This window comes from Psammomys obesus, unplaced genomic scaffold, assembly GCF_907164565.1.
Source record: "Psammomys obesus unplaced genomic scaffold, mPsaObe1.curated_primary_1811, whole genome shotgun sequence".
Classification (NCBI taxonomy): Eukaryota; Metazoa; Chordata; class Mammalia; order Rodentia; family Muridae; genus Psammomys; species Psammomys obesus.
This window is the reverse complement of record NW_026596443.1, coordinates 4,832,243-4,896,363: the sequence shown is the minus strand read 5'-3', so window position 1 is coordinate 4,896,363 and position 64,121 is coordinate 4,832,243. Positions and strand designations below refer to the sequence as shown.

The following is a 64,121-nucleotide window of genomic DNA, read 5'->3' as shown; positions in this document are numbered from 1 at the left end:
GGGGGGGGGGGGGGGGCAGTCCTGGCAACCCCGAGTGTTCCTCGGGTCCCCAGGTCTGGCCGCTGTCTACTGAAAACCCCGCAGGCAAACTCTCCCTCTTCAGTGTCAAGCGGCCTTGCTGAGAGGCGCCAAGGTCATTCCCAACACCTAGAGTCCGGCCTGTGCCCGAGGGAGCTAGATCTGACCACACACCCCGGAGCCGTGGAAGGGCTCTTCTTGGTGCAATTACCCTGGTCATTGAGAACCAGGGCTACTTGGGGTTGTGGAAGCTTATTAACCTCTCACTCCTGCAGCTGGTGCCACACAGCACGGCAAGCAAAGGAGAAAAAAGCCCGTCGGTGAGCTCGCGCTGGAGGGAATGGAGCCACTGTCGCAGAGATGCTCGCGGCCTGAGTACAGGGAGGGATTCCCATCAGATAAAACCGCCTGTGATGACCTAATTCGTCATTCAGAAGGTAGATTCGTCCTGCCCACGTGCTGTCGTTATGGTTTCCATTCTTAGATTATACATAAAAGACCCAGCTGTACCCATCCTCTTTTAGATACACTGCAGAACATGAATCTTAACACGATGCAAATTTCAACTTGTGCCCCAAAATATGTCTTATCGGAGGCAGCCCTGTATAATCCCACGCCTGTTGTCCTGCGCACACTGTTACAATTTTGTATAGCTCGTTTCTTGCAATGTGTTCATTCACTACCTGCCCGCTGCCTTTTTCGGTCTTAGATTCCTTTTTGGTGAAATAATAATACTAATAAATGTGGAATGGGGAGCTGGCTCAGCCACTAAGGGCGCTTGCTGACAAGCCGGGTAATCTCTCATGTCCCAGCAGCCAACTTCGGCAAGTTGTCTCCTGTCCCCAACTCGGGCTCTGTGGTGCCCTGTGCCCCCCCCCACCACAATAAATAAGAGTAAAACACATTTCTGAAATAATAAATAAGAGGAATTAAGTGTGATGGTACACATTTTGGGGGGTGGTGCAGGATGATCAGGGTTCAAAGCCAGTCTCCCCTACCTGAGACCCTATAAGCAAAAGAAATGTATATAAATAAATTCATTCATTTTTTAAAATTTCTGAACGATAAACCATATCATATGCCTTCCAGTCCCTTTACAGTTTCTCATTTGGTTTGTCTTGCTTTATGAAGGTCTTTTTAAACATAAATAAATCCATAAACAGGTATTTCCTAAGTCCTACAAGGCATTTGGGAGACCCCACACATTCTCCTTCTGGACTTCAAACCTCACAGGCTTCCTGTGATGACGCCTTCTGAGGGCTGGGCTGCGGCTCAGTTGGTGGAATGCCTGCCTAGCAGAGGAGGCCTGGGGCGTGTGTGTGTGTGTGTGTGTGTGTGTGTGTGTGTGTGTATCCCAGGCACTGCATAAACCCAGAGCAGTGGTTCATGTCTGTAATCCCTGAGCTGGAGAGATGGTGATGAGAGGATCAGAAGTTCAAGGTCATCCTCAGCTGCCTGGTAAGTATGAGGCCAACCTGGGCTACTTAAGAAAAAAAAAAATTCCATGATAATAAAATTCAGTATAAATGAAAAGTTAAAGAACTTGATGGACAAGGCTGTCGTAGACTTGACTGTGTAGCCCAGACTGACTCAAACTCAGGGACAAGTCACCTGCCTCTGCCCTCTGAGTGCTTGGATTACAGGCCTGGACCACAGCTGACAAGACACTACCCCTAAGTGCTATTTGTGAATCTTAGAAATGGGGGAGGGTGGGGGGTGGCTGAGTTGGGGGAGGGTTGTTTTTTATCTTTTGCTTTTTTTTTTTCCCCCCAACATGTCAGAATCCTGAATAGGATAATTTCCAAAAATAATCCTTCTCTTTTATGGAAAAACTAACTACAAAATGTGGTGCATTCCACTTTCACTGAGTCAGTCTCACCTTCCGCCCACACACCTGGAGCTTTAAAATAGTCCCTGAGGTGGAGACCTATGAAGTGGTCAGGAGAAAAGGCCACCCACCCTGGTCAAGACCTATATCAGGCCTTCTATGTCACAGCTACCAGGAAAATGTGTGCTTGCACGCACAGATACACATGCACCCATCACCCCTGAGAACAAAGCAGCAGCCTAGGGGCTTCCAAACTGTTATCCAAGAAAAAAACTGTAGGAAAGGGGCTCCAGGTGTATCAAGCACCAGGACTAGGAGGAGGAGGGGGGACTGGGTGAGGGAGAGGGATTGTACCTGAGTCACAAAGGCTCACATTAAAGCACCATCTAACCAGTGAGGCAGAACAGGAGGATTGCCAAGTTCAAGGCCAGCCTGGGGAATTTAGTGAAGCCTCAGGAGAGAGAGAGAGAGAGAGAGAGAGAGAGCACTGAGAATGTAGCTCAGTGGTAGAGCACTTGCTTAGGAAGTCTGAGGTGCTAGATTCAATCCCCAGCACTGCAATAAATAATTAAATCATCATCAAACAATTGCTTTTGACTCTACCTACACAAGGCTCCCTGTGGCTCACTTTCTCCCTGCTCCACATAGGGAGGCTCTGAAGACAAGAGGAATAGGACCAGGGGGTTAGGGTTCACTTTGCCTCCTGTTGCTCAAGACATTTAATGGAAGACTAGAGAAAACCCACATTTCCGTAAATACTAATTGATCGGTGGTTGATTGATCCACTGAGGTCCTTCTAACAGTAATTATTATTTGAGGGAAGTGAACTCAGATGCAAATTCCTGGCTCCTGGGTTTTGCCTAGAGGCTATTTTACATTTCAAGAGAGACCTACAGTTTGAACTGGACTGTGAAAAATGAACCCAAACAGCCCGGCAATCAGTTTCCAAATTCTATTCTCCCCTCAACATTTGCATCCCTTCTGCTGATAATTTGTCAGCCGTCCCCAGGCCCTATCTATCATCTTCTGCCGAACAGCACATCCTGGGACAGTGAAGGTCCATCTCTTTGCTCCCGGCTCCCTAATGACGGGATTTGATGGCAACTTTTCAAAGGAAGCCACAGGCATAAGGGACCTCACCAAGCCCACCCAGCCCCTTGTCCTGTGGAGATTGCCCTTGGACTTGTTTAATACATAAACAAAATCTTAATCTCTAAGAACTACAGGTACCACAAAGCATATATCAGTAAACAAAAAATTAATCCTGAGAAATAGCATTGCCGTCAGCTGTGCTAAGAGCCAGAAATACCAGGTGGTGGTAGCCTTTAACCCAGGCACTCAGGAGGAAGATGGAGCTCTGAGTTTAAGGCCAGCCAGGTCTACAGAGCAAGTGCCAAGACAGCCAGGACTACACAGAGAAACTCCATCTGGTAGTTAGTTATGTTTAAAGAGAAAAAGAAATGCCCAATGTACACATGTTTAGAATTCATAATAGCTGCTGCTGTGGTTCATGCTATGATCCCAGCCCTCAGGGAGGCAGAGACTGGAGAATCTCTGTGAGTTCGAGGCCAGCCTGGTCTAAAAAGTGAGTCCAGGACAGCCAAGGTTACACAGAGAAAACCCTGTGTAAAAAAAAAAAAAAAAATGGAACCGGTCATCCACCTCCAGGTTCTTAGGCGTTCACAGAAACAGAAAGCGAAACTCGTCAAAATCAGAAAGCCTCGAGGCACAAGTGCAGGGCAGCTTCCTCTTTTTCTGTTCTCACTCAGCCCTCTGGGGAGCCAAAGAAGGGAAAGAGGTCTTTCTCGGCCGCTGGTTCCAAGAAGTGGTTTTGCTGTTGTGAGTAAGTTCTTAAAATCATTCATTATAAATACCGTTTAAACTCTGATGGTCGGCAATAAAGCGCTAACCACAGGTCCGGGGAGTCCGTTCGATTTTACAGTCTGGGAGGACCTTTGTTCAACCAGCTGTGGGCTTTTTCTCTCACTAACAGAAAGACATAGCAAATACTGTCTGTCCACGTTTGTGGCTGCTATCTAATCGCACTTTACTCTTCCACGGAGCTTTTGGGGGCACTTGGATGAGACACTTTGTCCACAATCTATCCAAGCCAAAGCTAGGCTGCTAATGAGATGCAAATATTGCATTTTACTGGTCAAATTTATTTGAGGTCAGAAAAAGTGGGGGCGGGGTAGTTGGGGGGGCGGAGTTGAAGGCTGATGTCTATGCTGCCACCTGTTGACCATAGGCGGAAATACAGAAAGGGAAGAAACGCTCTATTTGTATTCATAGCCTATTTATATTCTGGACCATAAATGCTTCTTCGATGCAGGCGAAGGGAGCTCACAGTCCATTTGGGGGACATTGCAAAAGCCTGAACCTGTCTCTAGAAATCACACACAATATATATATTTTTAATAAAAACCTTCTTTTAAAGATTTATTTAACCTAGTTTATGTCTATGAGCTTTTTGCCCACGTGCATGTCTGTGCACGACATGCTGCCTGGTGCCCGGGGAGGTTAGAAGAGTTGTTTAGCCCCCAGAACTGCAGCTGTGGATGGTTGTCAGGTGCTCTGTGGGTGCTGCGAACGGAACTCAGGTCTTGTTCAATCTCTCCAACTCCCATATTTGTAGACAAGTATGGACAGCCCAAAGGTCATCCATATATCCAACCAAAGCAGCCTCATCTAGAATGATAATTTGAATGCAATATTATTCTTGGAATTTTTTTTTCCATTTCTTTTCTTTTTACACAAAATGGTTTTTGGTTCAAGTCTAGTAACTAACTACTGAAAGAAAGAAAGCACTTTAAGAAAGTCTTTAACCTTGCCCCATGGCTACAGAGCTGCATTTCTGGGGTAATAGGATGGAAATGGATCCTGGGCATTCTGGCCAGTGTTTCCATCAGGAACAGGATGCTTTGACCCCCTCCAGTGGATTCCGGATCACCCTGAGATAGGAGCGAGCACACAAGGACAAGTCATTTGCGTAGTTGCAGAAATGCCTTCTGTGTTTCTGTTCAGCTTTACAGGGTGAAGGTTACACAGAGCCGCTGTCTGCCTCTAGCATTGTTTTCCCCAGTGCTGGGGTTAAAACCAAGCACGATCCTTGTAAGTGTCAAGGAAACACCCGAGCTAAGATGTTTTGAATGCACTCCAGTGGTCTTCAAATGTGGAGGCTTTCCAACCATATCCTATTTCCCCCATGTCCTGTCTAGAAAGAGAGATATGCCTGCTCAATCCTTGGAGCCTCTGAGAACTGTCCAAAATAACCCTCCTGCTTCACTCCCTCCTGGAGGGAGGGACAGGCACCTAACGGTCCAGTTCATCCAGCACACTCATCCTGTCAGCTGTCAACACGTGACCAAGGTATTAGCCTAGCAATGCCTGCAACCTCTCACGCCTTCCTTCATGAAACCAGCATTCTCGAAGGCTGGAGAGATGGCTCAACACTTAAGAGTACTGGCAGCTCCTGCAGAGAACCTTGATTCAGTTCCCAGTACCCATGCCCAGCAGCTCACAACCACCTCTAACTGGGTTCAGCAGGATCCAGGCCTCTGTGGTCACCAGGAACACACACAGTACCATACATGTACTCAAACACTCATTCACACATACAAAAAAAAAGTAAAACTAATTCTAAAACTAAGAAGTAAAACTAAGTGACTTATCGCTCTCCTTTGAGTCCCCTAATATCTGGTACACGCTTCGGAAGGAACATACAGTCACGGAGGCCGGTCACTGCGGCCCAGTAAGTGCTTCTTGTCTTCAGTTAGTTAGGTTTTCATCTTTGCTGTTGCTCTGAGGACTCTCATAATAGCACGTTATTCATCACCATACAATATTTCAACATGGAAAAAGGCATATCACTAGGACTTTCTTAATAGGGTTCCCATCACCCAGGAAATAATAATAAAAAAAAATAGCAAATGGGATTGCATGAAATTAAAATGCGTATGCTTAGCAACAGAAACAGTTACCAGAGTGAGGAGACAAAACGTCAAAATGGGAGAAAACTCTTGCCAGCTACCTATTGATCAAGGGGTTGATATTCAGAATATGTAAAGAAAAATAGATACATAAAATTTTTCAGTCAAGGGAGGGGGGCAAGTTTATTTCAGTAAATAAACTGAAAAAATATAAATTTTTAAATACTTCAAAAATTAGCAAACTGTGGTAAGTTCCTGGTACAGATGTGAAATCAGCTCCTCAGTGGCCTCATGGTTAAGGCCTGCCTGGGATATAGAAATCAGCTGCTCAGTGGCTTCATGGTTAAGGCCTGCCTGGGATATAGAATGGGTTTCAACCAGCAAGACCTGTTGAAAAAGGAAAAAAAAAAAATGTGATTCTATGTCATGCTAGGAAGAATGGTGTTTCCTTAAACTTACAAGAAAGCAGATCACAACAGAGACCAGCCGGGAAGGAGGGTGCACACACAGTAATGGAGGGAGGGAGCCTGGCACCGGCTCTCTGGAAACCTGTACCAGCATTCCGTGAAACCAGAAAAGAGAGCACAAGCCTTTAATCCCAGCACTGGAAAGGCAGAGGCAGGTGGAGCTCCATGAGTTCAAGGCCAGCCTGGTCGACAGAGTAAGTTCTAGGACAGCCAAAGGTACACAAAGAAACCCTCTCTTGGGGGGAAAAAAGGGAAAAAAATGGGTAATAGAGATGGAATATAATCAAAGAACATGATACACATATGAAAATGTCACAATGCAGGCCATTAATGTGTACAGCGCATTTGTAGCATTTTAAAACAGAAATATAAGTGCCATCCTTTGTACGCTGTGCAGGTCCCTGCCGGCTGACAGCACCCTGCAGAGTCCTGACAGACGAAGCAGCAAGCTCTAACAGTCGCTGCTGCCCAGTTCTAGGCTGCTTCAGGAGGTTTTACACTTTATTAATGTAATAAAATGTACCTTTCACAGTTATCTACAGTATGTAATTACAAATGCATGTTATTGATATTATCAGTGCGATGCTTGAGTTTGCTTTTCCATTAATAGAAACACTGCATTTTATGCATTAATTATACAAAGAATTAATGATGGCTTACACTAGTCTGCCTGCGTGGAGTCGGTGTTGAAACAATTACACCAATGGCAGAGCGGTCCTCTCTTTAGTAAAGGCAATGTTCCAAACGATGGTTTTAAGTGCATTTGCTCCTAAACATAAAGTGTAGTAGATGAGGAATAAATGAGCACATTCCTATAAAACCCAGCTTCATGTGAGAACAGCAGGTATGGAACATGCCCTCTTCTGACTCTTCTTACTTATTAATTCTTGTAAAAGTCCAGGAAAGAGATTTACATTTTTTACTTTCTTCCTTGCAGCATTAAAACTGACTGCGATGTCAGCTGCAAACTCACCTTGTCCTGGACAGACCCACCCTGACCTCATGCAGGGTTCCCATCGCTGCAGACACTACCTTCCTTAAACTCCAAAAGCAAAAAGCTCAGGGGTCATGGAACAACTGCCGTGTCTTTAATTCATCCATGCTTTTTGACAATGTTGGCTGCCAGCAATCTCTTGACTCTTCCTCGACGCCACCACCATCACCACCACCCCTATCCACTACCACACTCTGGCTTGAGCTTTACTTTATATTGTACGCAAGCTCTGCAGCGGCCCCAGGCCTAGCTTCCCAAGTCCACCTCGGTCCCTATCTCAAACCCATCCTTTTCACTGTATGGAGAAGACGGACAAGGAAACAAACAGTGGCCGCTGCCCCTGCTGCAGACGCTTCCTCTGATCTGGAGACAGACCTTGAGCCCCTTCCACAGCCCACGCAGATCTGCCTGGGTAACTCAGCCTCCTCTAGCACCAGGCTGTCACTGACCTCCTTGATCTCAGCAGCACCGAGCCCTCTGTCCCAGGACCTGGGAAGAACTGCTCAGCTCCCAGTTGGTGGTGAACTTCACCTCTCAGGTCCAACGCAACATTTTCTCAAGGGTCTTGCTGGGTCAAATTCTGTGCACTTTCTTCCAGCACCTGCCACCTCTGTCTTACATTGCAATGTTTGTTACAATTACTCGAGTTAGTAGTTCACCAATACTTACTTCCCCTCTCTTTCTAACCCCTGCTCTAGTTCCCATCTTGCAGAGTATCAACGATACTTTACAGTAGAAACCAAATAAATACATCGGTTGGTTGGTTGGCTGGCTGGCTGGCTGGGTGGTTTGTTGGTTGGCTTGTTGGTTAGTTGGTTTGCTGGTTGTCTGGTTAGTTGGTTGGCTGAGTGAGTTAATTAAGAACTAAGTGAATCATAAAACAGTGCTTTGTGCTGCGTTTTATAAGAAACATGGAGGACAGATTTGGTGGCGCATCCCTTTAATCCCAGACCTCCACAGGCAGAGGCAAGTGAATCTCTGAGTCTGAGACCAGCCTGGTCTACAGAGCAAGTTCCAGGAACAGCCAGGGCTACACAGAGAAACTCTGTCTTGAACAACAAAAAGAATCATGGACTCTGACACCAGGCTTCCTGGATTGGGTTTTTTATTGTTGTTGTTGTTGTTGTTTTGGGTTTTTTGGGTTTTTTTTGGTGGGGTGGAGGAGGGGGAGTGCTGAGACAGAGAGCCCTGGCTGTCCCAGAACTTTCTATATAGACTAGCTGACCTCAAACTCCCACTCCACCTGCTGAGACTAAAGGCATGTGCCTCCATTCTAGGCTGAGACTTCCTGGATTTGAATCCCAGCTCTTCCTGAATGGCCACAGATATATTTCATAAATGTCTGTACCTAAGTTTCTTCAACTATAACTTTTATATATAGATAAAAGTAATCACAGGACAGGAGCCTACCAGAGAGGCCTCTGAAAGACTGTATACCCAGCAGTGTATCAAAGCAGATGCTGAGACTCATAACCAAACCTTGAGCAGAGTGCAGGGACTCATATGAAAGAAGGGGGAGTTAGTAAGATCTGGAGAGGACAGGAGCTCCACAAGGACCAAATATATCTGGGCACAGGGTTCTTTTCTGAGACTGTTTCTCCAACCAAGGACCATGTTTGGATATAACCTAGACCCTCTGCTCAGATGTAGCCTATGCAACCCAGTATCCAAGTGGATGCCCTAGTGAGGGGAACAGGGACTGTTTCTGACATGAACTCAGTGGCTGGCTTTTTGATGCTCCCAGCTGAGGGAGGAGCAGCCTGGCTAGGCCACAGAGGAGAACATTGCAGCCAGTCCTGATGAGACTTGATAAACTAGGGTCAGATGGAAGGGGAGGAGGATCTCCTCTATCAGTGGACTTAGAAAGGGGCAGGGAGGAGATGAGGGAGGGAGGGTGGGATTGGGAGGGAATAAGGGAGCGGGATACAGCTGGGATACAAAGTAAATAAACTGTAATTAATATAAAAAATAGAAATTAAAAAAATAATAATGTTCAATACTAAAAAAAGTAATCATAATACATATGTAATAAGTAGCTACTTATTACATTGAAGTGAGCTGATGTATGTAAAGGCACATTGAACAGAACCTGAAACATAATAAACACAGATATGTGCCACTGTGATGTCATTTTGTAGCATATTCCAACTATAGTATTGCTTCTTCTCCCCCCACCCCCAAGACAGGGTTTCTCTGTGTATCCTTGGCTGTCCTAGACTCACTTTGTAGACCAGGCTGGCCTCAAACTCACAGCGATCTGCCTGCTTCTGCCTCCCTGAGAGCTGGGATCACAGGTGTGTGCCACCACTCCTGGCTAGTATCACTTTTCTTGTTAGCCATCGTCATTAGTGCCATTTGCACAGATACTTGTTTTTGAAGACCAAACAATAGGGGCTACTGAAAAATATTTTGAAATTAAGTGTTTATTTTTTAAATTATGGGTATATGTGTGTGTCTATACTTGCATGTAATGGCAGGTGCCTCTAGGGACCAGAGTGTCGATCCCCCAGAGCTGAAAAGTCTCACGTGATTGTAAGCCACCCAACATAGATGCTGGGAACTGAACTCGGGTCTTTTGCAAGAACAAGACATGCTCTTACCTACTAAGCCATTACTCCAGCCCAGGTCCACTGTGTACAAGGCCCTGGGTTTGACCTCTACTGAATACTAAATACATAAGGTAAATTGACATTAAGGTTCTAGTCCAGAGCTCTTCAAACATGTGACTAGAGCAACTAAAATGAGAATAAGAAGTTTTGTTTACTGACAATCAGAAACTTCTAGAAATTCCTTTTACAAAGATGGGATGGACCTCATGAGATTCATCAGGTCTGAAGGGAAGTCGACAGCCTTGTTCCACAGTGGAGAGGATAGACCAGGAGGCAACCAGGCCCAGAGGGCAGCTGCAGTACCTCGGCGGCCCAGTCCGGCCCTTCCCACTGTCTGCTTGAACAAGGGAAGCCCTCCCCCTCTTCCCGTTGTCCAGGTGAGATCCCAGCACTGGCGAAAGCGGCATCTGCTAAAGGTGTACAGCTACAGCTAGCAAGCCTGACGCTGGAGCCGCACCACACAGCAGTGGCTCAACCCCTATAGCTCAAGCTCCCCAGAGATCCAGCACCCACTTCGGACCTCTGAGGGTACAGCACTCTTGTGTCCCCCGCTCTGCTTCATTGCATAGCCTTCACAGTGGGCTGACTCTGTTAGAATCCTTGCTCCTTTTCTGCCAACATTTCTCTTCCCTGTTATCTTGTTGCTACCCTTTTCTACTCTCACACTGCCACCTCCTTCCCTAGCTTGTCTTTGGCCCAAGGACGTGTTTATTAGGTATGCTGTCCCACTCCTTGACCCTCCCGCTACACATGCTCAGGGCCTTTCTGGAGTTTGACATGTGACTAAGACATGCATGTAATCTTGGTCTGGACAACTATATAGTGCCCTGACAGCCTTCTGTATTCAGGAGCCAAGCTGCCATCAAGGGTGACAAATGACAACAACCTAATGACCACAGTAATTCACTGTCCTGTTTAAGATACTATTTAGCAAAGCCAAGGTTAAAACCATGTAACGGAACAAATTAAGGGGCTCTGTTACAGGGCTCCATACTTTTGGCATACATCTCAACTGCTAGCAAATAGCTAGCGCTCGTGTCCACCTACATTTTAAAACTTTTCTCCTTTGGAACAGCTGTAAAATATCTAAGGAAAGATCATCTGAGGCTTTATAAACACTTCTCTTTAAAGCTAAGGCGAGCATGGTAATGCATGCCTTTCCCCTGAGCACTTGGAAGGCAGAGGCCACAACTACAAAGCCAGGCTGGGCTAGTGGGAATCTGTCACAGCAAGATTCTGCCTATAAATAAATGAAATAAAGAAGCCAGAGAGATGGCTGAGCAGTTAATAGCACTTGCTGCTCTTGCAGAGGACCCGAGTTCGGTTCCCAGCACTCTCGTTGGGCAGCTCACAACCCCCTGTAACTCAGTCTCCCCAGAGATCCAGCACCCACTTCTGACCTCTGAGGGTACCAGCACTCACATGCACATACCCCCACATGGACACAAAACCAATCTTTTAAAGTAAGAAGCTAAGGGATGTCACTCAGAGATAGAGCATCTATCCGGACCCAATCACAAGTACTGAAAAAAAAAAAAAAAAAAAGAAGGAAGGAAGGGAGGGAGGGAGGGAGGGAGAAGAAAAAAAGAAAAATCAAAACACAATCACAGAGGATTGTCCTTTTCATGATTAAAAACAGTGTCTCTCATGGGCCAGTGCAGTGGTACATGCCTGTAATTCCAGCACTGGGGAAGGCAGAGGCAGGCAGATCCCTGAGTTCAAGGCCAGCGTCATCTACAAAGGGAGTCCAGGAGAGCCAAGGCTAGACAGAGAAATGCTGTCTCAAAAAAAAAAAAAAAAAAAAAAAAATCTCTCATGGGCTCTGGCCTATCTTAGTCATGTGCTAGCACTTAGGAGGAGAACATCAGTAGAGATGTCATCTGAGAAGCTGTAGCTGAAGGTACTCATGCCCAGCCTTGCCTGGAAAGGACAGGGGCCACCCTGCACTCTGTGGGTAAGAATGCAAACAGAAGTGCAGTGAGCTGCACAGCCGTTCAGGCAGCCCTCTGTGAACCCTCCGCACAGGAAATGAAGAGGAGCGGAGGCACTGTACCTTCAAGAAAGCCACAGCCTCCAATTCGGTGGCCCAGGATGTTTGCAGCTGCCTGGGGTAGGGGTGGGGGAATGTCGCCCTCTCAGGTTCACCCACACCACTCACCTCTCCTGATTTCATCTGATTAATGTGTAACCAAAGAAGTGAAAGGCATTTCACAATCTGCATGTCTCGGCAATTCGAAAATTCCTTCAGCTTGGAAGTAATCGCCAGCAAGGCTCCCTCTACTCTGACATATTTATTCTTCCTCTTCAGATTCAAACCGTTCCAGAAGGTGAGCTTAAAAATACAGCAAAAGCAGCCTGCTTGTCTGCAGTATTTACATGCTTTACATACCCTGAAAATATGTAGCTTATTAATGACTGATTTCCCAACCTCTTCAATAAGCTTTTTTATTAGCATGACACTCCTTAACTTACAAGTGTCAAGCCGTCATGCCCTGTGCGTGTCTCCTTTATGATATTTAATACAAAGATAGAGCAGTATTTATGTCCCTCACAATCAGAGAACGGATTGTTTTAAGATTATACAGCCTAGATGCGATAAAGAAAGAAGGAAGCTTACAAAATGATAAATATTTTCATTAAAAACTTTAAAACTAAAAGTTCAAAGATATGTTCTCCTCTCTTATTTCTTGTCAAAACATGACTTAAGACCCAAAACTAATCTACTTTCAATTTTATTCCATATTTCAGCGCTGTCATAGTACTCAGCAGAGAGTATTGGAATACGATCATTTTTTATTTTGTTGATGTTACCGACAGCTTTATTTCACAAAGCAATCTTATACTATGTCTAGCAGTAGCAGGGCATAGAGGTCAAATAGTCTATCCTTACAGGTAGAGAGCTTATTAAATGGCACGTCTATTAAACCCGACGGGCAACATAAAGAAACATTTCAGCAAAATACTTTTAACATAGTTCAATGAAGATATGGCTCAAAAGGGCAGTAAATAATTTAAACAGAGACCAATGGGGAATTTCTTCTGTTTTTTTTTTAACAGCATCTTCAAATTATATTTCAAACAAAGTGAGTAGAATAAAAAGATAGAAAGAAGCAAAAGCCACAGAGAAGAGCCCAAGGTTTATCATTCTTGAGATATGGATATTTTCTCTAGCAAGGACGGAGGCCTGTAGTCCTCAGCCCACATCTAGACACTAACCACCAGCAATTCTCCACCACAAAGTTCATTTAAAATAGCCCAGCCAGCAGGCCCGTGATCCCAGCACCAAGGACCGGAGCTCAAGGCCAGCCAGCATGACACTAGACCCTGTCTCTAAAGAGCAAATAAACACCATCCAGCCATAGAAATTATGTAACTGTGAATGGACTCTCACTGCATGGTCTCACTGTGCAGCTAGACTAGAGCTTGCCGTGTGGGCCAGGCTGGACTTGAACTCGCAGATCTACCCTCCTCTGCAAGATTTAAAGGTGTGTGCTACCACACCTGGAGATAACATCTTTTAAAGGCTTTTCCTGGTGCCTGTTTTCGAGAATACTTTATTTTTAAATATGTTGACAGATCATAGCCCAGCGCTTGGGAGGCAAAGACAGAAGGATCTCTGTAAGTTCAAGGCTAGTCTGGCCTAAATACCTAAATATTTAAATATCAAGCTCCAGAACAACCAGGACTAAAAAGAGTCTCTCTCTCCATCTCTCTCATATGTATGTGTGTGTATATATTCATGTATGTATATGGGAATATGGATCATACCTAATGTGCTGGTCCGGAATTCTCAAGAGCCTGGGCTGCATCCACACTGCGATAGAGGACAAAGAAATCTCAGTGCAACTACGAAGGGCTCTAAAACAAGTGTATGAATTCACTTTTTAAAAAGTGTCCTTATTATTTTGATTAGATGGGGGAGTGTGCGTACCCACGGGAATATGTACAGGCGTGCAAGCACCTGTGGAGGCGTAAGGTCCCCTGGAGCTGGAGCTGCAGGCAGCTGTGGTCACCTGGTGCAGGTGCTGAAAACCCAGAGGACACAAAGTGCTCTTAGCCACAGAGGCAGCTCTTGGGCCTCCAAAATGTGTTAATTCAGAGTGAGATTTTCTTTTAGATAACCCTAAATCCTTAATTATACATAATATATATGTATATAATTAAGTTTATCATTACTTTAATCATTATTTAGTATATCCTCCTCTGTATGCTAGAAAGAAAGAAAAAAAAAAACGAAAGGAAGGAAGGAAAAAAAAAAGAAACAGAATCCTCCAAACAAAATGGCTGTCTCTTCTTCACATGCATGCTGTGAGTTTTCACGAAGATGACCACCAGAATCTGCAATACCAATGAAGGCTGGTATGAATACCGTATCTCTTAATCTTGAAGTTGGATGCCCAGCCTCTCCCAGAAATCAGGTCCCTGGCCCCTTACCACGTATATAAACTACTTGATGTAGGGCGATCAGTAGACGTAGCTGTGGGGTAATTAAGGCGACACAGCAACGCGAAACCGAGTTGTTAAAGTTTACAGCACTTCCCCTCACAGCACCGCTCCCGCCACTGTCCTTGCCTCGGCACACAGTAAATCATCTACCTAAATGTATTTGCACCCAATCATTTTTTAAAGTCACAATCTTTGTAGTGTCAACTTGTCAAGGGTCAAAGGGAAGAACAGGCAAGATTCCCAAATCAATCTGCTTGTAGAAACTGTCTCATTTCATTTCAAATTACCTGCTGTGGTGGACGCCGGGTATGGACAAACTGCCTTCCTCCATAAACCATGACAGCACGGGTCGAACTTATGCAATCATTCATAAAAGGCCAAGTCGTGTCTCTTCTGTCATTAACTACTTTTAAACGGCTCTGCAGGGGGAAGTGATCTTGCAGGACAGCCACAGATATAAATACTGTTTGGACAGTTTAATGTCAAGAGACAACTCCTCTGGGATTAAAACTGTGTAACCCAATAAGATGCCTGCCCACACAAGGACTAAGGTGCTTTGGCATTATTACAGGAACCCATACCTTTACATATGTTTTATGCAAGAGAGCCAACAGCAAGCGGAACACCATTTATCTACCTTATGCAACGACACGGTATCCTGAAATATTAAAAATAGCTTTAGCACTCAGAGTCTCGGCCGCTCCAGAAAGCGTTCTTCCACAGTTCCCACCTTGTGAGGCCGAACAGAAAGTGAGGGCACAGGATGATGTGAACCTTGGGCCCGCAGAACTCGCTGGACTATTAAAGACCTAAAGCTGTCCGTGGAATCAGGGCAGTTGGATACAAGAACTTGTTTCCAATAGGACTGAAATGGTTGTTCCTCACCATCTTGGCTCACCCATGGTGGTCCGCAGTCACACCTAAATTAACAGCTGATGTTTACTGAACTCTTGGTGCACGCTGAATACTGTGTGAAGGGATTTATATGTGTGACCTTGCTGAAACTCGTTTCCTAAGGAGGAATCTGTTGTAATCTCAGTTTAAAGGTAGGAAGGCTGTGAATCAGAGCAGACATGGATGTGCCTCAGTGGAACTAATTTTGTCTGAACTGGGGAAGTCACCTATGATGCTATGCTGCCTCCATCACCACCTGTCCCCTGGAAGGAATTTTGTTGCCTGACATATGCAGTATTACACAGTATAAATGCAGTGTCTCCGCTTTCGTTAACATTCATGCTAAGTGCAAAATCCTTCCGGATCACTAAAAAGGGAAATGTTGCTTAGTTACGAGCAGGCACACTGAGTCGAATCAAGTGGATGTAAGAATCCCTCTATGGGAACATGAAGACTTTCCAGAGGGTATGTGGGCACGGAACTTTTAAGGAAATCAATTTCAAAACGCTCACTGTCCGTATGTTTTCTTTCCTAAAATTAATCATGCTGAGAAAATATGCTAATCTATACTTTCCACCCCAAATCACAACAGATGTTTCCCAACCTACTTCAAAAGAAACATCTCCCCCCCACACACCAACGCTTATCCTACCAGGAAGGTGAGAGCCTTCACCTTTCCAAATTTCCTCACCAGTCTGTCCCCAAAAGAGACGTGTGTCAGTCAAAAATCAGTGTAAAACTCATCTATCAGATATAAGGGATCTGTGATGTTCGGATCAGCTTCTGATGACAGCTCAGTGTGGAAGGAACTTGTTGACCTTCGGAACCTCGCTTTAGTGTAAGATACATGTGAACACAGCTGCACAGCAGAAAAGGAGTAAGGACAACCAGCATAGGACAAGCTGCCTTAGGAAAAGGGGCAAAGAGAATGGAGATGAAATTTCAAAGGAAAAAAGAAAAAAAAAGGGGGGGGTGAGCATTTTTTTTTTTTAATTCTTCATTTGAATCTTATGTGCATGGGTATTTTGCCTGCAAGCATGTCTGTGTCTGTGAGGGGTGTCAGATCTTAGAGTTTCAGACAGTTGTGAGCTGCCATGTGGGGGCTGGGAATTGAACAGGAGTCCTCTGAAAGAGCAGTCAGCTTTCAACCACTGAGCTAGCTCTCCAGCCCCCAGGTTTGAGTATTTTTAAATGGGTGCTGGTGAGTACAAAACCACTGTGAAATTCATATTCCTCTGCCTGCATCCCAACCAGTTTCTCCTCTGTAGCACTGTGGACATTTTGGGCTGTCTACACAGGCAAACACACACACTCATATGTGCATAGTGCAGTCTCTAAAGACATCCCGACATATGGCCCAGGGTGACGAGGAGAGCGTGCACTTAAAGAAGCAATATAATACAAAATAAGTCGGGTGTGGTAGCTTACGCCTTTAATCCCAGCACTCGGGGAGGCAGAGGCAGGTGAGTCTCCAGTAGTTTGAGGCCAGCCTGGTCTACAAATCAAGTCCAGGACAGCCAAGGCTACACAAAAAAAAAAAAAAAAAAAAAAAACAAGAGAGAGAGACAGACACAGACAGAGAAAATCAAGAAAAGAAGCAATATAATAGATTATGTTTCAATTTTTTATTTTAAATCTATTCACATTGAGCTTCCAATCAAAATTGTGCAAAAACAGTGCATACTTTTTTTAAGTGTTATCATTGTGTGTACCCATGAAGGGGAAGAACATTTCTGTGGATGTTGGAGAGCTTTCTCTTTTTTCCTTGTTTATATCTGATCTGCATGAGTGTTTTGACCGGTTATATTAAACCATGTGTGTACAGTAGCTGTGGGAGCCAGAGGAGAGTGTTGGATTCCCATGGAGTTACAGATGGCTGTAAGCAGCCACATGAGTGTAGGAAACTGAATTCAGATCCTCTAGGAGCACAGCAAGTGCTCCTCACCTCTGAGCCATCTCTCCAGCCCTGTCAGAGGACACCTGTGTGCTGCCTGTCTCTCCAACTTTACCTTAGTTCCAGGGATTGAACTCAGGTACCAGGTCTGCACGACCTTTACCGGGTGAGCAATTTGCCCAAGATGGAATATATTTTTAGAAAATTATTCTTAGAAGTGTATAGAGGGGCTAAAGAGATGACTCAGCAGTTAAGAGCACTGCTTGCTTTTCCAGAGTGGCAGTTCACAACTGTCTGTAATTCCGGTTCCAGCGAATCCCACACCCTCTTCTGGCTCCCTAGGGAACCAGGCATGCAAGTGGTACTCAGACATGCATGCAGGCAAAACATTCATAGAGATAAAATTTGTGGTTGTTTTGGTGTTTCGAGAGAAGGTTTCTTCTCTGTATAGCAACTCTGGCTGTCCTGGACCTCACTTTGTAGACCAGGCTGGCCTCAAACTCACTGCCTCCAAAGCGCTGGGATAAAAGGCATGTGCCACCTCAGAGATATTTTTTTTAATTAAAAATAATGATTTTTGAGAAAGTATATGTGCACAAAAATGATCCCAATGCCACAGAAAGAGAGTCGCAGTCAGTGCTGAGTGTGGTGAGGGCAGATGGAAGATCAAGGGAGGATTCAATGCTCCATTTCTACTGCCCCAGTGATTCAGGCACCATGCTGAAGTTTTGGTGTGTGAACACGAGGCAGCTTGGAGCAGCCTGCAGCTTAGAAGCAGAGGCTTGGAGGTACGGCACGGGCCAGAAAACCTGCTTGGTTTGCAAACAACATAAATATAACCTGGACTGTTGTGCTAATCCTCAGACATTTTAGGATTTTTTTCCCTTTTTTTTTTTCTGGGTGTGGGTGTTTTGCCTGCATGCCTGTCTCTGTAGTATGTGGGTTCCCTGGAGCCTGTGAAGGCCAGAAGAGGTCTGTGGACCCCCTGGAACTGGAGCTATTGATGGAGCCATGATATAGGTGCTGCGAGTCTAAGCTGGGTCCTCCGGAAGAGCAGCCAGTGCTCTTAACTGATGGACCATCTCTCCAGCTCACTCAGTAATTTTACAGCTGTATCTTTCTATTTTTCTATTTCTTTTTCTCTTTCTTCTTCTTTCTTCTTCTTTTTTTTTTTTTCCTTTCTGAGATGGGTCCTACTTTATAACCCAGGCTGTCCTCCAACTCAAAGCAATTCTTCTGCCTCAGCCCCATGACTTAGTTTTAATGATTCAATCAAGCTTTCTCTCTCTCTCCCATCTCCCCAATTCACAATGGCAAAATTAATAGTGCACACAGGCAAGACTGAGAAAATACTGCTACTCATACTCTCATAAGCTAGAGAAATAGGGCCTTCTTGTACATATTCTTTTGAAACCCTACATACTAAAATTAGCAGTTCATAGCTGGGTGTGGGGTACACATCTGTAATCCAAGTACTCAGGAGACACAGGCAGGATAATCAGGAGTTCAAGGCCAGCCTGAGCTATGTAGTAAGACCCTGTCTCAAGAAAACAAAACAAAATTAAAAAGAGGCATGTCAAGCCAGGGATGGAGTAACAGCCTTGCCTACCATGCTTCAGGCCCTGAGTTCAATCCCCAACATTAAGGAATAATTAAACAGGGACTAGAGAGATGGCTCAGCAGTTAAATACAGTGGCTGCTCTCCCAGAAGACCCAGGTTCAGGTCACAGCACCCACATGGCAGCTCACAACCAGGGGATACAATGCCCTCTTCTGGCCTCTCTGGGCACTGCATGTAAGCATACAAGTAAGCAAAACTCCCATAAAAAATTAAAAATATATACATTGTAATTAAGTAAGTAAAATAAATAAATATACTGTTTCTAGATTCAACTCTAATTCTCCAATACACATTTAAGATGCTTTATATTTTAACAGTAATTACAATAATAATGCCATTCAGATCTGGTATCTCATCTTAGCTCACCTAGTTTTGGGTCCGCCAATCTACCCAGCTGTGAAAGTGAGGTAGTGGGCCCTGGAAGCTGCCTGACCAAAGGGCTAAGGTCAGCGCTCTTCCAGGGACTACACCATTTCAGAAACAAAAGCCAACGGTCTTCAGGTATGATAAGCACTGCTTTCAGAAGCACAGCCCTGATGAAGACAGCTGCGTGCATTTGATGGACTTAGGAAGGGCCTGCTTGCCAAGGTCACATTTGATAGCTGAATCCTTAAAACAAAGTCAAGGTTCCTCAACCTTGGATAGTCCAAACAATCGCATCTCTTAGTTTACTTCACCGCGTGACTGAATACGAGACGACGCTGGCCTTCTGAAAACTGTGTGGGTCCAGGGACGGGCAGCACACAAGGCTGCCAAGACAGGAGGCAGCGTAGCAACGAGTGTAGTGTGGTCCAGTGGGAGCCAAATCCTCAAACGGCCCACAGGCCGCACAAGAGAGTGCCACCGTGGAGATGGGAGACCTCCCTGTAGCCAGCCTGTGTGTATTTAGTGGGGACCTCGGGGGAATGTCTTAGGCTCTGGTGGTGCACACAGGCCGCAGATATGGTGGAGAAAGAGAAGCCACTGCAGACAGGTATCACCTCCAAGCCCACTTTCCTCAAGCACAAAGTAGGGGGATCTTTTAGGGCAGCATATGAAATAGAACATTATTTACAGCACATGAGGTATAAGAGTTCCATCAAGTCTTATTCAGGAAACCTAATCAGGGCCTACCCTTATAATACCAGCCCTTATTGTGTGGAGATAGGGAGGACCAGGAGCCCGTATCCCATATCAGTAGATTTAAGACCAAGCCAGGCTACATGAGACCCTATCTCAAAGAATAAGAAAAATAGGAGATGCAGACCAGTCGGTTGAATGCTTGCCTAGGAGTATGTATAAAGCAGTGTGTAAAATGCAAGGTTTTTTTCCGTGCCTGCCCTTGTTCTAAATAATGTTCTAAATAATGTGCTAAATAAGACCTTTACATTTTATACGTGTCAGGCACTGCAGCTGGGCAGGTACGCAGCTATTCTAACCTGACAATTCTGGCCTGGCCTACTTCCCAGCCATGTGGCCCATTACCTGCCACTTAGCCACACCCTGGCACCCCTTTCTTCATCCGTGCCTTAATGGTGACTCTCCCTCCTTCTGGTGCCCACCTGGGACCTTCTCCCTGGACTCAGAAGTTCCGCCTTATTCTCTCCTGCCCAGCTATTGGCTGTTCAGCTCTTTATTTAACCAGTTGGAAGGTGATGGAGAGCAAGGTTTGCAACACACAAAGACAGGAGATGCTTCATAATAATGGCAATGCCCACGGACTGCAACCAGAGCTCTGCGCACAGAGAGCAGCATCTGAATACACAGTGCACAAAAACATCCTCCAACAATAGTGGGTTCAATCCCCGGCACATAAGTGGGAGGCGGTGTGTGGGAATTACACACCTGTAATTCCAGCAATGAGAAAGCACAGGCAGGAGGATCAGAAGTTCAAGGTTATCTTCAGCTACGTGGTGAGTTGCAGGATAGCCTGAAAAACATGAAGTGTGTGTGTGTGTCTTATATGTAGAATCTAAAAAAAGGATAAAAGACTATTTAAGCTGGACATGGTGGGACACGCCTCTAATCCTTATTAGAAGGCTTCCCTGTGCTTCCCTAGTACTGGGATTAAAGGCGTGCCACCATGCCTGGTAATTAATTACCACCATGCCTGGTAATTAATTTATTAATTAAATTCTTCTTTCTCCTGCCTCAGCTTCCCCAGTACTGGCATTTCAAGTGTGTGCTACCACATGTGGCTAATATAAACTTAAAAAACAGGTTCTTACTGTATAGCCTTGGCTGTCCTAGAACTGGCTGTGTAGGCTAAACTGGCTTGAACCCACAAAAATCCACCTGTCTTTGCTTCCTGAGTATGGAATTAAAAAAGGAAAAGGCATGCTCTACTACATCAGGCTCAGATGGACTATTTTAAAATGTTATAGTGTATTTAATTACTTGTGAACTCACTATGGCTATTTCCTTTTAAAACCCGCTCTACTGGACCATAAAAATATGCCGACAGCCAGTTTTCAGTTACTGAGTGGCCGCTGTAGTCGGTATGGCTGGATCAAAATCAAAGGTTACATGTTTGCTTTTACTTGTCTGTGTGTGGGTAAGGGAAGGCTGAGGCAGGTTTATTTTTGTGAGTTTGAGGCCAGAGAGGTCTATAAAAGGAATCCAGGACAACCAAGGCTACACAGAGAAACCCTGTCTTAGAATAAATAAAATAAAATAAAATAAAATAAAATAAAATAAAATAAAATAAAATAAAATAAAATAAAAAAGAATAAGGAGATAAATGTGACTGAAGCCCATTGCATGCATGAACGTACCTTAATAAAACCTGGCATACCATAATGACCTACTCTGGAAATCCCAGCACCCAGGAGGCTGATGGTAAATTCAAGGCCAACCTGAGCTATGACAGAGAGACCTGTCAAAAATAAATAAACAAAAATATAAAATATTGGGCTGGAGAAATGGCTCAGAGATTAACAGTACTGGCTGTTCTTCCAAAGGTCCTGAGTTCAATTCCCAGCAACCACATGGTGGCTCATAACCATCTATAACGAGATCTGACACCTTCTTCTGGCATGCAGGCAGAATAATGTACACATAAATAAATAAATCTTTAAACTATATATAAAATATTATAATGAAACCCATTATTACAAATGATACTTTCATGGTTTTTGTTGCCATTGTTTTCTGAGGTGAGGTCTTACCATGTGGCCCAGGGTGCTCTAAACCCTTGGATCTCCGCTGTCCGCCTCCGTGACTGGAGACTCACAGGGTTTGTCACAATGGACTCCAGCCAGTCCTTTGCAGGATGACCTCCTTGCCTTGAGAAGAGATGCCCCTGTGGTTAGCCCCTCGCCTGGCGATTGAAATGAGGTGGCCAGGTGTGCAGTCACGGGCCACAGGGCTGGAGAGTCTGCTTGCTGACGGCACCCTGTTCTTACTTGTTTGACAAAGTAGGAAGCCATGTTATGGCAAGGAATTGAGTGGCCTCCAGGAAGTGGAACTGTCCATCAGACCACAGCCCAGAAGAGGAGGTAGCTTGAGGAGAACTGAGTTCTGCTGATCACCCTATTAGTCGGGAAGCAGTAATTTCCCCAGGCAAGCCTCAGAGCCAGGCAACGAGCCATAGCCAGCTGCCCCGCCCAAAGCCTTGCCCTCGGAAATCATGAGGTGTTACCATGAATGACACCTCTATGCTCAAGTCTGTACTGTACTAAGGAACCCACAGCTAATGCACCCTCCAAGGCATGGGCAGGTCCCTGTTGTCACAGAATGGGGAATCCAGGCTGGAAGGAAAAGCAAGTGTCCCCACTGTCCCTACTCTTGGTTACATCTCACATCTCCACCCTGGGAAAGTCATTTCCCTTACCCACACACAGACAAGTAAAAGCAAACATGTAACCTTTGATTTTGACCCAGCCATACCGACTACAGCGGCCACTCAGTAACTGAAAACTGGCTGTCGGCATATTTTTATGGTCCAGTAGAGCGGGTTTTAAAAGGAAATAGCCATAGTGAGTTCACAAGTAATTAAATACACTATAACATTTTAAAATAGTCCATCTGAGCCTGATGTAGTAGAGCATGCCTTTTCCTTTTTTAATTCCATACTCAGGAAGCAAAGACAGGTGGATTTTTGTGGGTTCAAGCCAGTTTAGCCTACACAGCCAGTTCTAGGACAGCCAAGGCTATACAGTAAGAACCTGTTTTTTAAGTTTATATTAGCCACATGTGGTAGCACACACTTGAAATGCCAGTACTGGGGAAGCTGAGGCAGGAGAAAGAAGAATTTAATTAATAAATTAATTACCAGGCATGGTGGTAATTAATTACCAGGCATGGTGGCACGCCTTTAATCCCAGTACTAGGGAAGCACAGGCTGGTGGATCCTTTGGAATTTGAGGCCAGCCTGGTCTACAAAGTGAGTCCAGAACAGCTAGGCTACACAGAGAAATCCTGTCCAGATAGATAGATAGATAGATAGATAGATAGATAGATAGATAGATAGATAGATAGATAAAGTTGATATTAAAAAAGCAAATCTGGGGGTCTGGAGAGATGGCTCAGAGGTTAAGAGCACTGGCTGCTCTTCCAAAGGTCCTGAGTTCAATTCCCAGCCACCATGTGTTGGCTCACAACCATCTATACTGGAATCTGATGCCCTCTTCTGGCGTGCAGGTGTATATACAGATAGAGCACTCGCACATAAGATCTTTTTTTTAAAAAATAATAATAAAAGTAAAAATATCTGAGTGTTAAGGCACATGCTTGTAATTCTGGCACTTGGGAGCTGGAGACAGGAGGATTGCCTTGACCTTAAGGCCAGCCAGGGCTACATAGCAATACCCTATTTAAAAAAAAAAAAATCAAAAACACTCTTGTAGGCAGCACTCATTGAGATGTCAAGCACTCAGCAGTGGTATTGCCACTCCCTTGCTCGCTCCCAGCCAATCTCCATCTTGTCCCAGTCGCTGTCCCAACCACTGGCTGTGTTTGCATACAGATATCACGGATCACCCAGTGTGTGTCAGCCTCCTGTCCCTCAACATCACTTGTGTAATGTTCATCCATGCTCCATGTTGTGGCGATAATCTATTTTGCCCAGAACTTCAGAGAAGACCATCCTGGCAGTCAGCAAATGAGAGGCCATAAGGTAGGCTGGGAAAGCAAAGGGAGGGGACAAGGGGAGACCCCTGAGTAAAGATAGGTTCCCCAGAGCAAAACACACACTCACAGACACACACTCACTCAGCTGCATGTGGCTGAAGAGGCCATGAGCTCAGGGGTCCCAACCAAAGCGCTGTCTTCCTTGCAGCCTGGGAAGAAGTTCAGGCCCAGGGGATAGGTACCAAAAGTCCATATCAGGGGTGGGTACCAAGCTGAGGGAGGGGGCAAGCTAGGACAAGAGAGGAGATTTGATGACAGAAAAGACCCCAGCGTGGGCTAGGATGCAGTTCAGTTGGTAACTGGCTTGCCTAGCTTGTAGGAGTCCTGGGTTGGCCACACACACCTCATGAAGTTCCAGGCCATCTTCCTATACTTGAAACCCAGCCTCAAAACGGGAAGGCAGCGATTTGGGGTGGGGGTGAGGCAGAAGCTAGTGTCTGAAATCTCTTCAGACCCAGTACCACCCCAGCAGCCACTTCATCTGAAACTCAACTGAAAAATTAACAAAAAAAAAAAAAAAAAGCAAATGACTTTCCTCATCTGGAAATGCCTTTATAAGCAATTTTCAAGTATAACTTATAAAAGCTTCATTTACATCTTCACTTAAGAAGAGATAAGGCTAGCTGGGCAGCAGTGGTGGCTCAGGCCTTTAATCTCAGTACTTGGGAGGCAGAGGCAGGCCAGTCTGTGAGTGCTACAGAGTGACAGCCATAGCTACACAGAGAAACCCTGCCTCCTGTGGGGAGGGAGGAGATAAAATCTAACCTCGGGTTTTTTTCTTGAGGGGGGGAGAGGGGAGGGGGCTTTGAAAACAGAGTTTCTCTATGTAGCCCTGGTTGTCCTGGAAGTCACTCTGCAGACCAGACTGGCCTCGAACTCAGAGATCTGCCTGCCTTTGCCTCTAAGAGTGTAGGGATTAAAGGTATGTGTTACCACAACCAGCAACCTCAGTAATCTTAACCTATACTCCAAGTTACTCCCTGAAAAATTATTTTCAAATATTCAAAATATGTGAAGTTTACATATGCTGGGCGTGGTGGCTTACAGAGGAAGCTGAGGCAGGAGGATGATGGTAAGTTCAGAACCAGCCAGGAGCAAATACAAAGGGTGTGAGGGCAAGGGTGCTTTAATAAAAGGGTAAAAAAAAAAAAAAGTCTTAAAAATGGTCTAGGCAGAAAGACAGACAGGAACTATCATCCAGCATGATGACTCCATCTACTGAAATTTCATTCTAGACTTTCTGGAAAGTTTCGAAGTCTCAAGATAAGAAAGGTGATGACAAGATAAGATTTGTACTGTGTCCGGGAGCAGAGTAGATGGCTGGGGAAAGATGGAGACAGAAATTCTTCCAGAAGTTGGTGGGAGGTGCTCTCCTAGAGGGAAAACACGTAGGTGTTAGCTCTGCAGAGCAGTTTTTAAAAATCTGTATTTCCTTTTTAAAATGATCTTATTTATTTATGTACTTTGCTGGGAAGCACATGTATGAAGGTCAAAGGACAGCCTTCATTTCTACTCTGTGGGTTCTAAGAATCATAGTCAGGTAGTCAGGCCTTTACCTGCAGAGCCCTGACCTTCCCAAATGCTGGAGCAACATTTCCAGGAAGCTGACAGTGTGCAGCTTCTTCAAGACAATACTTCTGTTCTTCAGGTTAAATATCACTGTAGCTCCATGCATCCTGTCCTTCCAGTCTCACACCTCAGAATCCACAGTCATCTTTCCCAGGCCTTTGAGCTTTCCTCACAGCTCTCCTGCTGAGTGGAGCCTAGATTCCTGCCCCTGGGGATTTTTTTTTTTTTTTTTTTAATCTTCCTCTCTTCCCTTTCCTAGCAACCTTTGTTGATAAGCTTGAAAGTTCTTGACTGCAGTTAAACCGCCCTTGGGTTTGGCAACCTTTTCCTACCACAGTTTCTACTCTCTCCCTGTCTCATCTCACAAGAGGGAAACTGAGGCTCAACATCTCAGCACCCACTCTGCAGAATGCATGCAATCTGTTATAACTAAACCAACAGACAATAAACAAACAAGCAAACAAGAGCCAGAAGAAGAGGGTAGGAGAGAACATGAAGTCATGGTAGCACAGGCCTGTAATCCCAGAACTCCAGAACGGGGCAAAAGGATCTTGGCAACTTTGAGGTCAGCAAGGTCTACAAAGCAAGACCTTTGTTTCAAAAACTCAGAGGCTGGAGGAGAGATTACCGCCTCATCTAGCAATGGCAGCTAACTCCAACTGAGCAACCAGGGGAATTTAATTATTCCCAGAAGACTAGGGTGTATCCAGGGTTTAAGGACATCAGGGCACATTCCCGACACCTCCATCCTCCTGCACTAACCTCTGCTGCACTCCTCCAACAGGCTTCAATGAATCCTAGAATAAACAGCCAGGGCAGCCCTCCAGCTGATGGGCCATCTGTCTCAAGCTTCTCCCAGAAACACTAAAGAAGGGCTTTTCAAGCAGGGCTCTAGCAGCTACAGCCTTTAATCCCAGTACTTGAGAGGCAGAGGCAGATGGATCTCTGAGTTTGAAGCCAGCTTGTTCTACAGAGCAAGTTCCAGGAAAATTAGGGCTACACAGAGAGACCCTGTCTCAAACCCACCCACTTAAGAGACAAAGAGAGAGAGAAAGAGAAGAAGAAGAAGAAGAAGGAGGAGGAGGAGGAGGAGGAGGAGGAGGAGGAGGAGGAGGAGGAGGAGGAGGAGGAGAAGAAGAAGAAGAAGAAGAAGAAGAAGAAGAAGAAGAAGAAGAAGAAGAAGAAGAAGAAGAAGAAGAAGAAGAAAGGCTATCTCCTTCAGCTAAATCATGCTTCCTCAACAACTTCTAAAAAAACCCTGGACAAATGAGACAAAAGCTGGGCTTGAGGGTATAAATTTATCATGCCAGCATGCAGGAAGCAGGCAGAAGGACAGGCTACAGTGAACGAACTATGCAGAACTATGCAATGTGTTCCTGTCTCAACAACAAATAGAGAAAGTCAGGAGGCAGAAAGCTACCCTCTCAGAACTTTAGAGGTGAGGGCAGGAGGATCAGATCAGGAAGTCAAGGTTATTCTCTGCTACAAAGTGATACCAGCCTTGAGCCCTCAACACAGGGGCTAGGGAGACAGCTCATGGATCAAAAGCACTTCCTGCTCTTCCAGAGGACCTGGGTTTGGTTCCCAGCACCCATTGCCAGAAGCTCCTAACCAGTTGAAGTCTAATTGCAGGGGAATCTGACACCCTCTTCTGGCCTCCAAAGGATCCTTCATATATGTATACACAGAAAATTATTTATTTACTATTTATACAACATTCTGCCTGCACACCAGATCTTACTATAGATGGTTATGAGCCATTATGTGATTGCTGGGAATTGAACTCAGGACCTTTGGAAGAACATCGAGTGCTCGTAAGCTCTGAGCCATCTTTCCAACCCCAAGAATGTAAATCTTTAAATAGACAAATAAATAAATGAGACGGGTGGTAGATGATGGCAGACACCTATAATCTCAGCACTCAGAAAGCTGACGTAAGATGCTCATAACTTCAAGACTGGTTTGAACTACAAAAACCTAGTTTCCAAGAAATTAATTAACTACAATTAAAAAAATAGAAACCGGAGCAGGAGAGATGGCTCTTCGGTTAAGGACACTTGTTCTTACAGAGGATCTGGGTTTCCAGCACCGACATGGAGGCTCCCAAGCATCCGTGACTCCAGGTCCAGGATGTACAAGATATATAGACATGCGTGCAAGCAAAACACCCATTGTTACGATGTAGAATGATGATGGGTTAGGATGATGATGAAGGCGGTAGGGTGGGGGCATGCCATGGGGGCCCATGCCAAGGTGTAACCCCCCTGAGGAATTACACCACACAACAGATCTCGTATAAGAAAGTTTATTGGGGAGAAAGGAGAGGAGAGCCTGGAGAAGGGGGAGAGACAGTGAGTTAGACATGAGGAGGCGGGTGCAGGGAAGGAGAGAAATAGTGGGAATAGAAAGAACAGAGAGAGAGCTGTGGATGGCCAGGGTCCTTATATCTGGCACTCACTTGGCACGCCTGGTGGTGGAAGGTGATGACATAAGCAATTGCTAGGACCCTGAAGGCAGGCCTGCTGAATCACCTGTACACTAACACTCATACCCATAAAATAAAATTAAAAAGTCTAAAACTAAGAAGGAAGAAAACATACAGTAGGGCATGGTGCCACATGCCTTTAATCCCAGCACTCAGGAGACAGAGGCGAGGGCATCTCTGTGAGCTCAACCTGGTTTGCACAGCAAAGTTAAAGGCTACTTGGGGCTTCATGGTAGAACCCAAAGAAAACCAAAACAGAATAGAAAGAAAGCCCAGGGCTGGAGAGAGGCCTCGGTGGCTAAAAGCACTGGCTGCTCCTCCAGAAGACCCCCACTTAATTCCCAGCAACCTCATGGTTCGTAACTATCTGTAACTCCAGTTTCCGGGGGTCCTGGAACCCTTCTCTCAACCTCCACAGGTACAAGGAATGCACATGATATGTGCACATATATGTGGATAAATAACTCATCCACAAGGCTGGAGACATGGCTCAGTGGTTAAGAGGATTTCAGAGGTCCTGAGTTCAATTCCCAGCAACCACATGGTGGCTCACAACCATCTATAATTTGATCTGATGCCCTCTTCTGGCACGCAGGTGCGTAAGTAGATAGAGCACTCATACGTATCTAGATAGATAGATAGACAGATAGATAGATACAAAGAAAGAAAGGAAGGAAGGAAGGAAGGAAGAAAGAAAGAAAGAAAGAAAGAAAGAAAGAAAGAAAGAAAGAAAGAAAGAAAGAAAGAAAATAGATAAATAGAAATTTCCATACAAATAAAATCATCAGCATCAGTCAGGTACAGTGACTCAGGCCTGTAATCCCAGTAGTCAGGGAGGCAGAGTCAGGTAAATATCTGTGAGTTTGAGTCCAGCCTGGTCTACAGAGCAAGTTCCAGGACAGCCAAGGCTACACAGAGAAACCCTGTCTCACAAAAAAAAAATAATAATAATAATTCCTCATATGTCAACTAGTAAACACCCCAACACCTCCAAGACACTGACTTAACCTGAGCCCCAGGACGTTAAAACTCCCAGTGTTCAGTAGCTTTAACACTTAGCCCCACCCACGGCTGGTCCAGAGCATCTGTGCTCTCTGTGGAATGCCTGTGCATATGGATCTCTCAGGGAGAAAAGTCCCTAAGCTAGTCCCCAAACCATGGGAAGCAGTGGGGAGGCTGCATCCCCCTTCCCAGCAGCCGTCCCCACCCCAACCCCCCAAAGTGGCCTTGCTTCCGCCTTGCTTTTCTTTTCTGTTTTTTAACTTAACGACTTTTGAGAATTTCATACATAAGTACTGTATTTACATCCTTCCCTTGTGTGCTTGGTTGCTGTTTTCTCCCTAACTGGGAGCTCTAGTGCTATTGCTGTTTTCTTTGCTCTTTTTGCACAGCCTCAGAAGGATAGCCTTTCATCTCTAGTGCATCACAGAACTATCGAGAATTTCCCTATTTCTACTCTACAAACACACACACACACACACACATTCATCTTTACATGCACAGCACTAAGAAACTAGAAACATCTAACATCTTATCTGTGAGAAATGCAGAGAATTCTTACACCAAAAATTGAAGAAAACACTTATAACTTGGGGTTTCCTATACGTTCCTGGATCAAAAACAACATCTCAGGTTGCTATTTTAGAACCAAATTAAAGATTTTTTTTTTTTTATGACAGGAAACTACCCTAACAATAACACTTTATTTCCTGCAAACTACAAGTAAATTCCATGCATTCCCATGCTTACTTTGCTCTGGAGCCCAGAGCCACCAGCTCAGAAACCAAGGCCTCCTGAGTCACTGAGAAGAAAGTTTTTGTTTTGTTTTGTTTTTAAGGCCCTAAGGTCTTTCTCAATGTTTTGAACCACTTCATGAAGGATTTGACAAACTAAAATACATGAAGCCTTAGTCACTGAGGACGGCTTACGTGACGTCAGTGTAGATGAATTTTCACTGAGACTTCATCGCTGAGTAACCAGGCTCTCTAAAAAAAATCCAGTATGCTCTTGTTTTTACTAATCTTCACATCTTTTCCTGACAGCACTTGCTGTCTGTCTGTGGACACAGTGGTGCTGACCCCTTCCTTTTCGGGGCACAAGCAGCAGAGACAGAAGGCAGTCCAGTCCTCACACAGTCCTTTGGTAATTACTGACTAAACAAAGAGGAGCTGAAGGCCCGAAGCCACATTCCCAAACAGAGCTCCTGGGAACATTCCTCTTGGAGGTGCTTGCTGACACAGGGCAGGAGGCTAGCCCCTGCAGTGCAGGGCACAGTACCTCCCTCAGGAATCCACAAAGCCAAGACATTACCTGGCTTTCACTCAGCAGTCCCCAAACTTCCTTGCCACTCCTTTCTTTCTGGTGTCCTGATTAACATTCCACCTGTACCTCAGGCCTTGCTGGTCTGGTCAGTTCTGCTGAATTCACAGCCCCAGGTACTGTGGGTAATTATCCTTTGATTACATCAGGAGCAGTCAGAAGTCAAGATACACTTTTGTTTTGATGGAGGCGACTGGGCCTTGGCATGCTCAGCTTTCCTTCCACTATTGAGCTATACCCCTAGCCCCTAGCTGCAGCCAGTTCCTGATCTAGTAAAATTTACATCCCTTGGTGGAAAACGCTCAGTTTATGATGATGTAAAGCACTGGGTCTGCCACTACGAGTTTTCCAGGGGAGAAAGGGGTGAGGTAGCCTTGCTCTCTACCCACACCATTTTCCTGGCATTACAGGATATGCCAATCCCGCAACCTGGCACCTGACCTTCATGACTAACGCGCCTGCCCTGGGGAGTCGCAGGCTGGATTCAGAGTCCAGTCTCCTCTGCTTTACAGACCTTGGACAAATGTTCACCTCTCTGAGCTTCAAGATTTTTATCTGTGAAACAGACTAAAAGGTTGCTACCTTTGAAAGACAGGCTTTTCAAAGGCAGATTGAAGTGGCTGTGTGTGAAGCCGCTGCATGCTCTCCGGGGCACACACTAAGTGCCTAGCGCTGTTTTTCTCATGCCCCTGGCCCCTATAGCTTTAACAGCTGGGGCAGGGACAGAGGAAATGGAAAGCTTGGGTGGAAGGGGAAGAAGGCGCCTGCGGATGTCTTTTACAATGTGAAGTGAAGTCAGAGGCACAGGCACAAAGATCAAAGCCTCCGAGTGTGCAAAGTAAGAAGGTGCACCCCCTTCTGGGGAACCAAGGCCCGCCTCCAAAGCCTCCATGTCTGCACTAAGCACCCAAAGACGTGGCCGCTTCTCCCTTTCCCTGAAGGCCACCTCAACCCAGGGTGTGGGCTGATGGCAGGAAACACACTTCTCTAAAGACAATTGGAGTTAAACACTTTGTTAAAAGGTGTGTGCTCAGCAAGTATTTGATGAATAAATAAAGATCTGAATGAAGGAGTTAAGTACGCCTGTGAATAACTGGGATGGAAAAAGCATGAGGACTAGATAGTCACTCAATTGCTGTTCATTCTGAGAGACAGGGTAGGTGTATGTATGGTAGTCCGAATTAGCTGCGGCTGTTAGCCAGCTCTGTAGAAGGACAGCAACCACACACAATATGAAAATGACTGGGTGTGGCTATGGCCCAGTAAAACTGTTTTTTTTTTTTTTCAATGTTTGAATGGTTCTCATATATGTGACTTGAGTTTTCTAACCACTTAAAAGTCTAAGAACCACTGCTGGGCAGTGGTAGCCTACGCCTTTAATCCCAGCACTTGGGAGGCAGAGTTAAGGCAGATCTCTGAATTAGAGTTTGAGGTGAGCAAGGTCCAGGACAGTCAGAACTACGAAGAGAAACACTGTCTCAAAAAAAAAAAAAAAAAAAACAACAACAACAAATATACATACATATATATATATGTGTTACATACATATATATGTGTTATATATATGTATATATATACACATATATACAACATACATAACATATATTTATAACATATATGTTTTTGTTTTTTTTTAATGTAAGAATCAACTAGGTCAGAGGTGGGGGTTGTAACACTTGTAATCTCAGCAGCTCAGAGGTTGAAGCAGGAGGATTGCTGTAAATTCCAGACCAGCTTGGCCTGTAATATGAGACCCTGTCTCTAGCAAACAAAAAATGTAAAATCCACTCTTAGCTCAGAACCTTTATGAAAATAGGTGGTAGTCAGATTTGACCCCCCAGAGGCGAGGAAATTCTACTTTAGGAAATGACGGGGACACATTCACAAGGAAATGTCTCTTTTAGTGTCATCCGCTAGGCACTGCTGATAACACAGCCGGGAAGAAAACCCCACCGTCCCTGCCCTCAGGAAGCTAAACAGGAGTTCTAAACAGGAGAGCTGATCCCAGACAAGATGGCCAAACACTGGCTGCTTGGGAAGAAAAAACTGACAGGCTGGGAAGCCAGGTCAGAGGCAACAGTTCCTGCTCTCTCCCTGTGGCCACCAAGCACATCTAACCACTCGACCCCCAATGGGGTGCCATCTCCACTCACAGCTGGTAACAGCTGAAGCCAGGGCATAAACCTAGGTTCTGCCCCCAAGCCTGGGTGGCTGGAAAGAAGACTAAGAGTTGGAGTCTCTGAGACTGAATCTTCACTCTGCTCAACTCCTCGTGGGAAACAGCAACGATAATCAGGATTGTGGAGAACGACAGGCTCTCACTTAGCAGCCCTGGTTGGCCTAGAACACACAGAGTAGACCAAACTGGGCCTCAAACTCTGCCTCCCAGTTAAAGGCATGAGACACCACTCCAGGATCTTCTTCCTTCTTTCCCTCCTCCCCCTCATCTTCCTCCTCTTCTGACAGGGTCTATGCTGCTCAAGCCACCATTAGATTCATAGGAATTCTCCTGCCTCAGCCTCCCAAATGCTGAGATTATAGTCTCGTGCTTGACACTCAGGTTTGGTGGATGACGGGAAATAATCCTTCTTGCCTGCCCTTGGCTTGCAGTACCTCATCATTAACAAAAGCAGCAGGTTGGGGAAGTTTCCAGATCTGCCTCTCCAATGCTCACCTTCCATGTTCAGTACAATGACTATGACAGCTAATCTGAATTACGTAACATGAGCTTTGCAAATTTAGCTCAGAAGGCTGCTGGGGGTACTGATACTGCATTAACTCACATCCCAGACAAAGCAGGCAGCGCAGGCCACTCCCTGCTAACTACAGCTCTGCCCTTACTTTCTCAGCCTTCACCTTGAGATGAGATTTCCACTTGAAAAGGAGAAGCAGAGCAAAGCATCTTAGATTCTGCTGTCACTGTATTCCTGTTGAAGCTCTCTACGTGCTATGGTGTGGGGGTGGCTGGAGAGACAGCTCAGTGGTTAAGAGCATTGTTCTTATAGAGGACACTTGCAACCCCAGCCCCAGGGATGCACGCTTTTGACTGAATGCTCATAGCATACATCCAACTCACACACACGTACAATACAAATAATTTTAAAAAGACAATACAAATAATTTTAGCTTAAATTGTAAAAGCCAGAACCTAGGGGTTGGAAGTATAGTCAGTGGTAAACCCGTTGCCTAGTACATACAGGGCCCTGGCTTCTATCCCTAGCCCTGCAAACAAACAAACAAGAATTTAAAAAAACAAATGCTGATGTTCCATTGTATATTAATAATCAGAATGGTAAGCTCCTAGTCACACAGAGAGAAAAAAAAATCAAGGAGGGGCAGATTTACAGAAGCCTTCTGAGAACACAGTATTTAAATGTGGCCAAAGTGAGTACACGAAATTAATAGAACTCTAGTGGAGAAAACAAATTATGTGAATGTAAATAGGGTTTTTTGTTTTTGTGTTTGGTGGTGGGGATCAAACGCAGGGCCCCACGCACACTTGACAAGCGTTCTACCGCTGAGCCAGACCCAGCCCTGCCGGGATGTCCATAGAACGTGTAAACGAATGCTGTTTGACTACATGCTCGAGATAGCGTTTACTAATGAGTAGGGAGTACAGAAACAGAAACATTCATTAGATTAAAGACACAATTTGTATTTGACCAGCAACAGACGGTGAACTTCACAGTGATCTAAGAAAAAAAAATAATAATAAGAATTTTTTTGTTTTGTTTTGTTTTATTTTGTTTTTCAAGACAGGGTTTCTTTGTGTAGTCATGGAAGGAGCTCTTTAGACCAGGCTGGTTTCAAACTCACAGAGATCCCTCCTTCTCTGGGAGTCTGTCCCACATGCTGGGGTTAAAGGTGTGCACCACCTTCGCCATACTGAAATATGAAATAATAATAGCAGCAGGAGCCGGGCACGATGGCGCATGCCTGTTGTCCCAGTGAGGTAGAGGCAAGTGGATATCTGTGAGTTCGAGGCCAGCCTTATCTACAAAGGGAGTCCAAGATGGCCAAGGCTACACAGAAAAACTGTCTCAAAAAATAATAATAATAATAATAATAATGAATAATAGCAGCTGAAAGAGTTCCTGCTGGAAGATGACTGAGTGTCTACATATATGTTAACCTAAGATGCCAGCAAAACCTAAGTTCAAACCCAGCAGAACTCTCCATGGAATCATGGCTTTCTCCATAAAGTAACACCAGCCAGATTCCAAAAGAGAAACAGATGGCTACTCAAGTCTGTAGTACAGCAAAGAACTAACAAAGAGAGGAATTATAAAAGTCCTTACAGCTGGGGGGCGAGGGCGAGCTCATGACTATTCTTCTAGTACTCTGGAGAGTGAGGCAGGAGGATGGTTGCAAGTTCAAGTCCAGCCTAGTCTATAAAGCAAATTCTGGCTAGCCAGGGCTACACAGTGAGACTCTAGCTCAAGAAAGTTAACGAGGGCTGGAGAAATGGCTCAGAGGTTAAGAGCACTGGCTATTTTCCAAAGGTCCTGAGTTCAATTCTCAGCAACCACATGGTGGCTCATCACCATCTATAATGACCTGGTACCCTCTTCTGGTGTGTAGGCACACATGCAGGCAGAATACTGTAAAAATAATAAAATATTTTTAAAAAATAATTAACAGTGCTCGCCTTGGCAGCACATATACTAACATTGGAACGATACAGAGAAGATTAGCATGGCCCCTGCGCAAGGATGCCACGCACATTCGTGAAGCCTTCCATATTTTTTTGGATATAGGAGAAAACAAGTAACAGGACAGGAGCCTACCACAGAGGGCCTCTGAAAGACTCTACCTAGCAGTGTATCAAAGCAGATACTAAGACTCATGACCAAACCTTCGGCAGAGTGCAGGGAATCATATGAAAGAAGGGGAGTTAGTATGATGGGGAAAGGATAGGAGCTCCACAAGGACCAAATATATCTGGGCACAGGGTCTTTTCTGAGACTGACACTCAACCAAGGACCATGTATGGATATAACCTAGAACCTCAGCGCGACGAAGCCCGTGGTAGCTCAGTAACCAACTGGTTTCCCATAGTAAGCGGAACAGGGACTATTTCTGACAGGAATTCAATGGCAGGCTCTTTGACCTCCTCACCCCCCAAGGGAGGAGCAGCCTTGCTAGGCCACAGAGAAGGACTTTGAAGCCAGTCCTGAAGATACCTGATAAAACAGGATCAGATGAAAGGGGAGGAGGCCCTCCCCAATCAGTGGACTTGGAAAGGGGCAGGGAGAAGATGAGGGAGGAAGGGAGGGAGGGTTTGGGAGGGAATGAGGGAACAGATACAGCTGGGATACAGAGTTAATAAAATGTAACTAATAATAAAAAAAAATTTTAAAAAGGCAAAAAAATAATAATAATAATTAACAAAGCCCGGAGGTGGTGGTGCAGAGGCAGGCAGGTCTCTGTGAGTTTGAGGCTAGCCTGGTCTACAGAGTGATTCCAGGACAGCCAGGGCTACACACAGAGAAACTCTATCTCCAAAACAAATGAATAAATAAATAAGTAGATAGAAATATGAATAAATAAATAAAAATTTTAAAGTTAATAAAAAGGGGAGCTGGTAAATTGCTGCCTTGTAAGCATAAGGTCCTAAGCGCAAACCTAGAACCCAAGTTAAAAAAAAAATTTCCAACATGGTGCTTTGTGAGTGATTATAATCCCAGCACTGGACAGGGCAGAAAGGGTGGAATCTCTGGGGCTCAGTGGCTAGTCAATCTAGCTTTCTTAGCTGGTGACTTATGGGTACTTCATGAATGTCATCTGGCCTCCATATGCTTATACACACATACATATAGCCATAAATGCATGAACACACACACACACAGTCTGGGCAGGCACAGAACCATGGACCTAGTTTAGTTGGTAGAGTATTTTACCGAGCACACTGCATCTGATCTTCAGCACTGCATAAAATGGACATGGTGGCACAGAGCTGGAACCCTAATCCTTCGGGAGCAGAGGCAGGCACATCATGAGTTCAAGATTCTCTTCAACTATATGATGAATTTGACGACAGCCTGGGATACATGAGACCCTGTCTCAAATAAACAATAAACAAAATACTAACTACGAGGGGTAGAAGGAAAGATCATTGTTAGCAAAAACTGATTAAAATGGGGTGTTAGCTTCACAGGTCAAACAGACTTGAAATCATTTGAGACAGTGTCTCACTGTGTCACCCTGGCTGGCCTGCAACTCACTCTGTAAAACAGGTTGGCCTTGAACTCACAGAGATCCTCCTGACTCTGCTTCCTAACATGTTGGAATTAATAGAGACTAACCATCACCATATCTGGCTTAAACTTTTTTTTTTTTTTCACAAAGAGACAAGGTTTCTCTGTGTGTGGTCCTGGCTGTCCTAGAACTAACTCTGTAGAGTAGGCTGACTTCGAGCTCACAGAGCAATTCCTGCCTCTGCCTCCCTGAGCACTGGGATTACAGGCCTGAGCCACCAAGCCTCGCTGCTAAACTTAATTCTGAAACCAAGTGTAGTGGCCCACTTGGAATCTCAGTTTTTGGGAGCCTGAGGTAGGATCCCTGTGAGCCTCAAGCCAGTCTTGGTGGCACGGTGAGACCCCACTCTCCTTCCCATCTCTCAAAATCTAAACTACAGCCTGTGGCGTACAGTGGTGGCATACGTTTAATCCCAGCACTCGGGAGGCAGAGGAAGGAGGATCTCTGTGAGTTTGAGGCCAGCCTGGTCTACAGAGCTAATTCTGGGACAGCCAGGGCTGCATAGTAAAACCCTGTCTCGAGGAACCAAACAAACAAACAAACAAATAAAATTTAAACTCCAAATCCTTCCTATCAGGTTTATTGATGAATAGTATTCCCAATAGATCAGCCGTTAGGTTTTGCTAAATAAAAGATAAATGTAGACAATCATGAAACAAGAATATAGCATACTCTTAGTAATTTAGTCTGTAAGAGTCTGATTCATTTGAGCTCTGACAGACAAGACAGGGACTATACACCGGGGTCTGGAGAAACAGCTCATTCAGCATCTGGTGGGCAAGCGCTATAAACCCAGCACCACCTTGGTGTGCGGGTTTACAGAGCTGATGAAATAACTTAAGCTCTGGCCTTAAAATTCCTAAGGCGGGGGAAATGGAAAAGCACAGGAGTAATGAGCCAGTTAACATAGGCTCTGATAACTCCTCTGACAGAGTGGGGCATGCTGGAGGCAGACTGGGAACAAAGGAAAGGCGGCCCTGGCCCCGCCCACTTAGCTAAACCCTGAAAGAAGAGAAGTGAAGTCAAGGAGTCATTTAATCCCATCTTCAAGAGGCAGAGAGAGGGAGAGGGATCTCTGTGAGTTCAAGACCAGCCTGGCTTACAAAGGGCAGCCAGCCAGGACCAGCCAGCCAGGACCACACAGTGAGACCCAAAAGTAAAAAAGAAAGGAAGTAAGGGAAAGAAGGAAGAAGAGAAGGAAGAAAGGAAGGAAGGGAGGAAGGAAGGGAGGAAGGGGGAAAGGAATAAAGAAAAGAGAAATGGGTGGAGTCACCAGGGGGGAGAAAAAAGAAAGAATGGAGTCAGGTCCTTTCTAGCAGCAAGTTGGGGGTCCATAAGGAAGAGGCATGCATGAGTGGAACGTAGGGCAGAGGGAAGGACAGCAGTCAGAATACACCCAGAGGCCAGGCCAAGAAACTGATTTTATTACAGTTTATTCATTTAATGTGGGTGCTGTGGATGTGCGTGTGTGTTCACGTGTATGTATACACCCATGTTACAGGGCACACAGAGGTCAGAGAACAACCTTCAGGAATTAATCTTGTCTTTCCACCATGCGACTAAGTCCCAAGAACCAAGCTCATGTAGTCATGCTTGGCCACGAAGTTTCTTTACCATAATCGAGCTGCCTTCCTGGCCCCAGAAACTCGAATTTCATCTTGGAAGTTGTTTTAGTTTCATTTCTAGGGTGTATTTGGCTTACCATTCCAGGTCATTTTGAGGAAATCAAGTCAGAAATTCAAGCAGCCTGTCACATCACATCCAAAATCAAGACCAAAGAAAACAGGCACACTCTTGGTTTGCCTGAGCTCAGCTGGCTTCCTTCATTTCCAGACAGCTCAGGGCCCAGCCTAAGGAACACAGCCCTGCTTCAGGCTGGGTCTCCTACCTCCCTTAAACGGCTCAGCAGGTAAGAACATGGGTAAGAGCTCTTGGCAGAGGGACCCAGGTCTGATTCTCAGCACCCATATAGAACAACCATTGGTAACTCCAGTTCCAGGGGATCGAATGACCTCTTCTGAGCCTCATGGCACTGCATACAAGCAAAATATTCACAGACAAAAATGAATAAGTCTAATATATATACATATATACACACATATATATGAGTAGTGTGTGTGTGTGTGTGTGTGTGTGTGTGTGTGTGTGTGTGTGTGTATGTGTGTGTGTGTGTATTCAATATATATATGTATATTCAAGACAAAGCAAGTTCTTGAAAACCGGTTTGGGTAAAAGTCAATAGCTAAATTTTCAAATACCATGTTATGTTGGGGCATTCATGGAAATCTCAAACAGAAGTATCTGCTGGGTAATGGGATACTGGGCTTTACAGCTCAGCAGAGTGATGGAAGCTGAAGACAAATTTGGGCCTATAAGCAGGCATGGTGGTACATACCTTTAATCCTAGTACTCAGGGAGGCAGAGGCAGGCAGATCACTGTGAGTTTAAGATCAGCCTGGTCTGCAAAATGAGTCCAGGACAGCCAGGGATACACAGAGAAGCCCTGTCTCGAAAAAGCAAACAAACAACAAAATTGGGCCTCTAAGCATAGAATCACCCTCCAGAAGCTCCGTGGCTGAGCCTGCAGGACAATGACATCCTCCCTGAATTTCCACATCTGTAAAATGAAGGCGTTCAGTTCATCATGATGTGACAAGCTGTGGCCACACATAAAATTATATTTAGTAATGTGAAACATGGTGTTGGACACATAAACCTCGTGTATGAGGTGGGGGTCGAGACAGGGTCAAGTAACCCTGACCTGCTGCTTTAGCCTCCCAAGTGCATGCTGTTATATTTTTGTTGAGAAAAGTATCCCAGAAGACTGGACAAATGGCTCAGCAGTTAAGAGCACTGCTTTGGGGCTGAGAGATAGCTCAGAGGTTAAGAGCACTGGCTGTTCTTCCAAAGGTCCTGAGTTCAATTCCCAGCATCCAGATGGTAGCTCACAACCATCTATAATGGGATCTGATGCCCTCTTCTGCCCTGCAGAATACTGTATAAATAAAAATAAAAAATAAAAAAAAGAGGACCCAGGATCAATTCCCAGCACCCACATGGTGGCTCACACCTGCCTGTAACTCCTACTGCAGGAGTTACACCCTTATACAGACATGCATGCAAGCAAAATACCAATGTACATAAATAAACATAAATTATTTAAGAAAAAAAAAAGGACTCCAAAGACACATTGGCTGGGGAAGCTTCTAGTCATAAGAAACAAGCTAAGGAGACCAGACTCTGTTGTCAGGAAAATAATATACAACACAAATAATTCAGTGGCACAAGCTGTTACTGATGTTACCTACTCTTTCTTCTAAATTTATACACACTGATCCCATGACTTCACTCTATATGTCTACCCTAAGAAAATGACACTTAACAAAAAACCTAACTTAATATTTGTTTTAATTTTTAAAATTCTGTATATCTGTGGTGTGGGGTATGGATGTGAGAACAGGTAGGTGCTAATGGAGGCCAAGGGCCTGGGGTACCCTGGAGCTGAAGTTAGAGGCAATTGTGGGTCACTTGATATGAGTTCTGGGACTCCAAACTGGGGTCCTCTACAAGAGCAGTATGTACTTCTAATCATTCAGCCATCTCTCCAGCCCCAGAGACAAACTTCTAAAGAGCAGGCCAAAGAGAACTTAGATGCACCACAGTAAAACCCTTTTGTACTTATTTAAAAGTGGGATTGGAAGGTCAGCGTTGGGAGATGGGTGAGAAGGTGTTGATTACCAACAGGTGTTTGTAGCCTCAGATGGTACAAAACAAAACCTGAAGGCTTCCATCTAGAAAACAAAGTGAGATATAAAATTGCAGAATATTGTTCTGGGAGAATTTTCTAAAACACTAATCACTCATTTCAATAGCAGTAGCACCCAGCCCTGTCCCTCTAAGGGTTGTTTCTGATAGTCCCTCTTCCTCAAATCCACATCCAGTGGAACTGGCATCGGGTTCAGCGGCCTTTTCCTGCTTGTCATGCTCCCTGGCCTGCCCTGACTTCTCTCTCTGCCTGCGATTACTACCACCCAGAGATCAGCACCCAGCGGCCTCCCCAGGCTTATCACAGGGACACTGGCAGACCTGCCGGACACCAGATCCTCTGACCTGCTTGGATCTCATCTCCAATCTCTCTTTCTACGCTGGGGCTACAGCTTTGTGTTTCCTTCAAGGAATTACTGTTTTCATTCCATGCCAAAAATACTCTGCCTAAGTCGGTCCTGCAGCTCCGCGGGGGGTGTGGGTCCTAAATGGGTGGAATTCTTTGCAAAAGCCTATGCACACTTACAGAAGCATATCCCCCCCCCCCTTGTCTCTCTCTCTCTCTGGAGGGAAGGTGAATAACTTACCAGGGCCTTCAAATGTCCATGAGACTGAAAAACTTAATTTAGTTTAGTCCTTTAGTCCCATCCTCCACAGTAACCTTGGGGTTTATCAAATCAGTGTCTCCTCTGTGGCTAGAAAAGGGGCTTGCACAAAACAAGCATGAATTAGATTCAACTGAATCATGGACAATATTTCCCCAAAGGAAGAAATTTTCTAAGAAGAAAGAAAAAAGAGAGACAGTTTCATTTGGGGCTGAATCTAGCTCAGTTAATAGAGTTCTTCATACACAGAGAGAGAGAGACAGACAGACAGAGTGACAGAGACAGAGAGATCTGGGTACAGTCTCCAGCATACATAAACCAGGCTAGGTGGCTTTCTGTAATTGTATCTTTAGGAGGTGGGAGCAGCCCAGGATCACACAGCTGGCTAGAGGTCAGCATGGGCTACTGAAGGCCCTGTCTTAAAAACAAACAAGCCAACAATGACAAAAAAACACAGCATGTTGGCACTTGCTTCTAACCCAAACAATCAGAAAGCAGAGGACCTTAGTGCATTCAGTATGGTTTATAAACAGAGTTCCAGGCTAACCAACCAGGGCTACATAGTGAAACTTTTGTTTCCATAAAGGGGGAAGGGGGACATAAAAAAGAGAAGGAGGAGGAAGAAGAGGAAGAGAAGGAGGAGGAGGAGGAGGAGCAGGAGGAGGAGGAGGAGGAGGAGGAGGAGGAGGAGAAGGAGGAGGAGGAGGAGGAGGAGGAGGAGGAGGAGGAGGAGGAGGAGATGACTTGTTTATTATCCAAACTGAGGGTTGTATCATAACCAAACGAGAACAAAAGTGAAAGTGAAATTACTACATTTATCTAAAAAACCACAGGGCCTGCTTAGAGTAAATCTGGGGTCATGATCCCCATCCAGGTCTTCTGTGGGGCTCACAAAGGTTTGGGTAATAATTCTCCCAGGCTCCCTACACTTCATTTCCTATTTTTTGCAACATGGAAAAGAAGTTCGCCAATATCTACCAAGTGAGGAGGGTGTTGGGAGAACAGATGACACACGAATGCCTTTGGAACACTTTGCCAGGCTGAGTCTTTCCATCAGCGTGTGGCTTCGAAGGCTTGCTTGGCTGCTGTGCTTATTTTGATACCCAGCCTCCTTCCAGGTCCAAAATATTTTCGAATGTGCTCAGATTTAGCACTGACATAGAGCAGGTTGTGCTGGAATGCACTCTGGCCGCATGCAGGGCTTCTCAGCAACTTGTAACTCCCATTCCCCTCTATAAGCATCGAAAACCTCACCCCTTCTATGCATTTTGACTTGTGAATGCTTTTCAAAGTATTTGATTTCATAAGGAATACATTCGTGATTTATAACAAACACATGGGGGCTGGGGAGACAGGCGAGTGGGTCAAGCACCTGCAATATAAACTGAAAATACCTGTGACTCTCCCTGGTGACAGTTCTGGGTCTAGTTAGTATTCCTAAGCATCATCACCGTTCATGACAGAAGCTTCTACTGCACTGCAGTTAGAGGTCAGGGAAAATAGAACCTCTTCCCTCCTGAGTTCACAGAGTCCCAAAATTCAACCAAGGAAAGGGCCTGCAGACACCTGGGTGAGGACAGCTGGCAGATGGGACTGGGTCCGTTTGTCTTTATGTGCACAGGAAGGACTTGATACTTTGCAGCTGTTGCTGGGCGTCTGCATGGGGCTGCTTTCAGGACTCCCGAGGAAGCCAAAGCAATGGATGCTCAGATCCCTTCTATAAAGCAATACAGTGTTCTACTTAAACCTGCACCCATCTTCCTGAACATTTAAGTTATACCCAGTTAACTTATAATACCTCATACAATATAATGGTCTCCACATAGCTGTCTCCCTGTTGTTTGTGTTATAAAGTCGAGGAAGAAAGTCTATGTATGTTAAACATGTGAGTCTGACTGTATTTTTAAACCTTTTTGGCCAAATCTGTATCTGAAAGATACAGATGAGAAAGGGCTACTAGAACATTAAATATGAACCCAGAGGCAAAGGAAAGACTTTCTTTTTTGGGGTTCTCGCCCCAAATCTTAGAAAATGGCTCACGGATGATGGAGGCTCGTCAAACACATCTAGCTGGAACCATATCCCTCCCAGGCTACACGATGACGCAGTCAGCTCCTCAAAGCATTAGCAGAGAAACTCAACTCAAGGACACACACACACACACTGGGGACATTTAGAGGAGAGACGGTTCCCTAACAACCCCCTTGCCCTTCCCGATGGGATCTTGAAAAGGGCAGCACAGAGAAATTCACAAAGTTATCTTTTCACAGTCTTTGGCTCCCGCAGTAGCAGTGACTAATGCAAGATGTTTCAGCCTAGCCATGAGTCTCTTCATATTACCAAATGCTTCCTTTCTTCTCTTTTTGTTGCTCCAGTTCTGCTCAGCAGCATTTCATAAGATGGTAAAAATAAAGAAATAAATCGGAGCAAACTGGAGTGAAAATGAAGCATCTGTGGAGGAAGAGCCTTGCCCACTGTGACTTGACCCAGGTCCTTCCAGTGCACCCTGGACCGTCTAGACCTGTACCCTGGCAGCTGTGGGCACATCCTATCTCCATTCTGCAGCAGCCAGAATGAGGCAACTCCTCTGCCTTCCTCTGTCTGCCCCACTTCAGGTTTGAGGTGGCTTGGTTTGTAACTTCCAGCATCATCCTTAAGAATAAATGCCAGGAAAAATATTTTACCTTAAAAGCGCTTCTTTGGTCCTACCCAAGAAATTCAGAAGCACACTCACACTCCACCAGCCAGTCAGACTCAAAGGAATGTTGAGCAATTTGTTGGCCCATCCCCAGCCCCATCCTGTCTGAGGTTTAAACATCTGCAACATTAAAAAAAAAAAAAAAAAAAAAAAAAGCTATGTAGAAATAAGCAGTTTTGGAAACTGTGTGTCAGAAAATAGTGGCTCATTGCCTGAATGAGACATTCCTGTAAAATTCCTACAGAACCACTGAGTAAAATTCCCAGCCTGCTGGAACAGAAAAGCCACAGTTCTATAGCAAAGGACAAGAATAGGTGTCCCTTGAACTTCTCTGATGTGGAACGTGACAGCACATTTTGCACACTGCATGAACAGGGGGTTCTCTCCTATCTACACCCTCCTGCACCAGCCTTTCACCTCTGAACTGCAAGCATGTTCACATCATGGTCAGCATAGCAACAGCTCCCTTTATACCACTTCCTGGAGTTACCAAACTATGGTCTACCTTCTTAAGACAATGGTCTCCAGTCAGGGTCTTCCTGTCCTGCTCCTGACACAGGTGGTTTGGTTCAGTTCGGTTTTATTGGGATATAACCCATTACTCAGGAGGAAAAAGCAAAGACAAAAAGCAGGAGGATTTCTATGAGTTTAAGTGTATACTAACCTACATTACCAAGTTCCAGGCCAGCCAGGCCTATATAGTGAGACTATCTCCAAATATATACATTTGAAGTGTATGCCTGGCAGGCATAAAGCCCTGAGTTCGATCCCATAAACCAGGTATGGGGGTACACCTGTAATACCAGTACAGGAAGGTGGAGGTAGGTGGTCCAGAAGTTCAAGGTCACTTTCAGCTACAGAGAAATTTCCAGGCCAGCATGGACTTTGTCTCAAAAGAAAGACAGACAGACAGATGACAGATACATGATAGATAGATAGATAGATAGATAGATAGATAGATAGATAGATAGATGATAGATAGATAGATAGATAGATAGATAGATAGATAGATAGGTAATAGATAGACAGATAGATGATTGATGGATAGATGATAGATAGCTGATTAGATGATTAAGCAGATAAAAGTGCTCGTTCGGAAACCTGAAGGCCAGAATTCGATCCCTGGACCGACATAAAAAGCCAGATGTAGCAGCATGCATCAGCCACCTCAGCAACCCTAGGGTGAGATGGCAGATTGAGACAGAATTATCCAGCTAGCCTGGGGTCTGCAGCATGGCAGACACAAGAGACCCCGCCTCCATATGATGGGAAGAGAAACCAACTCCTGAAGGTTGTCCTCTGACGTCCACACGTATGTGGTACCATGTACATGCTCACACTCACAGATATCATACACACACACACACTAATAATAAATTAACATTTTATAAAAGATATTTTATGGGTAACCTTTTTACAGGTCTTGTCCATGGCTGGGTGTGGTGGTGCGCACCAGCTTAGCACTTGGGAAGGGCTAGGGTTGGATAGAGAATGACGTAACCATTAGCCTGAATTACATGGCAAGTCTCTAAAACCAAAACCAAAACTGTAACAAAACCAAACCTACCAATATGAACGTGGATACAATTTAAAAATGAAATCCAGGTGCAGTAGTTTGTACCAGAAATCCCAGCACTCAGGAGGTCAAAGCAGAAGGCTCACCACCAGTTCAAGGCCATTCTGGGCTACATAGTGAGTTCCAGACTGTCCTAAGCTACAAAGTACTGTCCAATTTTAAAAACAAAAAAACACAAAACAGGGAGCTTGAGAGGGACCTCACTGGCTGCTCTTCTAGAGGACTGGGTTTAACTCCCCAGCACCCGTTAGCGTGGCTCACAAGCATCTGGAACTCCAGTTCCAGGGTACCTGACACCCTCTTCTGGCCTCCAAGGGCACCAGGCATGCATATGGTATACAGACTTACACTTCTACACATAAAAGCGAGTAGTAAATGTTTAAAAGCGGACTCTGGGGCTGGAGGGATGGCTATACTCCCAGAGGCTCTAGATTCAATTCCCAGCACCCATGTGGTGGCTTACACCCATCCGCCCAGTCCCAGGAGTTCCAACAGGCACAACTGTGGTGCACATGCCTACAAATGCAGGCAAAACGTTCACACACATAAAGTAAAATAAATACATCTAAAGGATTAAAAAAAAAGGTAACCATAATCCTAAACGTACAGAAAAATGCCTGATTGTAGTAAATTCCTACTATCAGTAGTGCCCAGTTAATCAAAGCACCAGAAGCATTACAAAGTCTGATAACTGCCAGGAGCGTGACTCAGAGCTGTCAAGTTATCCCAGCATGCACAAGACTCTGGGTTTTATCCTTAGCACCTTAGTAAACACGCACACACACACACACAAAATACATACATATATGTATGTTTAGAGAGAAAGAGAAAAAGATGTGAAAGCTTATTGAGAAATGCTCATTTGCTTGCTTGTTTGTCTGTTTGAGATGGGTGGTTTGAGATGGTGGTTTGTTTCCTTGCTTGTTTGTCTGTTTGAGATGGGGTCTCCATGTAGCCCCAGCAGTCCTGGCACTCACTATGTAGACCAGGCTGGCTTTGAACTTGCAGAGATCTACCTGCCTCTGCCTCCCGAGTGAGAAATACTCTTTTTTATTTAAATGTGTTGTGTGTTTGTGCACGATGTGTGTGTCAGGAGGCTGCTTGTGCCACGTGGCATGCATGTGGAGGTCAGAGGCTAACCTTAGGGGTTGGCTCTTCCTTCCTCCTCCATGTGGTTTCTGGAGGATTGAACTCGGGTCACCAGGTTTGCACAGCAAGACTTCAGCAGCTGAGCCATCCCTCTGGACAGAGAAACGCATTCTTGAATGAGCTGAACTGGATTCAGCACCTTTGCTATGGTGAGGCTCTGGGAACCATTTGATACAAGTGTGTCAGAAAGTTTATTTATATACAGCAGTATCCCACATGCTGGATGTCACTCACCGCAGCCACTTCTCACACTGGCACCAATATTTGGAGCATCTGCTCCTATCTTTGGAGTCCAGGAAGGATTTTGCCACTCTGAAACACAGCATGGCAAGATGGTAGAAGGGCAAACGGCACCACCTTCCTGTCAAGCGGGTATGGATTTGCTCCTGGTCGCGGTGTGGAGATGAGGTTCCATCTCAGAAAAAGGTATCTGTATGGACAATGGAGATCTGAAAACTGTCTCCCTCAGCAGAACTGCTGATTTAATTACTTCAGCCACTTGATATAGCCCTGGGCACAGGGAAACACTCAGCAAGTCTCAGATTAACTCTGCTCACCCCACTGCTCCCAGATCAACATCCTATTCGAGCCTATCTGTGAAGCCAGTATCCCAGCTACAGCCACAGAATCACCTTCACCCCTGCAGGCACCATACCTCCTCTGAGGAAGAAATGGGGTCAGAGCCTTTGCAGGAAAAACCACACAGGCGGGGGCTGGAGAGATGGCTCAGTGGTTAACAGCATTATCTGCTCTTCCAGAGGTCCTGAGTTCAATTCTCAGCACCCAAGGGGTGGCTTACAACCATCTATACTAGGATCTAATGCCTTCTTCTGGCACACATAGAACACTCATATTACCTATATATAATGAGCGTATAAATAAATAAATCTTAAAAAAACAAAAGAAAAACCACACAGGGTCCAGGGAAGCAGTGCCAGCCCTCCAAGAGACAGTGCAGGTGGGAGTTAAAATGATGGCTGCTTAAGTGAGACTGCCTGGGTTAAAGGCGGCTTCTATTATTATTATTATTATTATTATTATTATTATTATTATTATTATTAGTTATTATTAATACAGTGTCCTACTGTGCACCCCTGGCTGTCCTGGAATTCTTTGTAGACTAGCCTGGCCTCAAACTCCCAGAGATCCACCGGCGTCTGCCTCCTGAGTGCTTGAACTGAAGGCGTGTGCCACTGCAGCTGCCTCCCAAGGCAATCTTTACTTAAATCCTTGAGCCTCCAAGCCACACTTGTCTAGGAGAACGCTCTCTCCTTCTCTGGGTTTATCAACATGTGGTGTGTCCACATGTGTGTATGATGTGCACACTTTTGATTTGTCCTTGGCTCTCAATTCTACATCCCACTAAGACATAACACCTGTTGGCTCTACCTTCGTGTCCAGAATCTGCCCTAAGTGTCATGAGCCCTGGTCCAGCCTTTTTTCCTCAATATCTCATTTGGATGATGTTTCAGTTTAGATAGTTTTGTAGGGTCTCAGGGCCGGGGAGATGGCTCAGCAGCTAGGAGGTCTGGCTGCTTTTCCAGGGGACCTAGCATTCCTAGCACCCACGTGGTGGTTCACAACCTTCTGTAACTCTAGTTCCGGAGGATACACTTCCTCTAACCTCCACAGGAACTAGGCACACATAGACATCCATGCGGGCAAGTCATCCACAAACATAAAACAACAATAAATAAATCTCTTTCCAAAATTAAGCAAGGCTAGGTGGGAGTGACAGCAGCAGGGATGGCAGGAGCGGTGGTGCACGCCTTTGATTCCAGCGCTTATGGGAGGCAGAGGCAGAGGCAGGAGGATCTCTGAGTTCGAAGCCAGCATGATCTACAGAGCGAGGTCTTGGACAGCCAATGTTACACAGAGAAACCCTGTCTTGGGGGTGGGGTGGGGTGGGGTGGAGGAATTAAACAGGGTTTCACTCTGTAGCCTATGATGGCCTGGAACTCATAACAATGCCCCTGCCTCAGCCTGTCAAGTTTAGACATAATCGGTATGAGCCACCAGCCTGGCTTCTCGTGGTAATCAGAGCAGAGAGAGAGGCAGAGAAGGAACACATGTATGTGGGGGCTGAGTGCCCATGTCTGTGCCTTCAGGGGCCAGGGGAGGCCTCAGGTGTCCTGCTCTAACTCTCCACACTTCATTCTCTTCAGAGCCTCCAGCTCATCAGTTCTCAGCCTGTGGGTCGAGACCCGCTGACAGATTTTTATCTCCAAGAAGGATTCACATTCTGATCAATAACAGGGTTAAAATTACAGGCACGAAGTGGCAACAAAAATAATTTTATGATGGGGGGCTTCACCGCAACATTGGAGACTGTACTAAAGTGGTCACAGCAGGTTGAGAACCGGCGCTCTAGCTGAACACCAGCTGACCATTTCATAGGCTGGGTGGCCAGCAAGTAACTGCCTACCCGGCATCGCCACACCATTAGCCTCTCACTGCCCACCGTCCCTGAGGTGGTAGGCACACACAGTTATGCCCAGCTTTTCACATGGGTGCTAGGGAGTTGCATTCACATCCTTGTGCTTTTGAGACAAACACTTTTGCCTGTTAAGACATCTCCCCATGCCCAGAGCAGCCTTTTGAACTCTGTCGTATAGTATCCCCCTGCGTAGAGGTGGAAAGACAGAATAGCACAGATATGGTGTGCGCGCATGCGCACGCGCACACACACACACACACACACACACACACACACACACACTCACAGATAAATGCTGGGTTTTAAAGAGTGTTGATTTTATTTTCTGGGTGTAAGCGCGGCTTTGCTCGCATGTGGGTCTTGGTACCCCATGCATACCTGGCGCCCAGAACTAGAGTTATGGATGGTCAGGAGCCACCACATGGATGCTGGCTTCTGAACCCGGGGGCTCTACAGGACCAACAAGTGCTCTTAACCTCTGAGCCACTGCTCCAGCCCCTGACAGATGTTACTAATTTTTTTTTTTTTTTTTTTTTTAGTACAAAGCCCCTAAAGTAGTGCTAAACAGTACTACTTTAGAGGTATAGTGGAAGAGCCTTCACCCAGCACCCAGTGTGAACCCTGGCCTTTGGCTTTAGCACAGGAAACTAGTCCCTAACCAGTTTGACCCTTTACCTCTTGGGTGGCACTTTCTTCTTCCGCCTCACTCACCTGGCTCAGCCACAAGACTTCCTGGCCCTTCCTGAGTCAGAGACAATATCTTCAACTATTGCCTTGTCTCCTCTACCAAGACCTTCACTCAGCCAAGTCCTATCTCTTGCTCTAGTCTCAGCTTCTCACAAGCCTGGGACCCCAGGCGCCAGAGCACCCCCAGTTCTCTGCAAGGTGCCTCTGAGCTATTCCTACTGGCAATAGAAATTCACTTTGCAAGCCAGGACTACATACAGCTCAGTTGTGCTGGGCCACCCTGCTGCATTCTGGGTAGTTCTGGGTTCTTGTCCTGCCTCAGGAAGGTCCTTATTCTCTTTTTAGTGTGCCTGGCCCCTTCCAGGTCTAGTCACGGTAGATAAAGGAATAGAAAAGTCATTTAGGGGGCTGGGGACCATGGGTGTTTCATACCACATGTGTGGACATCAGCTGACAGCACACAGGCATCAGTTCTCTCGTCCCACTGTGTGGGACACAACTCATGTCATCAGGCCTGGCAGCAGGCGCCTTTACCTGCTGAGTCATCTTTCTGTTTTGTTTGTTTATCTTTTTTTGTTCTGTTTGGTTTCTCTGGGTAGCCATGTCTGTCCTGGAACTCATTAGACCAGGCTGCCCTCGAATTACAGAGATCCACTGCCTCTCCCTCCCAAGCCCTGGGACTAAAGGCGTGCGCCACCACTGCCCAGCCAGTCTTTGCTTTGTAAGTGCCAAATTCTATTCTATCCATCAATATAACTAGGTAAAGACTATAATAGATAGCTAAGTTATTCCATTTTCATCCTTAGCTGTCACTTACAGAAAAGTACTTGAAATTTTTTTCTGAGTCCCTCTGTGCTGGGTTGGGGGACAGGGACAAAGAGGACACTTAGCAGCCTTTCTGCCCTCTCTTCCAACCTCACCCCACCCCTTTCCTCTTCATTGTTCACCAGGGAAAGCAAGAACCTCAGCTGGTGACATTCTTCCTGCACTCAACATGACTAGCTGGTGAATAGTCGTTTTTATAAGCGTGGAGGCAGCTTCCTGAGCGCTTAGTCACCGGAGTGCTGGTCATCCTCTCTGGACTCAGATTCCCGCTCTTCACCAACTGCTGCGGGAATGCTCAGCCACTTGGGGATACTGAAAGGCAGCAGTTCCTCCTTTCACTGGGCACAGAAAGGATGGAGAGAGAACCAACGTGCCCTCCAGTCTCTGGCACACAGGCTGGAGGTGCCCAGAGGGCAGTAGCTGCTTCAGATTCTGCACAGGCACCGGTCAGGACCGCATCGCCCACTGTGCCTGTGCAGGGGGACTTCAGTTTGCTCTCACTACCACTCCCAGCACTCTGAAGGAGGGGCTGGCCCATTGGGTCTATGGTAAGTTACCACCTCATGGAAAGACCAGGAGGTTGGTTAATACTGAGCTTCCTGTTGGGGGACCCCCAAATAGTTAGAGGGGGAAAAAACACCTTTACGTTATAAAAACAATACAGTCATTCTAAACACAAATTGCTCAATCTTCCCTCCCCCCCTCCCTCAAGACAGGGTTTCTCTGTGTAGCTCTGGCTGTCCTGGAACTGGAGATCCACCTGCCTCTGTCTCCCAGTGCTGGGATTAAAGGTGTGAGCCACCTCACCTGGCCAGATTGCTCAATCTTGTTTATCTATGCTCTATACATTCCCAACAAATCCTACAAACTTGAGTCTAAGGAAACCATAGCTTCCCATGCTACATTTGACATGTTCAAAATAGAAAACAAACAAACAAACAAACAAAAACAAACGGATTTCCTAAAGGTTGAGCTGTTTTAAGATCTAGTTTGTTCTTCTATTTCTTTTTCTTACGAGGTTTTTTAAAACTAAGCTGAGACTCTTAATTTTTAAAAATAATAGCCGAGTATCTGTCCCTCTGAACACAAGTCAGCGCTTTGACGTTCATATTCATTGTCTAGGAACAGTGCACGAGTGTTTTGCGTGAATGTTTGTGCACCACTTGCGTGCCTAGTGCAAGCACAGGCCAGAGGACTTTGGCAGATGCTCTGGGAGTGGAGCCACAGCTGTGAACCCCGCCACGTGTGTGCTGGGAATTGAATCTCAGTGTTCCGGAAGAGCAGACAGCGCTCTAACGCTGAGCCATCTCCAGCACCAGGAAGAAATATTGTTCACCAACAAAATCACCCACCAGAAAGCCGGTTTCTGTACTGGCAGGAGTCTCGTAAACACGAGCTTAAAAGTGGAAATGAGTTAGTGCATATCTATGCACTCTCTCTCCTCCAGCCTTCTCATTCAGATTCAAATGCCAACACACCAGCTTGGGACTCCTGCCGTGCTGCTCAGCAGGGCTCTTCCTGGGTGAAAGTGCCTGACCCTGAGAAGACTAGGTGACTCAGCGCATTGAAAACGCCCAGCCCGGGTTCATGGGGTGGAAGCCTTCCTCCCCTTTCACAAGATCTGCTGAGAAAACAGCAAAATGACTTTTTTTTTTTTGTAAGTTTGAAAGGTCAAAGAATTTAACATGTGACTCCCTAGCCAGAGAAAGCTAGAAAGAACCGAGCCCACATAAACATCATCCTCTCAGCTTGCTAAAAGATGGCTGTGTTTAGTGGCATATTAGCATTTAAATTGCCACAGTAGGACTTGGGAAAATACTGCAGGATGCAGAGCAGCCGCGAGTGCGGGTGCAGTCGACTTCTTTTCTCTCCTTTTGTTTGAGTGGTAAGGGTTTATCCCCTGCAGACTACAGGGAAAACACTGAGAATGCTACCACTTTTTTTTTTTTTTCTTAATAAAAAATGCTAAGGAGTTTCTCAGTGTGGAGCGCCAGCTCTTTGAGTGGTGTGTGGAACCTCGGCTCCCAGTCCTTGCTGACTATCACAGCCACGGGGGCGATATTTGAAAGGGTACGCTTACCATTCCTAATTCTGATTCAGGAGCTTTGGTGTGGAGACCTGGCCACCTAAAATACTCACCAGGTGTGTATTCCGGCACACCAACAGGTTAGGATTGACTGGCTGTAAATCAGCCTCACAAACCAGGGCAAATATCAATAATATTCTCTGTTGGCTTAACTCTTAGATTCTTCTATGAGGAGTGGTGGAACAAATCTCTGAACAGCAGTTCAGTCTCTGGGCACCCACACGGTGGGAGAAGAGCACACACTCCCATAAATTGTCCTCTAAACTTCACATATGCATGCTCCTACACACACAGACATACACACCTACAAAACAGACAAATACAAAAGATGTAGGATGTGGATGTAAGACAGGATTTCTCTGTCCCGGAACTCACCCTGTAGCCGAGGCTGGCCTCAGACTCACAGAGCTCCGCCTGCCCCTGCCTCCCGAGCGCTGGGATCACAGGCGTGTGCCACCATTTCCAGGCTTTGTTTTGTTTTTGTGAAGCACAGTCTCACTGTGTAGACTGGCCTGGGACTCACCATATAGACCAGGCTGGCTCCTAACTCATACAGATCCCCCTGCCTCTTTCTCCCAAGTGCTGGAATTAAAGGTGTGTTCCACCATGCCCAGCTCAAAAACAAAACAAAAAAAAATTTTTTAAAGGGGGTCTAGGGAGGTCAAGCATAGTGACTCATGCCTTTAATCCAACGCCCAGGAAGGAGAGGCAGTCTGATATTTGAGTTACAGGACAGCAGAGAGTTTCAGGCCCATCCAGGCACGCTGCTGAGACCTTGCCTTAAAAAACAAAACAAAACAAAACAAAACACCCTGCAGGTTGTGAGTTCGGTTCTCAGGACTTGTGCGGCTGCTAACCACCACCTATAATTTCAGCTTCCACAGGCACTGCAGTCATGTGTACAAACCTATGCACAGACTCAAACATATATACATAAAATTTAAAAATACATATTTAAAACAAAACGAAGCAAAACAAATTCTGACTTTAAGGTCACCATGACGATGAGCTTGCCTTTCCAATTCCTGTTTTTAGTTGGGAGCCACACATAGTTTTGTGCCTGTAACAGACTCCCAAATGGCGCCTGTGCTGGGTAACTTCCTTCATTCAGTTCACTCCTCTAATCTTCTCAGCCACCAACTCCTTGCAAGAAGCTACTATTATCCCCATTACAGATAAGGACCTAGAGGCTGAGAGACTGGTTCCAGGAGGTAAAACAAAATGGGGAGGCCTGGTGCTCACGTTCTGGTTCTGAGCAGTCTTTCAGAAAAAGCCATTTGGGGCAGGAGAGGCAGTAGTTGTGTACTGGACGTGAGGCCCAGGGCTAGAGCCTTGGCGCTAAGTAAGCCAGTGTGGTGCCATATACTTGCAATCCTAGCACTTGGGAAGCAGAGACAGAAAGAGCAAGAGTTCAAGAGCATCCCCAACTACATGGACAATTCAAGGCCAACCTGGGGTACATAAGACCTGTCTCAATTAAAAAAATAATTAAAATTTAAAAAGCCAACCCTTCCAACAACAGAAAAACCTTCGCCACCTTCATAATTCAGCAAATGATTAAGCACACTGCACATGTCAGATGCAGATAGAAGGCCTGAGCGACAGGGCAGCAGAGGGGCAAGGGGAATTTTCTTGGATTTGTCCAATTAGCTATCCCATCACCTCCAGGAGCACACTCCTGGCCAAATCCTCACATCTCTGCTTCAGAGTCAGAAACGTGTTTCTTGAATTATGGCTCTGAACGCTCGGAGGAACCCAGGTGAGAATGGCAGTCTGGGGTGCTCTTAGAACCCTGTCACAGAGGATGTGGCTCATTAAAGCAGAATGTGGATGGACCAAGAAGATTCCACCAAGTAGAGAGACGGGCACTGTGGGCCTGTGGCAGCACCTGCAAGGCTTTGGAGGCAAGTGGGTTACCGCACCTTTAGGCAAGTCTCTACCTTCTTTAAAACCTCACCTTGTTTATTTTGTGAGGAGGGAATCTGCCTTCTGGGTCATTGTGTAAACAAAGTGAGACCAGGCTCCCCTCACTCCAGTGGGGTACAACGGCTGTGGTAACAGCATGGCAGCTGCCATGCTTCAGGTGAGCAGCAAGGGAGCACAGGCTAGCGCTCAGGTTTCGAAGTGGGAAGGCGAAGGCCCAAGGCACTAGTCAGCTTGGAGGAGCCAGATTTTTTTAAATTTTTTCCTGCGGAGTTGTCCTTAGGGCAGCTACTGAAGACAGTTAGTTAGAAATGCAGACGGACACGGGTCAGAGCTGGAAGTCCAAAGCCCTGACTGACTTACTCACAATCCCACCTAAAGCCCAGGGGATGGAATTACTGGGAAGGACAATCCACCCGCCATCCAGGGGAAGCAGAGGGGTAATTGCTTTGTCCAGAATGAAAGTTCTAGCTCAAGGTTGCCAGGAACAGGGAGCCATTAAACAAAGCCAGTCGCATGCCAGGCATGACCTTGGGCCGGAAACTGGAACAAAAAGGCCATCCACAGAGAGTTCGCATTGTCCAGGAGGAAAGAACCAGACCAGTCAATAAAGCTCACATGCTGAGCGATGGGAAACACCTATGAGAGAAGGAGGCAGGAGGAGGCGGAGAGCAGGCGTAGGAAACACCTATGAGAAGAGGAGGCCGAGAGCAGGTGCTGACTACCTGGGGCATAGTACCCACGCTAGCTCTCGGGGGGCCACTCCACCTTAGAGCTGACATCCGAGACTAGGAGAAGATCAACTGAGGGCTTACTAAGTGCCAGGCTCAGGAAAAGCCTTTTAAGTGTGTATCCTATTTAATCCTCACCACCCAATGAGGTAGGCATTATCATTATCCCCACCTTAGAAACACCACAGCCTAACTCCAGCTGCTGAGCAACTTGCCTAACAGCTAATAAAGCTGGTGAAAAAGCCTTTCGCCCAGGCAGGCCGGGCACAGACAGGGCCTGAGCTCACTGACTGCCCTGTTTGTAAAAAATAAATAACGCATAGAGAAAACAAGTTCATATTATCTGGACATGTTAGCAAGTACTGTATTATTATGTCCAGGGTGGCAGTTTCATGGAGAATTAAGCAAAAGTGGACCTACAGACACCAGCTTCATAGGTGACGTGGAGACAAGGAATGTCATCAATGGCGCTAGTTCTGCTGTTTTGTTTTCATCGGTGAGACAGGCCTAATATACCACCCAAGGATATCCTGGGGAGGGAAAGACAGCACCCATGTGCCCCAGCCTCCTGGCATGCAGCAATACCTTCAGGAGCTGGTCTGTGGGAGGAGGGGGTATCTCCATCGTAGATGACACACATCATGGCTTCACTAAGTGCTAAGGCACGGGACTGGACAGCTCAATAGTCAAGCACTTCTTTGACATGTGTGAGGCTCTGGGATACCAGCATGAAAATGGCAACTTGAAGCTCAGGGTAAGCAGAACATTGAATATAGAGACATGTCAGGTGACAGTCCACAAACTAGGATTCTGGGAGGGAAACCAAAAAACTTTCTAGTCTTACAGTCCTAAGGTGATTTGTATTGTCTGCCACCGTGAGAATTTTCTCAGAGACTCCACACACAGCACTAACTTTATTCCACAGCGGTCTAGGCACAGTCTAGGACAGGCTGCTCCAGGGTTTTACCTTTCCGGCCTTGACCTTCCTCATTCTAGACAATTGAAGTGTTGTCCCTTGTGAGGCAGAAACAAAACAGTAAGATAAAAAGCAAGCTGGCCCCTAGGAAGGACAAGATCCCAAAGTGCTGTGCTAAGTCCTGCAGATCTGAGACTCCTCCTGTTTTGATTATGAGGAGAGGCGGCCTCCCAGCACGAAAGCACCAACAGGCTGCACACAGAACATCAGCAAGGCCCTAGCACTGCCGCTGAGCTTGCTCTGGCTCCTACATGGCCTCCACTTCTCTCCCTGCTGACCACCCAGCCACAAGGGCCGCTCTGTTCTTCAGCACACTGAGGCCATTCCGAGGGAGGCATCTGCACTTGCTCAGTCTCAGAAACACTGCTGGTGTGAATGAGCTTCACACTGCTGCTCTCAGGAGGAATATAATCGCTGCAAAGCCTTCCTTGAGCCCAGTCCTTTTATGTTCCCACCTGGACTTGCTCACATCCTCTGGCACTAACACACCGCCACCCCCACCTCCCATCAATATGATATTTTATTTTGTGATACTTTAAACCATGAAAAGCTGTCTTGTTCAATATTTTTTTACAGGCATCTTTTCTACCCATCTCCACCTGCAGTTAAAAATTGGTTAGCTCCATGAGCACCTAGATATTGTCTTTCCTGCTTGCCCTTATATTCCCAGCACCTGGCAGGAAGTAAAGGGCTCAATAAATATTTATTGAATCAATAAAGGGATGCAGAAGAACACGGTCAAGTTGCAGAGGCGAAAAGTAAGAGCTGAGATTGAGAAAATAGTGGATCACTGATTCTGGTCCAGCTGGGCACGGCTAGATGAGGTGAAACGGGATACTTGCAAAGGGTGCTTGCACAGTGTGGACCACAAATGAAGTGAGGGCCTCTGACTGTGCGGCCAGGACAGCACAGGGCAGGGCTTGGGCCTAGAAAGTACTGGCCTGTTAACCGAACAGGATTGAAGGAAACAAGGCAAAAGAAGTGCGAGAGAAATCATTTGCTACTATGGAACTGGCAAAACCGAAGCTGTTTGTCAAGTGCTGCAAAATATTTGGGAACAGGTTTCAAACAGTTAGAAAGGCACTCAGGAGGCAGAGCCAGGTTCTCTGCGAGTTTGAGACCAGCCTGGTCTGCATAGTGAGTTCCAGGACACAGAGAGACCTGGCCTCAACAAACAAACAAATGAATGAACATCTCATACAAGTTAAATTGCCAGCTGGGTGCGGTGGTGCACCCCTGTAGTCCCAGGACTCTGCGAGGTGGGCGATTCGCTGTGAGGTCGAAGCCAACCTGCTCTACAAAGCGAGTCCAGGACAGCCAAGACTACACAGAGAAACCCTATCTTGAACCTCCCCACACCAAAAAAAAAAAAAAAAAAAGAAAAAGAAAAAAAAAAAAGAAAGGGTAAATTGTGCATTCAGGATGAGCTATTTTGCACCTAAATATGAGTTCCTGCTATATTCACACATGCAAAAATAACACAAGCATGGCTCACAATAGTGAAATTTAACTAATCACCTATCTACTGATGAGTGGACTGATTAATAGAATGTATTATACTGTGAACCAAATAACAACAGCACATGTGTACATGGAAATACATTATATAAATTGCAAGGACACATCAAACTGTGCATAGGTTCTGAGAAGTGCAGACAGCAGGAAATAGAACTAGGACTATGATCCACAAGGAGCTTGGTTGTTGCTGACATTTTGTTTGTTCTTTGGTTTGGTTTGGTTTGGTTTTGTTGAGACAGTCCAGGCTCTGAATTCTAAATCCGCCTCCTCAGCTTCCTCTGCGATTACAGACATGCATCAGCTTGCAGGCTTCCAGTGTTTTATTTTGTTTAACCGAAACAGCCATGACAAAAACAGTGTAATTATTACAGCAAGAGTAGTGTTACTGAGAACTGCCAGGGGGAGGCTGGGCTGAGAGAGTAGCTCAGTGGTAGATCTTTTACATAGCATGAGTGAAGTCTGACCTTCACCCTAGCACTGCAAAAGTGGACAAAGAAGAAGAGAAAGAGGAAAGGATGGAGTAGGGAGAAAGTGTGGGAAGGGAGTGGTACCAAACACCTACAGAAAAATTAGCAAGATTTCAGGGCTTGTTGGATAAGTGGAAAGGAAGCAAGCTCCAGGAAGCAATGAGTTAGAAGTTATATATGTATAACTGATTTTTTTAAATGACCATATTAAGGCTGGGCATGGTGGCACAGGCCTCAAATCATAGCACACAGGAGGCAGAGGCCAGTAGATCTCTGGTCTACAGGGTGAGCTCCAGGATAGCCAGGGAGACAGAAAGAAATCCTGTCTTGAAAAACCAAAGGGAAAAAAGAGAGAAACCCTGTGTGTTTGTGTGGTGGTGGGTGATCAAATCATTAAAAGAGCTAGAAAGAGTTCCTTTTTGGAAATATTTTTTGTATTCATGACACATCTAAATAATGTTGAGCAAGGCTACAAGTCACAATTTAAAAAAAGAATGAGAGACTGTGAACAGACCGTTGGCTAAAGGCTTCCATTACCAGTCCTGATGGGCTGAGTTTGAACCTGGGACCTATTTGATAGAAGGAGAAAGTCAAATTCCATTTGTTATCCTCTGACCCTCCATATTCATTCCATGGCCTACACACACACACACACAGCGTAAAATCAGGGTAAAGAAAAACCTAAAGATGGTATTGAAACACTATTATGAGAAACTGAGGAATGGAGGAGATAGATATCTCAATCAATTTCTCTGTGTTTTTGTTTGTTTTTTTTGAGACAGGAACACAGTCTGCTTTAGTCAGGGTTACTATTGCTGGGATAAGACCCCATTACCTAAAGCAACCTAGGGAGGAAATGGGATTATTTCACTCACAGTTCCATACAACAGTTTACCATCAAAAGCAGTGAGGGCAGGAACCTGGAGGCAGAAGCTACTGCCAAGGCCATGGAGGGGTGCAGCTTACTGGCCTGTCCTCATGGCTTGCTCAGACGGCTTTCTGATAGAACACAGGACCACCAGACCAGGGACGGCCCCACCCACAATGGGCTGGGCCCTCCCCCATCAATTGCTAATTAAGAAAATGGTCTACATGCTTGCCTATGCCGTACCTTTTAATTTTATTTTTGTTAATTACAGTTTATTTCCTACGCCATATCTTATGGAGGCATTTTCTTAACTGAGGCCCTTCCTCTTAGATGACTTCAGCCTGTGTCAAGTTGACATAAAACTATCCAGCGCAAGGTCTCTCCAGGTAGCATGGGACTCACTTACATAGACCAGGCTGGCCTTGCCCTGCTAGAGATCCAACTGCCTCTGCATCCCGTGGGGTGTCTCTGTGTAAGACAGCCTTGGCTGTTTTGGACTCGCTTTGTAGAGCAGGCTGAAACTCACAAAGATCTGCCTGTCTCTGCCTCCTGAGTGCTGGAATTAACACACCCAGCTTTGTTTTAATGTTTTATTTCAGTTTTATGTATACGGGTGTTTGGCCTACATGCATCTGTGCATCTTACCATGGAGCCCAGGCTAGCCTTCAACTCAAGATCCTTCAGTGCTCCCCCCCCCCCCCCGCCCCGACACACAAAGTTCTAGGGCTACCAGGGTTCATCCCTTAAAGTCCCTGAGAGTTCACTTTGTCTCTTGGGCTTGTTTACAACATAGAGAGGAGCCCCAGCTCAGTGTAGATGCTCAGCAGATGCCAGTCTCCCTCTCAGCATCAGCGGGCACTGCTTACGGGCCGGGCCACGTGCCACATGGCACGTGCCTGGTGCAAATTTTATTATAGATTTGCAGAGCACCCAGCGGTCTGATATCAAATAATCCATTAACCACACTATACTAAGGCTTTCAGTATCTAGTACAAACCAGGAGCACAAACCCAGATTTACACTGTTCAAAGTAAACTTTCAAACACAAACCTCTACTCTGAGACCAACGCCCCCATTCCTGCATAATGTTTATCAGCTTCCCATTATCAAAAGAATGTGGTTTCTTAGTAGTACAGTATGCTCCTCTAACAGGTCCCGGGATTTACATGTTTGCACAGCACTTTCCTAGCCTTGTAGAATGTGTTCTGTAACCCCTGCAAAGTCAACAGTCTCGGCGCTTCTCCAGAGAGAAACAGGAGAGCCTGGGTGCCTGGGTCAGGGTGACTCAGGCTGAGTCAATATTGGAGCTCTGAACCTTGGGCCCCAGAGTCCAGCTCCTAAGGCCTTCTGTCTCTGGCTAATCCCACCAGAGCTTCTCTTTCAAAGGGCTGGGATTCTCCATATGTCAGTTTCCAAGGCTTTCCCCTTCAAAATAGCAGTCAGAAATAAACAAACAGCTGCTAGTTGGCGGTTGAGAGTGAAATCTAACTTTAAAGGTCCCATTCTCCATCCCTTTTGCAAATGCAGAGCTAAATCGTGTTGGTACGACTTAACAACCTCTATAATTAATGTAACTTGGTTAATGATTTTTGTTTTAGAGCCCTCAGTTCAGACTTGTGAAATTCAAATCAAAGGGGAGAGTTTAAAGCATTTGCTTTTCTGTGTGTTTGTTCAGTTAGTGTTATCTTGGACATCTGAGCCCCTGACAGCCGCAGGCTGCTCTGCTGGTCCTGACCTTAGAGAGCCAACAGTTTGGACTGTGTATATAAGGATTTAAGAGATTATTTTACCAGAATAAAGTTACTGTGTAGACACTGGCATGAATGGCATGTCTTTCCATTAACAAATTGAACAGCTTATAAGCACCTAAAATTAAATGGAGGCTTAAAAAAAAAAATAAATAAATAGGTCAAGACAATCGAGTTACTGATAATATTGGGTATCTTATGTTAAACAAAAACCAAAAACCTGCTGTGGGTTCTGAGCACGTCTGTGATGCAGCCTTTAAAACACATTTACAGCTGGGATGTGGCACACACCTTCTTCGCTGTGATTTCAAGGCCAGCCCGGTCTACATACAGAGTCCCAGAACAGGCACTGTCTGGACAACACGAAACAAACCAACCAACCAACCCACATTCATATTTTTTTTCATTATCCCACTTTTTTTTTTTTTTTTTTTTTTCCTGGAAAGGGTTTCTCTGTGTAGCTTTAGACTCAATTTGTAGGCCAGCTGGCCTCGAACTCACAGAGATCTGTCTGCCTCTGCCTCCCTAGTGCTGGGATTCCAGGTGAGAACCACCAGCCAGCTTAGTCCACATTTCTTATTCTAATTTTTTTTTAATCAAAACTAAAGATCCAGGTTAGGTGGCCCATACCTGTAATCCCAGTGTTCAGGAGGGAGATGCAGGAGGATCAAGAGTTCAAGGTACCCTTAGCTGTATATCAAATTTCAGGCCAGCACAGACTATATGAGACCTTGTTTGAAATAAATAAAGTTTAAAAATGTAAACAGCTAAACAACTTAACAGGGCCATGAATATGGCTCAAAGCAAAACCAAGTAGAAGCTAACAAGACAGATGAAACCCGATACAGTACTTTTACCAAGACTGCCTTCACGTTTTATTCCATTCCTCTACAAAATTAAACTTGTTGCTAACTGGTTAGCCATGATGACATACGCTGGATAACGCTGGAGGTTTACTGGGAGTTTAAGGCTAGCCTAGGCTACAAGTCTACACCCAACTTTAAAACAACAAAAAAAGAATAACAGTTTAAGCAGGGTGGTGGTGACACATGCCTTTAATCCCAGCACCAGAGAGGCAGAGGCAGGATCTTTGTGAGTTTGAGGCCAGCCAGATTCCAGGGCAGCCAGGGCTATATGGAGAAACCCTGTCTTGGGGGATAAAAAAGGAATAATAGTTTACACATCAACTAATGTGGTTCCATGGAAGCACATTATGACAAAAAATATGACAAAAAGCCATCATTATTATCAGGTCTATTTTATTATTATTGTTGTTGTCATTGTTATTTTTTAAGACAGGGTTTCTCTGTGAAGCTCTGGCTGTCCTGGAATTCACTCTGTAGATCAGGCTGGCCTCAAACTCACAAAGATCGGCCTGCCTCTGCTTCTTGAGTGCTGGAATCAAAGGTGTGTGCCACCACTGCTTGGCTGTTTTTTTGGTTTTTTTGTTTGTTTGTTTGTTTGTTTTGTTTTGTTTTGAGACAGGGTCTTTCTACATAGTTTTGGCTGTCCTGACACTCATCATGCAGTCAAGGCTGGCCTTGACCTTCTGATCTTCCACCCTGCTTCCACTTCCAGAGGATTGTGGGTACAGGCAAATGTCACTGTGCCTGCTTACCTGTTTTATGCAGGATTGGAGATCAAGCCCAGGACTTCCTACGTGCTATCAAAGCAGGCTACCTACTCAGCTCCATCTCTTGTCCCTGTAGGTACCTTATCTACTTATTCATTTTTAGATGGCATCTTTGGGTACCCAAACTGGCCTCAAACTCCTCCTTATGTGGCCAAGGATGACCTTGAACTTCTGATCCTTAAGCTTTTACTTTCTGAGTACTAGAATCCCAAGCACCATCACACCCAGACTGTGAGGTACTAAGGATCAAACCCAGAGCTTTGAGCTCACTAAACAAATGCTCTTGTTAAACGAGCCTCTAAAGGCTTTTTCTAGGAGGATGGGGAGGAGGAGGAAGAAAGAAATGAAGAAGAAGAGGAAGAAGGAGGAGGAGAAAAAGGAAAGGAAGAGAAGGAGGAGGAGTTTGTGGGCAGGAGGAATGGTTCAGCCCTTAAGGGTAATGACTACTTTTCCAGAGGGCCCAGGTTCAAGACCCAGTACTCACATGACAACTTACAACTGTCTGTAATTCCAAGATCTAACACTCTCACATAGACATACATGCAGGGAAAACACAAATGCACATAAAATAAAGGTAAATAAAATTTTAAAACTTGAGTTTGTACTCAAAGGCAAGCTCTAAAAATGTTTTATTTTATACATTTATTTACAGGTTTTAACCTGCAATGTTCATTAACTAAAACACTGTAAATCTTCTTTTCCTATTACTAAGATATTTGTAAATTGACAGTGCACCAAAACACAAATCAGCCACAACACACAGAGGCATCTCCATCCCATCCATGACTTGTGCCAAGGTCAGGATCACGTAATTCTTGAAATCTTCACTAGTAGAATGAATAACTGTTTTGTAAGGATTATCTATTCAGGCAGAAAAAATGGGGGGAGGGGATGAACACAAGAAACAATTTGCTATTCAACTGGAACGGAGTAAGCTCCAAGCATGAGATGATTCTTTGTTTTTATTTTGTTTTTCTTACCTACCTTAGGCCTGGAATCCATACAAAGCAGTACACCTTGTAAGATCTTCCTCGAGTCCTCACATGGGTGGTGGACATATTGGTACCAGCCTTAGCCTTATTTTACAACCTGGCCTGCTGAAACCCAGAGCTGTCTGTTTGCCTTTCAACACCCTTCTTTTGTTGTCCATTGCTCTAGAGGCTCAACCAGTTCAAACGGCAGGTATGGCAGCTAAATCACTCTAATGAGCCTAGAATACTCCAGGGAGAAACTGGCAAGCAGTGAGATTCTTTTTCCCTAAAACACGACCAGCCACTCACTTCATCCACCAAACCTCACGAAGCTCGAGGGAGGCCATCTTGTTAAAACTTTACCCTAGGGTAAAGTTTTAACTTGTTCCTCCCAAGGGACAAGTGATGGGGGTGGGGACGGGTCTCACTGCCAGAATCTCTCCTGGATAAATACCATTAGAGCATTGTGAGCTTCGAGGAATTCACAGGTTCCCCAGCATCTGAGAGGAGCAACTTCCATCATCTCTGCCGAGGAAGCTCTCCCGTAAGTTGCTCACAAACCAAGAGAACAGTGTGCTACAGAGTGGAGAGTCCTGAGGAGGGTCAGGAAAGGTCCAGTCACCCTCACCTCTGTGCTGGTGGCTAAGTCCTTTCTGTCTCCCTCAGAGGACTGTGCAGTCGGATTTCTGGGACCTGCCCCAGAGGGTGGCTTTCTGAGCGACTGATACTTTAAGAGCCATCCGAATATAAAAAATGTGCAGGGGTACACATTTTTCCCAGGAAAATCCTCCAGTTCGTGTGGAAGGTCCACATTCGGGGAAACAGTTTGGGATAATGAGGCCAGAGGCACAGAGCAGAGATTCCAGGTGCTAGAAGGCTTGTTTTCTTAAGTTCAGGTACACAGTGCTATGCCAGACCTGGAAATTTAGGCAGCCCTCAGGACTCCCTCTCCTACCTTCTTGGGCTCTTGGTCATTAGACTTGCAAACAGGCTCTGTGGTCAGAGCGTATCACAGGAA

At 45.4% G+C, this 64,121-nt stretch overlaps 3 long non-coding RNA genes and 1 other non-coding gene across 4 annotated transcripts; 3 read left to right on the top strand and 1 right to left on the bottom strand.

The window, feature by feature from the left end:
• The first annotated feature begins 3,579 nt into the window (after positions 1-3,579).
• Positions 3,580-8,003, top strand: LOC129669717 (uncharacterized). Its single transcript, XR_008719069.1, has 2 exons — positions 3,580-3,689; positions 7,180-8,003. It is a non-coding gene; the product is annotated as an uncharacterized LOC129669717 (long non-coding RNA).
• Positions 5,958-15,514, bottom strand: LOC129669719 (uncharacterized). The gene is made up of 3 exons (XR_008719071.1): positions 14,579-15,514; positions 13,614-13,659; positions 5,958-6,162 (listed from the first exon to the last, which is right to left on the bottom strand). It is a non-coding gene; the product is annotated as an uncharacterized LOC129669719 (long non-coding RNA).
• On the top strand, positions 12,075-43,291 carry LOC129669718 (uncharacterized). The gene is made up of 3 exons (XR_008719070.1): positions 12,075-12,172; positions 23,646-23,795; positions 43,186-43,291. It is a non-coding gene; the product is annotated as an uncharacterized LOC129669718 (long non-coding RNA).
• On the top strand, positions 34,823-34,929 carry LOC129669836 (U6 spliceosomal RNA). Its single transcript, XR_008719086.1, has one exon. It is a non-coding gene; the product is annotated as a U6 spliceosomal RNA (small nuclear RNA).
• Positions 43,292-64,121: the final 20,830 nt, after the last annotated feature.